The following is a 72,089-nucleotide window of genomic DNA, read 5'->3' on the forward strand; positions in this document are numbered from 1 at the left end:
AAATTGACACTTTAACCAAAAGTTTTCGAGACTCTAGTCTCACAACTTTAGACTCTCAGTCTGCATTATAAATGCGCGATATGCTAAACCCGGGACCTCATGACTCGATGGGGTCTGTGCATAGGCGGCGGGAGCGGGGGGGACGTGTCTCCCCCTAAATTTGAGGAGGGGGGACGGTCCCCCCCTAAATTTGTTGTCGATGACCTTTTTTTTTTTTTTTTTTTTTACTTGTCAATATATTTTCCCACGTCCCCCCTAAAATTTTTGGGTTGAGAACTTTTTTTTTTTTTTTTTGCTTGTCAAAAAAATTTTGGTTGTCCCCTCCTAAAATTTTGGGCTTCCGCCGCCAATGGGTCTGTGCCAGAAAAACTGACTTTGGACTTTGCCCTTCAAAATAACAATTAGCGCGCCACGCCCATTAATTCGGCAGCGCCGGTGCATCGTGCAATGGTGGTGATGCGGTACCGGTACAACAGGTAGCTCCATGTAGTGGGTGCCGCTCGATCTTCGACGAACGTCAAACAAGAATAAACGTCGTTTCTGGAGATAACGAATCCTTATTCGAGTGAAGCCAACGTAGTTCAGTGACAGTGGAACAGCCAAAACAGAGACTGAAGATTTTTGGTTTAATATTAATCTTCGAGTTCGTCCGACATGGTCATGGACATGATGGAATTCAAGAATTTGTTGGTGAGTACCGGTATTACACTCTGAGCCATACTATTAAACTCCCGGGGCGCCCGGCGGAAATCCGGAGCGAAGCCGGCAGTGTCACAAGTATACAGTTTTTGTGTGTCCGGACGATGAATTTTAGAAAGTCATTTGGAAAAAATTACCAGCGATGTCTCATCAATTTTTAGTACAAAGTGTTAGGAAATATCAAAGAGAACAAAATAAAACGTTAGAAGATGATTACAAATATTGAATTCATATTTTTAGTGTAATCCAAAGACAAAAAAAAGAAGGCTTCAAAAGTCCCGGGGGGGGGGGGGGGGGCACTCAGTATATAATGCATAGTGGGTATGTGCCGCGGAGGGGACCCCATTTTTACACTCAAATTTCCGTTCCAAGGCATAGCATTTTTGCCTTGTTGAGAAAAAGAACAAAGAAAGCCGCTCCAAGGCATAGCATTTTCTTCTTATCAAGAAAAAAGAAGAGAGAATCCGCTCCAAAGCTTCGCAATTTTTTGGTTACACCACTCCGATCGTGTTGAATGAGCTGCAATTTTGGTGAAAAGCGGCTGCAGAGCTCCCCGGTGGAGGCCGCGCTAGCTGCATCATGCACACATGACCGTTCCGTAGGGATGCATACGCGCTCACACGCTGGCGATCCGTTCCAAGGACCCCCGTTTTCACAAACATTTGTCGTTCCGAAGCCCGTTCCGAGGACCCTCCTTCATAATAAGCCCACTCCAAGGCCCCCGTTTTTTGTCTCGCCCGCGGCACACCCCCACCACTTTTTTGGTCAAGTGCCCCCCCCCCAGGTCAAAAGTGTCCAGACACTGACCCCCCATCCTACGTCTTTGTTTTGTAGAAGGTTCGTCCTTACTTGACATGGGCATTAATATCTTAAAGGGGAAGTTCACCCTGACAAAAAGTTTATTGTAAAAATAGCAGAAAAAATAATAAAAAATATTGCCGAAGGTTTGAGAAAAATTCATCAAATAATTAAAAAGTTATTAGAATTTCAATTATTTGATTGTGACGTCATATGCGAGCAGCATCCCTACATATAGACCAAAAGCTTCGGTCTCTGTTTTGTTGGTTGTTCAGCTGAACTTCGTTGGCTTCATTCACCAAATACAGAGACCGAAGTTCTAGCGCGATCTGTACAGGGGACTCAATGGCCATATGTTTATGTACTTAAGATCGGATAAAACGGGGAAGTGAATTTGCGCGACAGCCGAGGTAAGTCACTGTTTTTGTTCCTTTTAACTTCATTTTTCTCCGTTTTTTGGCAATTGATGCCAAGAGGGAATATAAATTTGCACTCTGGTCACTATAATTTTCGAAATTTTTATTCATTAAAGACAAAAATTGAAAAGCCCCGACGGGGGATTTTGCATTGCAAGTCCCCTAATGGTGGCTGCACGATAGCGAGCAGTCTGTGTACGAGGAGAAATATGAAAAAAAAATGTTAAAAAACTCCTCGAAACAGACGGCTGCCAGCTGTCTACCCTACATAGTGAATGGTAAAAAATCAATGAAATTTCATTTTCTCAGAAAATTGAAAATGGTTTTCGCTGTACCTTTTGTATATCAATAGCCAAATTATTTCACATCCGACCGTGAATAGAAAACAAAATTAAGTCATTAGGAACCATACAAAATATGAATTCATACATTTTATATTACATAACACGTGGGGCAGCTGCTCGTTTATGACGTCACAAATCCAAAACTTTGAACTCTAATAACTTTCTTACTCTTTAACGGATTTTCCTCAAACCTTCACCAATATTTTTTACTATTTTTTCTGCTATTTTTACAACAAAGTTTTCTTCAGGGTGAACTTCCCCTTTAATACTCGACCAGAGTTGGGGAGCCGAGATGGAGGGGGGGGGGAGGAAGATGTTCCACTAAGTACTAAGTTTATTTTACTCCAACGATGTTTATTGTTGTACTACTTCAATTAGTAGTACTAGTAAGTAAAAGAGCCTGTTAGATGTCCATTGTTGGCATCGTAGACCAGACTTCGGTCTCTGTTACATTGGATGTCCCGCTACACTCTGTTGGCTCCACTTACTAGTTACACTTATAGAGACAGAAGTTCTGACATGATCTGTACAGGGACTCTGGCCATATGTTTATGTGTCAAGTTCGGATAAACCATTGAGGTAGAAAAAAGGAAGTGGGAGTTGCGCGACATCTGCAGTAAGTCCCTTTTAAAGGTCAAGTCCACCTAGAAAATTATTGGATGGAAATGATAGAGAAAAATCAAACAAGCATAACGCTGAAAATTTCATCCAAAATCGGATGTAAAATATAAGAGCTATGACATTTTTTAGTTTCGCTTATTTTTCACAAAACAGGTAACTGTATATATGCACAACTCAATGGTATGCAAATTGAGAGAGTCATTGATGTCCCTCACTCACTAATTCTTTTGTTTTTTATTGTTTGAATTATGCAGTATTTCAATTTTTACAGATTTGACAACAAGGACCAAGTTGACTTTAATCATAACTGTTAAAGTAATGGTCATTCCACATGTTCAGGGAGGAATAAAATTTGTTTCACTTGACAATTAAAGAAAAATTGAAATTTTTCATATTTCTTAATAAAATACAAAAGAAATAGTGAGTGGGTAGCGTCATCAGTCACCTCATTTGCATACCAACCAGGATGAGGGGGGGGGCCACTTACATTGACGAGTGGATACCATGCGCGACCAAAAAAACACGTAAAAGGATGTCTTTTTCATGATAGGGCACGTTACGTACGTAACGTGATAATGTCAAAAACACAAAAATAATAAAGAAAGGGTAACTATTTCGATAGGAAAATTACGTGTTTAGGGTCGAATTTGCGGGGATGATAAAACAAAATTAAAATGTTTTATAAAGGATGTCCTTTTTGCCCCAACACTTCGTGTTTAGAGTCCGATTTGCGCGAGGTGTAGAAGGTGGGGTCGTACTGAACCAAATAAGGTAAAGCCGACGAACGAAGGACCCGTAACAATAAAACATTCCTTGTGTAGGGGTTCATTTCAGGGAACATTTGCCAAGAGTATCGTTTTGTTTCCAATACTTGTTAAGGGTAGGGTTTCACACGCCAATACTTGTTAAGGGGTGCATTTTCAGAATATGGAAATTACGTGTTTAGGGTGCTTTTCGAGACCCCATGGTCGCGCATGGTATCCACTCGTGAATGGAAGTGCCCCCCCCTCCCCGGGGCATATAACTGTTTTGCGAAATTAAGTGAAACTATAAAATGTCATAATTCTCTTATTTTACATCTGATTTCGATGAAATTGTCAGTGTTATGCTTGTTGGATTTTTGTCCGTATATTCAAATAAACTTTTTATTAGGGTGGACTTTTAGTTTATTTTTTATTCCTGTTTTGGTGCATTTCAGGCCAAAATGAAAATGTAATCTTTATTTTGATCCAGAATTTAATATTTTTATGAAGTAAAGACAAAAATCGATGAGCCCTGATGGGGGGATTTGCAATGTTAACCCCTAATGGCGGCTGCACGATCGTGAACGGTCTGCGAGGAGAAATAAAAATATTTTAAAAATCTTGAAACAGACGGCTGCCAGCTGCTGTACTTCAAGTTTTGGCAATTGTGTGACAGATGTTTGTTTCATTGCCATTGAGGATATAATAGATTTAGGACCAGATCTATCGGACCCTGTTCTCAGTTATTATTTTTTTTAGTTTCTCTGATACCCCTTTCATAGTGAGAGCCGAAGTGGAGTTAGTCCGGAGTCCAGGAGGAGTTACTCCACTTTGGAGGGCAATATGATAATTCTGAGATTAGTTCGATCCGGATTCAAAGCGGAGTACTCAACCCACTTCGAGAAGAGGGTTACAAACGGAGTTACTCCGCACCGGAAATGCGGTATGCGCTTATCGCTGTGATCTCGCCACACGTATGGCGCGAACTCGCTTGGAAACCATGGCAACGACTGCGGATACACCGCTGCGGTGCTTGCCAATATGAAAGGGGGTTTAAAGTCGGTCCGCAGTACAAGCGTATAAACTCAATCCGGAGTTTTTCCACTTCGCCTTCACTATGAAAGCGGTATAAGACATTTTAGAAATGAATAAAATGCGGTTATTAGATCAATGTACATAATTTCAGGTAACTTTTTTTTCAATCATTCGTTAAAACCAGGGTGAAGATATACATGTTTCAATGTTAGTTTTTTGTTTTCATCTGCAAGAGCAGTGCGCATTTTAGCTTGCATGCAGCTTGAATGCCGTGATGAGCGAGTGCGCCAAGCATTTCATTATGAAATACCATTTTTTTGGGGAAAAATACAGTTTTTTTCATCACAGAATACAGTTTTTCATTCCCAGAGGTTGGTAGGTCTGCTTTTTTCCTGTGCCCCCCACTTTCAACTTCACTCCACTGCCACTTGTCTTGCCCATAATTAGTACCTCTCTCTATTTAATTGATTGTTTAATGACCTTAACAAGGACTTGTAATTCTTTACATGAATCTTGTATATACCTGAGTCAAAGCAAATTCCTTACGTTGACATGTTATCACCATTTTTTGTTTTGGTCTATATGTATCTACATGTGTGTAAACCAGTGAAAAAAAGCAGTTCCTTTATGGGCAATAAAGTATTTATTGGTGTTAAATTCATATATGCTTTGAGAACCAGGTGGATGTGTCATAAAGCTGTTCGTAAGTTAAGAGCGACTTTAAAAATGACTGGTGATCCTTTCTTGTTGTAAATGGTGCATGTATATTCATTGGCGATGGTTTAGCGCGTAAGAAAGGTTCACCAGTCGCTCTTAACTTACGAACAGATTTATGAAACGGTCCCCCTTTGTTGTTTATTTTCTGTGTATTTTCTCTCACTAACTATGTTATTCAAGATACTTGTATTTTCCTACCCTTTAATGACAGATAATGTTGGGCTGCTTAATATGCTGTATGTCCCCTTGTACATGTATGTCTCAAACTTGCATTGATGACGAGTTGAATGATCAACTGCAAGTAAGTACTAGGCCTATAGATACATTATGTGTGTTAGAGCAGCTGGATGATGATAGGAATTTAATGATGATTTGTTTGGCCCTATCCCTAAATATATTAAAATGACATCTGATCTCTTAAATTCTAATGAAAAAACAATGCCCTAAATCCAATCTGGGCCCTAAATATTTTGATACAGCTCTTGTCAGCTCACTGGGCACCCCACTTTCAATGTTTTGTTTCTCAAAATACTTAATTTGTTCATTTTTCAACTGGCTTGGGTTGTATTTTCTGTAATAGTGGTGGTAGTGGTAGTGGTGGTGGTAATGGTAGAAGTAGTAGCGGTAACAATGGTGGTAGTGAAAGTAGTAATGGTAGTGGTGATGGTGGTAGTACTTAGTAGGTAGTAGTAGTAGTAGTAGTAGTAGTAGTAGTACTAGAAGTAGTAGAAGTAGTAGAAGTAGTAGAAGTAGTAGTAGCAGTAGTAGTAGTAGTAGTCGTAGTAGTAGTAGTAGTAGTAGCAGTAGTAGTAGCAGTAGTAGTAGCATTAGTAGCAGTAGCAGCAGTAGTTGTAGTAGTTGTGGTGATGGTGGCATGGTAGTGGGAGTAGTAGTGGTAGTAGTATTGGTAATAGTACCCGTGATGGTGGTGGTAGTCAGTAGAAGTATCATGTGCCTGCACCTGTTCAACATTTTCTCTTGTATGATTGTTTCAACAGTGTCGATATGACTGCTCGGATGAAGTGATACGTGACAAATGCTCACAATTTGATGCAACATCCCATCCGTCAATAGATGGGTACTGCTGCCCAGGCTATTTCCTTACAAAAAATGTCACCGAACCTAAGTAAGTGTCATTATGCAATGTTTTAAAGCCCAGTGTTGCCCTTCACTGCTGGGGCTACAATACCCTGTGTCTGTAAATTACTAAATATATTCATGACAGTCAGGGTTGGGCACGATTACTTTCTTCAATTACAACAAAACGTAATCGAAGCTACAATTACTTTTCAATTAAATTTTTTTTTTCAATTTATACAATTACCAATTACTTTTGTCAGTTACAATTTCAAAAAAATACTTTCTAGAAATTTCATAAATGAAATAAATTTGTATTCTGTACATAGTACCACCTAAATTTACAGAGATAAAGCACAGATTCTGCCTGATACTCTCTTTGATACTGAAGCATTAATTTTGACACGAAAAAGGTCATTAAATTATTAAAGATCATTAATTCAGTAAGTTTATTGTAAAGTCATTGAATGTAATTATATAATTGACATTGATGGAAGTGAATTACATTTTTTTCAATTGCAATTATAATTGTTTTCCTTTTAAAACTTTAATTACAATTAGTAAAAAATGTAATTAATACCGGTGCGTAATTGATCTATTACATTGTAGTTGAGCCCAACCCTGATGAAAGTGGACAAAACTTCCATTACTTCAAATGATTTCATTTGAATTAAGGCAAAAATAAATGCCTTGAAAATTGTCAAACAGTAAAAATGTTAATTATCATCTTCATATTATGTGATTGGACTCACAAATGCTGTGCTTCATTTATGAACAGCTACATGTATAAATTGGCCTCAATGACACATATAGACCAATAGTTGAAGGTATTGAGAGTTGAATATGTTCTAAAGCTTTATTTTGGATAGTTTTGATGGCAATACACTGCTTTAGACATCATTAATATTAAAGGAATTTCAAAGAGGAAATCAATATGGCTGCTACAACAACCAGAAGTTAAATAAAGATGACCATTTTTTTATTCTGACACATGTATTCTCTATTTATAGTTCCACATTGATATTTGAAACTTTTGTGGTGAGTAATGTGCTTGTAAATAATTATAACACACATTTATACCATTTTCAAGTGAATGCTGTAACTGAATTTTGTATATAATCCTGAATATTAATTTCACTCATGGTTAGAAAACACTAGAATGTTCCATATCATTGCTTGTGGTGCATGCTACTAATAGGTTTGCTAACATCAAACTTCAACTTTGCACAACAAAAAAAGTAAGTCCCCCTTAACCAAATTGCTGTAACTTTTGAACGGAATTATTTTGAGATATGATATTTCGTAGGTAATTTTCTACAAGCAACTTTTGGGGTAAAATGAGATTGATCTGTTGAGTCATGCATGAGTAATTAAAGATTAAATTAAAAATGACCATTTTTTAATGTCACAAGAGTCGTTTTTCAGAATGTGCAAATACAAAGTTGGGCAAGAGTTGTTTTTTGGTGAATTTTATGGTATTATGCTGTTTTACTATCCATCATTTAGCCACTCCACACACAATTTTGATATCGTATGTTCATGGTTGAGTGAGCACAATGTATTGCGGGGGCCGCGGAAGCGAGGGGGGGGCTGAAGCACCCCTCCCCCTCCCATTTTTTTTCCAAAAGCATGTACAAAAGTGTAAAAAATGACCATCCGATTGTGATTTTTTGCATGGTCAGCCCCCCCCCCACTTTGAAAACCGTTCCACGGCCCCTGTATTGTGATATATCATCATAGGGGTTTATGGTAGTTTCCTCTACAACTTGTTAGATCATGTTAAAATTTGAAAATGTTGGTGGCTCCCCCATTTGAGAATTCTGGATCCACCACTGATTTGTCTGTAAATTAAACTGATCATGAGAAATTGTGAGGAAACAATACATTTATGCAGTATAAAGAGTATTCATTCCTAAGTTTTCGAATGTGCTCGCTCAACCATGAAAATATTTAAAGCTCGGAAATTGTGTGGTGATAGAAATGAAGGATGAAAGAAACAACAGCAATTAAAGCCACATTTGAAACCGAATTTGCCCCAATATTCACTTTATTACCCTTCATAATGAGTCCGTGACATTGAAAATACCCCTTTTCCCACTCTAATGCGTGCTCACTCATCCATTAATAAACAAATCAATTTCATTTTTTGCACAGAATTCTGCCCATAGGTTGATAAACATTACTGCCAAATGACATTGCTAAAGACAGCCTTCAAAAAAAGTTCCACCTTATTGAATAAGGGGTTACTTATGGAACCCATAATGTACACAAGTCTATGAGAGAGGAAGTCAAAATTTTAACAAATATGAAATGAAGGGTTTCATGAGACTTCGCACATGGCGTCAGAATAACACTATCCAAAAGGCGCGCACACCAAAATAACCATTCGATATGGCACAGAGTGGGACCAAGGCCTTGAACTTTCTTCTCATTTGCATGATTTTCGAATATTGTGTGCTCACTGATGCATTAAACATCAGGATTTTCATAAAAATCAAATCAAATGAACTATGTAAGGTTGTGACAGATATCCATAGTTACAAATTGCATTTTTCCAATAACGTAAAATAGAGCTAATCACTTTCCACTGTTCATTCAAGCGTGAATGTTAAATTAAACGCCTTTGAATCATTGAAGCATGTTTATAAGTCATGAACATAACAAAAAAGTTGAGAAAAGATCTTTTTCAGTTACCAAAATGAAACCATACTTGCCTATGATATTTGAAAATCGTTTTTTTGTTTTCAATAAATGTTCATTGAACCGTGAAACAATTAATATTGTTGAAGATACTCTTCCCAAAAATAACTGTTATCATATTCTATCATTTTTATTGATAGAAATATGTTAAAATCCAATTATAGCAAATTTGGACTTGTGTTTATTCAACCGTGAAATTTACCAAAAAAGTCGTATCGTCTTTTAGAAAGCATGTTTACAAGCCTTCTGAATATTCTTCATGATGAGAACGTGGAATTAGTTCCAATAAAATGGAATCAAAGTCATGATATTTGGCTTGTGACTTTTAGAAAGTGACATTTTTGCCTTCTGACGGTGCTCACTGAAGCATGACGTAAAATACATCCATAACATTCACTCAGAGGGTAGCTAATAAAATTACCTTCACACTCATGTAAAAATATATGAGAAACTCACATTGGTTCTGAAATTAATGATGTTTGTTTAAGGGGGGGGGGGCTTACTTTTTTTGTTGTTTATATTATTTAGAATTGTTGAGATCTTCTGTTTTATCTGTGACATGTATACAAGCATCTTTTTTTTATTTGGGAATTAATTTTTTATTTTAAGATATTTGTTTGGTATGTTGTTGTTGGTAGGTTGTTCAGTATAGCATAGTGATGCATATTGTTCTACACCTGATTAGACTACTGTTTCTTTTTGTTTTTTTCTAAATCATCTTAGATCATCTACTAATGATTTGGTCTAATTTTCATTTTAGCTCATTAATCATTTTGTCAAATTTCCAGTTCTATGTAGGTTATTACCAAATTTGGCCGAACACCATGGTTAAATGAATTGTTTGTGAACCAAATTTTCGTGCACATGACAAAAAAGGGGAAATTAGACCAAGTGCAAATAACTGGTTATTAGACTAAATGGGTATTATGCAAATTGAAGTGTAGACCAAACTGCAATTAGACCAGATTGCTAGACCAAATAGAAATCTTATGTGGGATTAGACTATCATTAGACTTGTATGAGAATTAGACCAACTGCTTGTACATGTATACCAAGTCGATGTACACCTGTTTTGGGATCTACATGTGTATTTTATTTATCCATGCATGTAGCATTGGGGGGGGGGGCACTTACATCATTGACAAGTGGATACAATGCGCGACCAAAAAAACACGTAAAAAGGATGTCTTTTTCAGATAGGGCACGTTACGTACGTAATGTAATAAGGGTGTCAAAAACACTAAAATAGTGTTTTTGACACAAGGAAACCTACGTGTTCAGGGTCAGATTTGCGAGGGTATAAAAAGAATTAAGACTAAAATGTTTTATAAAGGATGTACTTTTGCCCCAACAATAAACACTGCATGTTTAGAGTACAATTTGCGCGAGGCGTGGGAAGTGGGGCTGTACTATTAGTACTACTAAACCCAATGATGTAAAGGTAAAACTGACGACCATCGTCCGTGACATAACAATTACTTGTTTAGGGGTTCAATTCAGGGAATTCTTGCCAAGAGTATCATTTTGTTACAGGGTAGGGTTTCACATGCCAATACTTGTTAATAAGGGGTGCATTTGTAAATCAGAATGTAGAAAATACGTTTTTAGGGTGCCTTTCGAGACCCCATGGTTGCGTGTGGTATCCACTTGTCAATGGAAGTGGCCCCCCCCATCCAGAGCATGCCATTCACATATATACATGTATTCTTGCACTATTGATTTTACACCCATAAATCAATCTCTTTTAATACTAGTGACAAGTAAAAAATCATATTTAGAATATTACTGAGTAAGAACCAAGTTTGCAAAATCCTACGGATCAAGTTTGTATTTTTCATGAACAATTTAAATGCTCTAAATTGATGATAGATAACTTTAATAATCACAGGTTTAATTCCTGACCCTCCCCAAAAAATCTGTATGTCTACATCATCTACAGTTACACACTTACCATCCTAGATAATCTTTGTAATTAAAGATAAATGAAAGTATCGGTAGTTCTGATTTCATGAGAAAGTCTATAAAACCAAGCTTAATTGTTTGTCACTGTATCATCCTAGATGTAGACGTGGTACATTTATGTAAACTTAAATTTTGTGAGAAGTCATGAAATTTCTTAGCTGAAAAACAATCACCCTGAGGACCGTCAACACTAATATATACATGTATGACAAGTAGCTGGAATGTTTCTCAGCATTTTACATGATTTCATGTAGAATATTCCCCCTTACATACAAACACTTAGGTGGTCATCTTATTGGATTCTGCATTCATGAAGTCATTTTGAAATTAAATTACAACCACAATTGACATTATCTTTTAAACTTTACTTTCTCCTGACTCTATCTTGCATTTCAGATGCCAGAGATGCAGGGACAATACATTCATGCCTGACATCAATAAGTGCGGCTGTGAATGCATTATTTGCATGGAATGTGATAGCACCCCAGAAGATTCCATAGTTGATGATTGCACCAAAATCAAGAACAAACGGTGTGAAATAGCACAGGACCCTACAACCCCTGCAAATGTTGCATGTCCTTTCATTATGACGTCAACAGGGAACCCGCCAACAACCATAGAAGTTAACACTGTACAAGTAACTTCAACGTCAGGTAAATCTATTGGAGCATATCTCACCAAGGCCGTCTCTGTGACGTGTCCGATACTACAGTCATAGAGAATCACGGGGAGGTCTTCAACAAAACTTTATCTTCTCCTGCAGTATACAAATAATGAATGTTTATGAGTGCAATGGACAGAATACTTCATGAGGTGAAAGATGAAATGATCCATTCAACGAGGCGTTGCCGAGTTGAATGGATAATTTTTCATCTTTCCCTGAATGAAGTATTCTGTCCATTGCAAAAATGAAAAACATTCATTATTTGGTTTATATGACAATTTATGAATTTTAATGCAAAATATCGTAGTGCTGCACGAGCCGGGTGGATGTTTCATAAAGCTGTTCATAAGATAAGAACGACTTTAAGAGCGACTGGTGATTCTTTTTTTTTGTAAATGGTATACACCATAGGCGACGCTTTAGCACGTAACAAAGGATCACCAGTCATTCTTAAAGTCGCTCTTAACTTACGAACAGCTTTATCAAACAGCCCCCTGGTCTGTTTATCGCCTACATACCCAGCATGCACCTGGTGACAAGGATCTATCTATCTACATGTAGGTGTCGTATAATATATTCTATTGCAGTTTATGAGACATACTTTAATAACATTCACTTTGTATGTAATGAACTTTACGCACAAACTTTTATGACATTGTAGAGAAAAATGTACTTGTAAGCGTAAGTGACATGACTGTCATGATTGCCATGTACAGCCTGCCATGAAGACAAGCCAACAAAACTTGAAGTTTTTTGCATAAAATGATGGGCTATGCATATACAGAGAAATAACCAATAGACTCTTTTTCCTAATGAGCTCCCGGGTATGGTCTAATAATCTTTTTTCAAGCTGTATGTCTCTTTTGTATTTTTTTTTCATTATTAGGGCTTTATTAAATTCTTATTAAATTGAATAGATATAAGTAATGTGATATTAGACAGATTTAAAAAAAAATGATATATGATAATATAATGGCAAATCATATTTCATCCTATTTCTAAAGATTTTTTAGGTGATGGTGCAAATATATATGGACCTTATTATTTATTGACTTTATATTACCCTTTCAGAAATGATCATAAATATAAGAATGCTTTTAAGCTTTTACATTCACAACACCTTCAGGGGAGCGCTTCACCAACATTTTCATCCAACAAGTTGTCAGATCTGATAGCTTTCCCTGAGTTTGAATGGCTAAGAAGCACTGTTATAACTTTTGGATAAAATTGGACTTGTCGGATAGAACGTCCGACAACTCCTTTCATGAAATGCTTCCCTAGTAATAAGTTCCAGTCTGGCAGAGTTTTGGGAATAAATGAGTATTTGCTCTTTATTTTCTTATGAAATTAAAAGTATGTATTAAATGAGAAGAATGTGTGTGTAACAATTTGTATTGAAATTGTAATTATTATTTTTTTGATTAACAGATGTTCCAGTACTGAGAAAATCAAGGAACCCATATAGAGCAGGATTTTATGTAACGCTGCCCGTCTCATTTTTTCTTCTGATTCCAGTTTTATTTGTTTGTGTCTTTGTCTGCTGGGCATATAAAACAGGTAAGGTACCAAACACTTATGTTCAATTTCATGTTGAAGTTTAAGTTTATTCAACCAATTACATAAAAAAATGTGACAAAAACTTTACACAAATGCAATACAAATGAATGAAAGGCTTGGACCCCTGGGGCCCGTTTCTCAACACTGTCATAAGTCTAACTTCTTGACTAAATCGGAGATAGTGAGCTACTTGTCCGCCAACCGTTTCGCGAAGCCCTCTTTACCAAGATCGGGTACAGCAACCTCACTAAATACTTTTGACACCTTCGAACCTGTCATAACTTCTTTCTTTAATAATGACGTACATGTAGTGGTATCACATGGGTAGACTATGACATGCAAAAGTGCCTAGAAATTTTAAGATAATAATCTTAGGTAATCAATCATAGTGGTTGAAATTACATCACAAACAAGTGGGATAATGCATTCAATGATCATTGTAATACAAAGAAATCATAAAAAATGTTGCTAAAACGCCACAAAACCATTTATTTTGAAATAGTAAAATGATTTAATCGATAAAGTTTCTACTACGTCAGGCCATCCATAACTGAACTCGTACTTGTTGTTTTCAGACCCCTTTTAAGAGTTGGATAAATTCTATCTCTAATGTAATTAGTCAAATATCATATGTTTCAGTATCAATGATTAAAAATGTTTCGTTTAACTATATTTTGATGACGTTTGGAATCGTAAAAGATTGTATAATTATCATCATTTTACAAAGAAAACCGTTATGGTTTACTTTTGTAAACTATTAAAATTGGATATCCCGGAGGTACCCATCTCAACGTCCACATGTGATTTTTTAGTCATGAAATGAATTATTCATAATTTAACTTTCTCTGCAATTGAATGCTCCAGTCTTCATGGTCTAAGTATGCATGATGCATAATTCACCTGTGCTATTTATTTTGAAAAGATTTATTTCTCAATTCATCACAATATTTGCAATTTTGTCATAATTTTTCTTTTTGAAAATTATGATATTTTGTGACTAAGGCTACGTCTCGTCTGCTCTTTTTACCGACAGTATCGATATCAAGGCATTCTAGTTAAGCCTTTCGAGAAACAGGTTTAGTAAGATTGGAACTAACTCCGTAGTTGGTGGATAAAGGTATGAATAACTTGTCCATGTGTGGAGAAACGGGCTCCTGAGAAGCAATGCTTGTGAATAGGGGCCCCAAATTAAACACATGAAAAGTACTTTACATTTAAAAAAAAATAGAGCTGGCAAATATGTGTCAATGTTTGTATGTATTTCACACCTCTTTGCTTGCACTTAGTATTTTCATGTCGGATTCTAAAATTCTAATGTTATGCATTTTCGTACCTCCATATGAAATAGTTCTGAAACAAAAAAAAACCTACATGTATGTTTACATTCATGAAGTCAAGCTTATATAATTTATCAAAAATCAATAAAGGGAATACATTCTAAAATACATTTTTAACATAACATCGATACCGCTCGTTCGGGAGATGTATCCAGACATTGCTTGGTATGGAAACGGCTTTACTTAAAGAAGGTGCCAGAAATCTGTTAAGTGTTCTTTGGAATATAGAATTGATTCTCTGAGTGATCGAAGATACAAGATCTGACTTTAGATATTTTTTTATAATCTTTTATCTTACAAAGGTCAAGGACACAGTGACATGTTTTCATCTTACCCTTTTGCAGTCTGCAACTGTGATAACTTCATTTTAACTTAACCTAGGCTCATATAATTTAGTCTCTATAATACTAGCATGGATCCCAGGAAGCCTAGCGATTTTGAGGTCAAAAGGTGAAGGTCACAGTGACATATGTTTTCATCTTATAGTCCAGGAAAAGCCCCATAGAAACTTGACCAAACCAAGGATAGAAGAGGCATAACCTTGTTTTTTTATATATACAATATTTTTTGATGGTTTCTTGTCAATTCGAGGGTGCTGATTACGAATCTGGATGATGCCACTCGTGTAACCTTGAGCATTTTCCGCAAATTGGCAAAGTCCAATATGGCCGCCAAAATATGCAAATTACCCATGAAACTCATAAAATTGTCCGCACATTGGCTGTGAAATGCATGAAATTGTGTGGCAGGAGTGAAATACAATCTTAAAAAATAATTTTTGACAAAATATTTATTTTCCTGATATTCAAAATGGCCGCCATAGGCCATTGTATACACTATCATGTACAATATGAATAAGGAAAACTAATTTTCACAAAAATGAGCACTAAACTGCAAAAAATCGTGATGTATGAACGAAGTAATATATGCAAATCATCATTATTAATGAGATATATTATTTATTATGTCAAATATGGGAACATTGCTGTATTTTGATATCTAAAATAGCCGCCACTGGCCCAAAGAGTATTATGTACAATGGCAATGGCTGGGGCCAAAAAATGACAAGATTGAGCATTAAAATGCATATTATTAAGATAAACGAGTGGAATACTGACTAAAAACATAATTGTAAATATGCCATTTATGTGATAAATGCTGTATTTTGAAATTCAAAATGGCCGCCATAGCCCCTATATTCATCATGTACAGTGCGAATGGAGAAACTAATTTTCACACGAGTAAGAAACATAAAATGCATGTAATTGTGATCTATGAGTAAAATATTGTCTGACAACATGTTTTATAGCAAGACATATATTATTTATTTTGTCATGCATGAGATAAATACTGTATTATGTAATTCAAAATGGCCCCTATAGACTCTAACAGTATTATCTACAATGTGAATTGGGACATATAATTTTGTAAAAATTTGGATTTGCTTGACTATGACATCCATGTAATCCTGTTGTATGAGTAGAACGTTATTTGATTTTTTTTTTTAATCATCGCATTTCTTCTTCCATATAGGTGAATAAGGTGATAAATACTGTAATTTGACATTCAAAATAACCTCTACAAGCCCTAACTAAATTATGTAACATGCAAACAGGGAAACTAGTTTTCACAAGATTAAGACTCATAAAATGCATATAACTGTGATGTACGAGTAAAGATATTGTCTTAAACATTATTTCTAACTAGATACGTCACATATTGGTCGTGGACACGGTGGAGGTACAGAGATGCCAAGTTAAAAAAAATGTTATGTGTGAGATTTTCATGACTCGACGTCTCTGCGCGCGCGCGGCCAGTAGCTTACACTCGTACGTTGTGAAAAGGCGCATGAAATATGGGCTTCGACACCATGCGATGCACGCACGCGACTCATCGTATCACGTACTAGCTGTGCGCTGACTGCACTCTCGATTCGTCTTGCGTGCCAGTCCTATAATCTGGCGAATATTGCTACTTTTTCTCTTTTTTTCTGACGGGTCCCGATGCGTGAGAAAAATGGGTGCCATGCGTGAGATCGTGAGACGGACCCTGAATGCGTAAGGCTCACGCACAATGCGTGAGACTTGGTAGCTCTGGAGGTAATAAATGCTGTACTTTGAAATCCAAAATGGCTGCCATAGGTCCTAAAAGTATTGTGTACGTTGTAACATGGGACATATAATTTTGACAGAATTTGGCATTGTTTGACTCTTAATATTGCATATAATTGTGAATTGTGATATAAGGGTGAATTATTGTCTAAAACCATGGTTTCTAACGAGATATATCATAATGTTGTATATTTAAGGTGACAGATGCTGCATTTTTAAAATGAAAATGGCCACTATAGGCACTTATTGTATAATATACAATTTGGGTGGAGACAAATAATGTTCCCAAAAGGGCATATGGCAGCCATTTTGAATGTTGAAATACAGTATTTGTCACCTGAATTACATAAGATATGATATATTTTGTTATAAATCATGTTTTCAGACATTCCACTCATGCATCACCAATTGACCAAGCTAAGCCAAATTCTGTTGAAAAGATATTTTGTTCCCATTCATATTGTGCATAATGATACCGTAAGGGACTGTAGCGGCCATTTTGATAACCGTATTTATCACCTAACTGGCAGAATAAATGATATATCTTAATAGAAATTATGCTTTCAGACATTATTTTACTCATAGATCACTATTACGTGCATTTATATGGTGCTCACTCCTGTGAATATTGGTTTCCCACTTTGCATTGTACATAATACAGTTAATGTTGATGGCGGCCATTTTGAAAGTCGAAAATCGAAATACAGTATTTAACACAAACTTGAAACCTGAATGATATATTTCGTTAGAAAAAGCGTTTTTAGACAGTATCCAATTAATTTATCACATACATATGCATTTTAGCGCTTAATCTTGTTATTTCTTTTCTCCCATTTCTCATTGTGCATAATACTTTAGGGTCTTTGGCATCCATTTTGAATATCAAAATACAACATTCACCACATACAGGGCATATTAATAATATATTTCATTAATAATTATGTATTTAGTCAGTATTCCACCTGTTTAATCTTCATAGTAATCATTTTAGTGGTCACTCTTGTGAATTTTTTAGCCCCCATTGCCATTGTACGCAATACTGTTTGGGCCAGTGGCGTCTATTTTAGATATCAAAATACAGCAATGTTCCCATACTTGACATTATGAATGATATATCTCGTTAGATATGATGATTTGCATATATTACTTCGTTCATACATCGCGATTTTTTGCAGTTTAGTGCTCATTTTTTAAAAAATTAGTTTCCCCTATTCATATTGTACATAATAAGGTATACAGTGACCTATGACGGCCATTTTGAATATCAGGAAAATAAATATTTTGTCAAAAAAATTTTCAGAGAGTATTTCACTCCTGCCACACATTTTCATGCATTTCACAGCCAATGTGCGGACAATTTTATGATATTCATGGGTAATTTGCATATTTTGGCGGCAATATTGGATTTTGCCAATTTGCGGAAAATGCTCAAGGTTACACGAGTGGCATCATTCAGATTCGTAATCAGCACCCTCGAATTGACAAGAAACCATAAAAAATATTGTATAAAAAAACAAGGTTATGCCTCTTCTATCCTGGACTATTACCCTTCTGCAATCCTTCTATGCCACAACTTCTGTTTAACTTAACCTAGGCTCATATAATTTTGTGTGTATGATATTAGCATGGATCCCAGGAAGCCTATCGATTTTGAGGTCAAAAGGTCGAAGATCAAGTTAACAGTGACATGTTTTCATCTTGCCCTTCTACAGTCCTTGTAAATGCGATAAATACAGTTTATCTTAACCTAGGCTCATATAATTTGGTGTATAATACCAGCATGGACCCCAGGAAGCCTATTTATTTTGAGGTCAAAGGTCAACATCACAGTGACATGTTTTCGTCTTACCCTTCTGAAGTCCTTTTTTAACATGATAACTTTAGTTTAACTTAACCTAGGCTCATATAATTTGGTGTGTATGATTTTAGCGTGGATCCCAGGAAGCCTATTGATTTTTGTCCCACCTGCATAGCAGAGTGAGACTATAGGCGCCGCTTTTCCGACGGCGGCGGCAACATCAAATCTTAACCTAAGGTTAAGTTTTTGAAATGACATCATAACTTAGAAAGTATATGGACCTAGTTCATGAAACATGGCCATAAGGTTAATCAAGTATTACTGAACATCCTATTAGAGTCATGTCACATGATCAAGGTCAAAGGTCATTTAGGGTCAATGAACTTAGACCATGTTGGGGGAATCAACATCAAAATCTTAACCTGAGGTTAAGTTTTTGAAATGTCATCATAACTTAGAAAATATATGGACCTAGTTCATTAAACTTGGACATAAGGTTAATCAAGTATCACCAAACATCCTGCATGAGTTTCACGTCACATGACCAAGGTCAAAGGTCATTTAGGGTCAATGAACTTTGGCCGATTTGGGGGTATCTGTTGAATTACAATCAAAACTTTAAAAGTTTTTGGATCTGATTCATGAAACTTAGACATAATAGTGATCAAGTATCACTGAACATCCTGTGCAAGTTTCAGGTCACATGATCAAGGTCAAAGGTCATTTAGGGTCAATGAACTTTGGCCGAATTGTGGGTATTTGTTGAATTACCATCATAACTTTGAAAGTATGTTGGTCTAGTTCATAAAACTTGGACATAAGAGTAATCAAGTATCCCTGAACATCCTGTGCGCATTTTAGGTCACATGATCAAGGCCAAAGGTCAAATAACTTTGGCCATAATGGGAGTATCTGTTAATTACCTTTGCAAGTTTATTGATCTGACTTTTGAAACTTGGACATACGATTAATCAAGTATCACTGAATATACTGTGCAAGTTTCAGGTCACATGATCAAGGTCAAAGGTCATGTGAGGTCAATGAATTTTGGCCACATTGGGGGTATTTGTTGAATTACCATCCTATCTCTGTAAGTTTATTGGTCTAGTTCATAAAACGTGAAAATAAGAGTAAAATAAGTATCACTGAACATCTTGTGCGACTTATAGTAGTTTTCAAAGTCAGCACTGCTGCTATGCTGAGTCGCATGATGCAGGTGAGACGGCCAGACGCATTCCACTTGTTAGGTCAAAAGGTTGAAGGTCAAGGTCACAATGACATGTTTTCATCTTACCCTCCTGCAGCCCTTGTAAACACAATAACTTTAGTTTAACTTAACCTAGGCTCATATAATTTGGTGTGTATGATACTAGCATGAATCCCAGGAAGCCTAATGATGTTTTAGGTCAAAAGGTCAAAGGTCAAGGGTCAAGGTCCCAGTGACATGTTTTCATCTTACCCTTCTGAAGTCCTTTTTAACGCAATGACTTTACTTTAGTATAACCTAGTACGGCTTGTTTAATTTGGTGTGAATGATGCTAGTATAAATCCCAGGAATTGTATTGATTTTGAGGTCAGAAGGTCAAAGGTGAAGTCGCTACCCTCCACTTTTCTTGCTTGACCAATAACTCCATTTTTCTGCATTACAGGCGGGTGTATTATGTGCTTGCCTTAGCGACACTCTTGTCTATGTATAAACATGTAATCACAACACTCAGTGTTATGTATTGCCATTTCAACATTAGTTTTCATCATTAGAATATATTTCACTTAATTTGCCCCTGGTGCAGCTCCAGCTAATGAAAGAAAAATCAATGAAGACCCTGGTTCAGCTCCAACTAATGAAAGAAGAATCAATGAAGACCCTGGTTCAGCTCCAGCTAATGAAGGAAAAAACAATGGAGACCATGATGCAGCTCCAGCTAATGAAGGAAAAAACAATGGAGACCATGATGCAGCTCCAGCTAATAAAGGAAAAAACAATGGAGACCATGATGCAGCTCCAGCTAATGAACGAAAAAACAATGGAGACCATGATGCAGCTCCAGCTAATGAAGGAAAAAACAATGGAGACCCCGGTGCAGCTCCAGCTAATGAAGGAAAAAACAATGGAGACCCTGGTGCAGCTCCAGCTAATGAAGAGCCTGAAACTGCAGCTCCAGCTAATGAAGGAAAAAACGATAGAGACCATGATGCAGCTCCAGCTAATGAAGGAATATACTATGGAGTAACGGTTATAGATACAACTAATAAAGGAAGAAATGATGGAGACCCTGATGCAGCTTCAGCTAATGAAGGAAAAAACAATGGAGACCATGATGCAGCTTCAGCTAATGAAGGAAAAAACAATGGAGACCATGATGCAGCTCCAGCTAATGAAGGAAAAAACAATGGAGACCCTGATCCAGCTCCGGCTAATGAAGGAAGAAACGATAGAGTCCCTGATCCAGCTCCAGCTAATGAAGGAAGAAACGATAGAGTCCCTGATACAGCTCCATCTAATGAAGGAAGAAACAATATACTCCCTCACACAGCTCCAGCTAATGAAGGAAGAAACGATAGAGTCCCTGATCCAGCTCCAGCTAATGAAGGAAGAAATGATAGAGTCCCTGATCCAGCTCCAGCTAATGAAGGAAGAAACGATAGAGTCCCTGATCCAGCTCCAGCTAATGAAGGAAGAATAGATGAAGTCCCTGGTGCAGCTCCAGCGAATGTGGAAAGACATGATGATATGTCATGGAAAGAGATTGCACGATTGATAGCAAGTAAGTTATTCTATTACTGATAAATGTGTTGACACGTCTGTATGATTTGGTTTATAATTTTTTGTCAATCTTTTTTCTGTGATATGATGAAGGAAAAAGAGATATTGTATGGTCCCCAGATTTTAAAAACCAAGATATTACAGTTTAGTTCAATTTATTGCTGAAGTACTTCTTTCCTACACAGTCAGGTAATCAACAACATGTTGAATATAATTATGTACTTTCCACTTCTAATCTTTGTATTGAGACTTCTATTGGATGTAGTAGCTGCAGCATTCAGGCTCACTAGTTTTGATTGACTATGTACGTGTCTGAGATATGCTCATTAACTTGCAGGTAGATCCTCGTATAAAGACAAAGAGCAGAACTATTTATTTTTCTTTAAAATGCATGAGTTTTCATGAAATTCTTTCCCCGTAATTGTAACATGAGCATGTCCATGTATATTGTATAAAAGATTAAGTTATTGTTCTTAATCCAAAATTTATTTTGTAGTCCTCAAAATAGAGTAATTCTTCTTTGACATGCGGATGCCGGTTGGCATCCTTAAGAGAGTTGAATGCACAAAAAGATGAATTTCTCGAAATTCATCCAACCAGCACAACGATAAGCAAAGCTATTACCATGTACGGTCGGTAACTAAACAAAATTGCAAACAAGAACTTCTTAAAGATTTAGAATTTAAAAAAAAAGGTGGCTGAAACAAATGGACTATCTATGTTTTGTAGGGATATAAATGCTGTTTTAAAGCACTTATTGTTCAAGGTTGTGTCCCACTTGTGACAGACATAACTTTATGTTTACTTGTGATTATGTTTGCATTGGTCATCAAACCCCACTCGGCGCTAATGTCCTTTGGTTATCCGTGTCACTGTCTACTGAGTAAAAAATGGGTACCTGGTAGGATAGATATGAACGTCAGTGTGATTAGATTAGCATGTGTGCACTGGTAAAAAATGGTACCCCGGCCAGGATGCTCCCTAAAGAGTGGAGCTATTTTTGTGGAACATTGATGGATCCTGTGACCGCGGTGATAATAATTACATGTACATGTAAAGTGCTTAGAAACACAGAGTATGAAGCGCTATACAAAATGTAACTAATATTCTCATCAAATAATACCCCCTTGTTGGGGGAATCAATATCAAAATCTTAACCAAGGATAAGTTTCTGAAATGTCATCTAACTTAGGACCTAGTTCGTGAAACTTTGACATATGGGTAATGGTGTATCATTGAAGATCCTGCCTTGGTTTTAGGTCACATGACCAAGGTCAAAGGTCACTTAGGATCAAGAAACTTTGACCATGTTGGGGGTATTTGTGAAATTGTCATCATAATTTGAAATGTTTTTGGAGCTAGTTCATGAAACTTGGACATAAGAGCAACCATGTATCCCTGAATATCCTGTGCGAGTTTCAGGTCACATGATGAAGGTCAGAGGTCATTTAGGGTCAACAAACTTTGGCCATGTTGGGGGTACTTGTGGAATTGCCATGACTTTACAATTTTATGGATCTAGGTCATGAAACCTGGACATACATGTAGGAGCAATCAAGTATTCCTGAATATCCTGTGCAAGATTTAGGTCACATGACCAAAGTCAAAGGTCATTTAGGGTCAACGAACTTTGGCAATGTTGCAGGTATATGTGGATTTGTCATCAGAACTTTAAAGTTTATGGATCTAGTTCATGAAACTTGGACATAAGAGTAACCATGTATCCCTGAATATCCTTTGCATGTTTCAGGAACATGACCAAGATCAATTGAACTCTGGACATGTTGGGTGTGTTTGTTGAATTGGCATGCCATCATCACTTAGAAAATGTATAGATCTACAGTGCGTCCCCCAAAAAACTATACACTTTTGAAATGGCTGCCAATAAAAAATGTATCATTTTTGGGGGAAAACTTAAATATGTGGAAAGCCAATAAAGTCAACTTTCAAATGACACCAAAAAGTTGTAAAACTATTCATGCTTTAGCGAGCACTGCCCACTAAAGTAAAGGGTACGAAAATTAGGGTGGGCCGGAATAAGCCTTCCAATGTCTTTCATTTTTTTTGTTTGGTACTTGCAAAGTTGAGGGTTATTTGGTGAATTAATGATCAGTTCGTTTTTGTCTCACCTGCATAGCAGAGTGAGACTATAGGCGCCGCTTTTCCGACGGCGGGGGCGGCGGCGTCAACATCAAATTTTAACCTGAGGTTAAGTTTTTGAAATGACATCATAACTTAGAAAGTATATGGACCTAGTTCATGAAACTTGGCCATAAGGTTAATCAAGTATTACTGAACATCCTATGAGAGTTTCATGTCACATGACCAAGGTCAAAGGTCATTTAGGGTCAATGAACTTTGGCCGAATTGGGGGTATCTGTTGAATTCCCATCATAACTTTGAAAGTTTATGGATCTGATTCATGAAACTTGGACATAATAGTAATCAAGCATCACTGAACATTTTGTGCAAGTTTCAGGTCTCATGATTAAGGTCAAAGGTCATTTAGGGTCAATGAACTTTGGCCGAATTGGGGGTGTCTGTTGAATTACCATCATAACTTTGAAAGTTTATTGGTCTAGTTCGTTAAACTTGGACATTAGAGTAATCAAGTATCACTGAACATCCTGCGCGCATTTCAGGTCACATGACCAAGGTCAAAGGTCAATGAACTTTGGCCGAATTGGGTGTATCTGTTGAATTACCATTATAACTTGAAAAGTTTATGGATCTGATTCATGAAACTTGGACATAAGAGTAATCAAGTATCACTGAACATCCTGTGCGAGTTTCAGGTCACATGATCAAGGTCAAAGGTCATGTGAGGTCAATGAACTTTGGCCATGTTGGGGTTTTTTGTTGAATAACCAATTAACCATCATATCTCTGTAAGTTTATTGGTCTAGCTCATGAAAAATGGACATAAGAGTAACCATGTATCACTTAATATCTTGTGCAAGTTAGAGAAGTTTTCAAATTCAGCACTGCTGCTATATTGAACCGCGTGATACAGGTGAGACGGCCAGAGGCATTCCACTTGTTTGTGAAAATTTCATGCGTTATTAAACTGAAATTTAATTCATGAGTGATCATGAATTGCAATTTTAGTGCAGCATTTTGACTTTATCATGTGGATCTCAGCAATGTGTTCATGAGAATCAGGAGAAAAGGGGGTAAGATAGGACTTGAGTAGGTGAAGTATACGTTGATGGGATGAAGGTCAACAGAACATTTAGCAGCCCCTCCCTCCATCCCTACTCCTCCCCCCCCCCCTTCTCTCCTGAGAGACTAAGCTCAGCTAGGCTGGGCAGGAATTAGCCTTACAGTTTTTTTGAGTGGTTAGTCATTTGGAACTTGCAAAGCTAAGGGTGTTAAGCTAAATTAATGAGTGAGATAAGTTTTGGATACTTAGGCAAATTTCATGAGTTACATAATTGAATTTTAAGGCATGAGTGAACAAGTATTGTTATTTTAGTGTAGCATATTCGTGTGGACTTCAGAAGTGTGTTTGTGAGAGTCAGAGTAATGTAATGGTAACTGTTACAAGCAATATGCTAAGACTTGGTTAAAAGGGCATTTGTCTTATTTTTGTCCTTTTACAAATCAAATATCATACATGTATGTACCCTCTCCCTCCACCTCCATTTCCCAGCCCTCCCCCCCTCTCTCTCTCTCACAGTCTCACTTCCTGGATTGTAGCCTATTCAAAACTTAATTGCCAAGTGACCGGTGGCTGATGGTCAGTTTTTTTTTTTATTGAATGATTACCAATGATTACGTGTGTGTACAGAACTGAATATACTTGATATGACAAAATGATCATTACGTATTGGCACATATTCTACAGACCTTACATCAAACGCAATCTTAGGGTCTAAAGGTCATTTCAGGCGAGACTAGTAGTATGTGAGCCACCTTGCTTTATTCAGTTAACAGTTTATGCCTGATTTTCTTATTTTTTCTTTTTGGTCACATTCTCTTTGATGACTTCTTAATGTATATTTTTCTACAGAAAAGCTTCTGAGGAAGACTGCAACTAATAAAACGGGATATCACCCTGTAGATACAAATGAAGTGTAGGGTAAGAATATTTTTTTTCTTTTTTGGGGGGGGTGCTATATTTGTTTTCCACATTTTAGGGGCTATTTCTTCCACTTTAAGTGCTGCTTTTTAGGAGTAACAACCGATTATAGTTTTACATGTAGAATATTGATTTTCTAAATAATTTTGGATTTGTTTGTAACAGATCTTGGGGCGATCCTAAAAAGAATGATCGTCCCAAAGCATGCAGTTTGGGGCTATTTGGGGCTGTCACGAGGGTGAAATTGCCTGTCGCCCTGATGTATTTCCTCTGCTGATGAAATTGCACCTCCACTTCTACCAGAAAGTGATAGTGGAGGTTGAATAGAGGCTAAGTTCTCATCTTTTGTAGATTGTATCCAACTTATTTAAAAATTGGTCAGTATTTGTACATGTACTGGACATTTTAAAAGGGAAAGAAAATGAACGAATAGAGTGAATTGACAAAGGAAAAAAAGCTTAATATGGATTCAGTCTCTTGTTATGGATTTAGGAGTAGATTCCTAGTCAAACTTAAATCTTTATAAAATACTACCCAAGGGTCTGTTGCAGAAAAAATTGCATTCAAATGCATGCAACTAAAAAATCAAGCCGAAGTCCCTATTTCATTGGTTGGAAATCTGGTTGTATTCGATTTTGGAGTTGCATTGATTGCAACTCTTTTAGCAACATGTCTCCGATCTGACCATGGCATTAAATATTTGCATAAATTTTGACTGCAAGGAGTGGAGGAGCTGTTCATGTTTTTTTTTGGGGGGGGGTGGGAAGTGGGTTGATTGGTAAAAAGGAAGGAGGGAATACAAAAGAGTAAAACAGTGCGTCCCACAAAAAAAGGAAACTTGAATAGAGAAAGGTATTAAGAATCATCAAGTATATTTCAATAATGAATTTAATATTGATAGTAAGAATGGAATCTCTTATCTAACCAATTGGAGGAAAATATGTTATATAGAAATCATTCTGCCTTCAACAAGTTAAAGCAAAAACTGCTGAAGCAGTTCAGAAATGATTTGCACAGAAACTCACATTTGAATCTGAATGCACTCTCTTTAAAGATTATTGAAAGAAACTTGACAAAGAAAACAAAAGATAAGTTAAGTAACCGTCTCTTTGTTACGCAATGAAGGTTGTCACATTATTCACATACATGTATATGTCTACCCATTTTTTCCTGTATAATTTGGTTGTGACACTGAGTTTTTCAAACTCTTGTTGCTCATCTATGCATAAGCTATTCACATCATATTGAATATCAAAATGAAGAGTAGCTAAATTTCATGATATAAATTTGGGCTATGTTGAAAGAAAATTCTGGGAATACCAGTTTCCTTCGTTGTTGGATGCACTGTATAGTTTTGTGAATATTGTTCCACTGCATTCTGATGTCACTTCACGTAAAATCATTCCTTTCAATTATGATATGAAGATACTATGTGTTGGCTCAGTTGGTAGTGCGTCCGTCTCACAACCAGGAGGTCAGGGGTTCTAACCCTGGCCACGTCAGACCAAAAGACCAATAGAGCCTCGTCGATATGGCGCTGCACAGCGGCTGCTGGGCCCACGATCAATTGGGCAAAGCAAATTTTCGGGGTATTTCATTTCATGTCTATTTCGAACAATGAAATATGGATTTTTTTTATTCTCCCTATACAGCGAATCCAAATAGGAGGAATAACGAGAATACCGGGGTTGATGAAGGTCGATGAAGGACGATCAAAATGCCATCTGAACCAAGAGCAAAAGTTTGAATTTATATTGATTGCTGGAAGGCAGTTACAAGATTGGCATTATCAAGGATTCTATTCGTCATAATGATAATCTGAACTGGTGATTGGTCTAAACCCTGTCATGTGACCAAAGATTGTTCCAACCAATGTCACAAACTTGGGAAAATGCCATGAATCCTGGCATTTGACGTCACAAGCCGGTAATAGTATACCCGAACCGTCCATAGTTTTAAAAAAATCTATGGCTTGTTGGACAGGGCTTAAATCAAATGCATGCATGTACAGGCAGCACAGTTGCAATCGTATTTCATTAGTTTAGCAAATTTTATTAATCTGTTGTATTTAACACCAATTACTTTTATAAACCAAATGTGGCCTTCGATCAGAGGTTTGGTGAAACTGTGGCCCCCTCAGTGACACGAATATGATCGTTTTTCTTTGGGGTTGCGCTCCTCTGGAAAATAATCACATTCCAGGCATCACTTCGGGAACCATGGTTCCAACCACCTCTGGAGGCTGTACATATTTGTTCAATAATAGTGTGATTAGTTTCACACAATTATTGAACAAATGAGTCATTTCATATAAAAGCTGTTTGTATGTTATGCAGGAATTTATACATGGCTTGGCATATTGACCACTGCCCTCGCTCATGTTTCCTTTAGATAAAATTGTATGTTTATATATTTCTTAATTGATTGCCTTTTATGAGTGAAAAATTAAAAAAATGTACGTAATTGAAATATGAAATTGAAAATTTTGTGCTCAATGATAACAGAACCTCTGAAAGTGAAAACACCATTACAACAAATTAATTATACGTACAAATAAAGAAATAATGACTCTGATACTATTTTATGTATAATTTATTTGGTCACAGTGCAAGAATACTAGACAATATAATGAAAAATTTCTTATTATTCAACTCCCAACATACTTTTTCCATCTCTCATTTTTATTTCACCTTTCTCTTCCCCCCGTTATGCTTGTCTCTTTTCACATACAAGGACAAGTCCACCCTAACAAAAACTTAATTTGAATAAAAAGAGAAAAATTTAACAAGCAAAACATTGAAAATTTCATCAAAATCGGATGTAAGATAAGAAAGTTATGGCATTTTAAAGTTTCGCTTATTGTCAACAAAATAGTTATATGAACGAGCCAGTTTCATCCAAATGAGAGAGTTGATGACATCACTCACTATTTCTTTTGTATTTTATTATATGAAATATGAAATATTTTTATTTTCTCGTCATTGTCATGTGAAATGAAGTTTCATTCCTCCCTGAACAAGTGGAATTCCATTATTTTAACATTTTGTGCTTCAGGCAAGGAGGTCCTAATAATCAAATTCGTTAAAATTGAAATATTGTATAATTTAAACAATAAAAAACAAAAGAAATAGTGAGTGAGTGACATCATCGACTCTCTCATTTGGATGTAACTGGCTCGTTCATATAACGATTTTGTTGAAAATAAGCGAAACTTTGAAATGTCATAACTTTCTTATTTTACATCTGATTTTGATGAAATTTTCAGCATTGTGCTTGTCTGATTTTTCTGTATTGATTCAAATCAACATTTTTCAGAGGTGGACTTGACGTTTAAGTCAAGCATCTCTTAATGCTCTAATTTCTTATGTACTGTAATGTATCATATGTTACTGTGAATTATTTGTCATCATTAAACTATATATGTTCTTTTGAAATACATATATTTGTATTTTATCTAACCCTGCTTATCGCTAGTGAAGGGGAGTTGGTCCCATTATCACTTACAAAGGACCTGCGTAAATTGTACACTATTTTAAATTTACATATTGGCCCGTGTTCTGAACTCAGGTTTAAATTAAACCCTGGTTTAAAGTTGTGGTTTAACTATGGAGAACCAATTGGAGCACAAATCCATAACAGTACACACTACACATTCCATTGATATGACATCCAAATTGTTCATAATTGCCTGGGAATGATAACTAATATTTTTCTTCATTATGTGAGCAAAAGGAAACAAAATAGTAATCATATACAATAAAAACATATTTTTTTTTATTTTGGCTCCACATAATGTTAGCTCAGAGTTAGACTGTGGTCTATTAAAGTTAAACCTATCTTTAGAATGTGGGCCATTGGATCTAAAAAAAGTCTAGAAATAGTGTAAATACCTGTATCACCAAATGCTGATATCATATGTATCCTCTGAATCCCCTCTTTACCTTGCCTTCTGCCAAAAACGTGCCTTCACCTTGTATCAAACATTGCCTTTATTAAATTATGACATTTTTATCTATTTTCTTCAAATTATATATTCTAAAGCTTGAATGGAATATCATTCATGACTATTTAAGATTTTAAAAAGGGTTGTTATAAGTGATGGAATATATTTCTTGCCGAAAATGTTTTCAATTGCAAAATCTGTACTTAGTCAGCAGGGATCTAAATCTGAACACTTAAATTATTTTATTGTAGGACACATATTTATTGTGGGACATGTATATTTTGTTGTATGAATCTAAGTTTGTGGATTTTTTTTAGTTGCTGCAATATCATCATTTGATGCACACCAATCATTGAATGAAATTCAAAACAAATTGAGCTTGATTGCAATTCATAAATTCTACTCAGACTTTAAAGCCTGGATTAAGTAATTTTTTATAACCATGGCTGATGCAGAATTAGTTTGTAGATTACCGGTATCCATGCTTTGACATTATGACAGTCCAATAATCAATACTTTTTCATGTGACATTAAATTCTTGCTTTTGGCTAGAGTAAAGCCCCTTGCTTCTTTGAATAGATTTTGAATTAATAAGTCTACTTATATCTCATCTGATTTTAATTAATAGTGAATCTCAAACCATTTCAAAATTCTTTGATGTTGTGCCCTGTGACTAAAGTGCATATTAATTAATTGAATTTTACACGCTAAACTTAGTGTGATTTTTACAAAAAATATGCATGAATCATGGATTAAAAATATATAAGTAGAGTTCTCTGACCAAAGATTTGGCCGTGATTTGATAATAGATGAGATATTGAATCCAGATGCAAGTATAATTTAAGCAATACAAAATTTGGTAGTTGTTTAAGATAGCCTATGATTTGGACATTTCAGCTTTTGTCAGTTGGTCTTTATATCATCCCCCCCCCACCAATACTCTGGGACAAACAAACATCTCTGTGTTTTTTGGGGGGGAAAAGGGATATGAATATTGACCATTCTTCATCTTTATATAGAAGATTAGTGACATGGGAAGCCCTCCATGTGTTTAGACATGTGGTGGCGAAGTTTCCTCAAATATATTGCTTCCAAGGAACTACGCCTTTTCCTGTTAACAAAGATACATTTATACTTTTTTTGTCAGATATTCTGTATAACTTACACTGAAAGATATTTTGTGAAAATGGAAGGAAAATAAATGTTTACGTGAATGAATTGAATGAAAAATTTACTGCCACATGATACTGCTGTATTCACATTCCTGTCTCCACTTCTTGGTATGCAATGTGCAATTTGGACCAAATATTGTAATATTTTGTATTGATATGCAGGTCAGAGATATACGTGTACACTTATATGTACATGTATACAAACACAAAAGTATTCAAATGTGCAGATATTATCTATGTAGAGTGTTTTAGCAATGCATCAAAAACACATATCTTGGTCTGTCTCATCTGTGCTTCGTGGTATATTGGCCCTATCTCTTGGAATATATCTGGTATTCCATTCTGAGCCATCCAATGTAATATAATTATTCAGTACTATGTCTCACAAAAATGAAATTTCCATTTACAACCAGAACTTGATGAACTGTCTGTGATATATGTAAAATTGAATGATTGTTGATAATGTATGTGTATCATTGCATCATACTATACAAGAATATTACAAATCATGTTCTCAACTGACTTGTGTGTGGAAAATCTTAATTTATTCCATGAAAGCTATATTCCTCAATTTACATTTCATATTTTCTTTCAATCTTTTATACTTTTCACTGTGTACTATCTGGGAATTATTTTACCTGTCAATTTTGTTCGAAGTTAATGTTACTGGAGTAATGTTCAAGAAAGTTAGTGATATGTAAAAGCATACTACAAGTAAAACATTTTGAGTAGCATTTATACAAAACAAACTGTTGCAAATTGTGATGCAATACCAGAGAAACCATTCCTGATAATCAGGTTCTTTTATCTGTTCTTTGCAATCTTAATTATCTGTTACTGAAGTATACTGAATGCAATCAGGGTTTTTTTTTCAAAAATCATGATGTTTTTTATTATATTTATATTTCATTTAAGTGAGTTGTGTGTGGTATATAGACTATTTTGTATGCAATGAAAGATTATAAAGATACTTGAAGAATATATTTTTTTCTTATTTTGTTTTCATTTTATATTTACCCATTAATTCTCTTTCTGCCTGTCCCTCTCTCTCCACCCCCCCCCCCCCCTCTGTTTGGCACGCTTCCCTCCATCTGTCTGTCTTCGACACTCTCTCTTTCACACTCATTTAGTTCATAAGTTTCTATTTTTGATAACTTAATTAAATTTGTTGAAGAGCGTCCCAAAAATTATGAAAGCAAGAATTTTTGAGGCTTTGTCGTTGGTTAATCATAATTATAAGAGATTACACTTTGTAAATTTTAGGCTTTCTTTTAGCTGAATTGACTTATATTGAGTACAAACAATTGGAGAAAGGATGCAAAGTCATTTGGTGGCCAGTGTTTAAATACTGTAACAAAAACGGAAAATGGCATTTCTCGAAATGTAATTTTCTTTTGGCCCTTAAATATGATGCCTCTATTTGTAAAAATAAGAAATTTATACTTGTTTGAAACAATGCTTGCATTTTCAAATTTCTGTTAAAGGTGAAATCCAACCCCCCCCCCCCAAAAAAAAAAAGTTAATTCAAATGAATGGAGAAAAATCAAGCATGACACCGAAAATTAATCGGAATCAGATGTAAATTAAAAGATATCTGAACATTTTGCATACCCTCTCAAACTGTATGTGAAGTATAAGGCAGGGAGGCCTATATTACTTATTGCATCAAATGAAAGGAGAGTATCTAAGCTGGAAAGTAAATGTAATTTATTATGATAATACATAAATAATGCTTGGTTTCATTTGTTTCCTTGGAGTTACTGTACAATTTCTTGTAAAATGTTTGGATAGCTATTTTGCTAAGTCATTGACACTGAAATAGTCCAGGGGAGCGTTTCATGAAAGGACTTGTCGGACGTTTTATTCGACAAGTCCCATTTTATCCGACAGTTACTATAGTAACAGTGCCTCTCAGTCAATCAGAACCAAGGAAAGATGTCAGATCTGAAAACTTGTCAGACAAAAATGTTGATGAAACGATCTCCAGACCACTTCTTAGTAGGCATGTCATATCATATATGTTTCAGAGAGGATGGATGGAGTGATGGAGGCTTGAATCGAGTTACAGGAGATTGTGGTAGTGGGAACAAGAGAGAGGGGAGGGAGAGGAAAAGATGAAAAGTTATAGGGAAGAGGCAAGAAGACAACAATTAGAGAAAAATAAAAAGATCATGATATCACAACTGCTGTCCCTTGACAAAATAAGGGAAGTTTAACTGCTGTCCCTTGACAAAATAATGGAAGAATTTTTTTTTCTTGATTTGGAATATTTTCTGTATACTCTATGATGCTAAGGGAATTTGAGTCAAATAGACCCAAATTTCTGGAATATAGACGTTTCAAAGCAAATAAGTCTATTTCCAAGTACAGCAAAGATTTTTTTCATTTACAAAGAAACTTAATTCCATAGGCTTGCTTCCTTTCGTCTCTAGAGGGCAGGAAAGGGATACATGAAAAGAAAAGGGAAATGGAGAGAAATTGAGATGTATGAAGGGTGAGAGTATTAGTCCAGGATAGAAGAGGCATAACCTTGTTTTTTTATATATACAATATTTTTTGATGGTTTCTTGTCAATTCGAGGGTGCTGATTACGAATCTGAATGATGCCACTCGTGTAACCTTGAGCATTTTCCGCAAATTGGCAAAATCCAACATGGCCGCCAAAATATGCAAATTACCCATGAAAATCCTTAAACTGTCCACACATTGGCTACGAAATGCATGAAATTGTGTGGCAGGAGCGAAATACTCTCTGAAAAAATAATTTTTGACAAAATATTTATTTTCCTGATATTAAAAATGGCTGCCATAGGCCCTTGTATACTCTATTATGTACAATATGAATAGGGAAAACTAGTTTTCACAAAAATGAGCACTTAACTGCAAAAAATCGCAATGTATGAATGAAGCAATATATGCAAATTATCATTGCTAACGAGATATATCATTTATTATGTCATATATGGGAACATTTATGTATTTTGATATGTGTAATAGCCGCCACTGGCCCAAACAGTATTGCGTACAATGGCAATGGAGGCAAAAAAATCACAAGAGTGATCACTAAAATGCATATTATTAAGATTAAACGAGTGGAATACTGACTAAAAACATAATTGTTAACGAAATATATTATTTATATGCCATGTATGCGATGAAAGTTTCATTTTGATATTCAAAATGGCTGCCAAAGGCCCTAAAAGTATTATGCACAATGAGAAAGAGGAGCAAAGAAATCACAAGAGAGATCACTATAATGCATATATATGTGATGAATATGGGATACTGTCTAAAAACATATTTTCTAAGGAAATATATCATTCAGGTTTCAAGTTTTTTGTTAAATACTGTATTTTGACTTTCAAAATGGCCGCCATAGACATTAACAGTATTATGTACAATGCAAAGTGGAAAACCATTATTCACAGTATTGAGCACCACAATTGCACGTAATATTTTCCGCCCATTGGCTATGAAATGCATGAAATCGTGTGGCAGGAATGAAATAATCTCTGAAAATATAATTTTTGACAAAATATTTATTTTCCTGATATTCAAAATGGCCGCCATAGGCCATATACTCTCATATGTACAATGTGAATAGGGAAAACTAATTTTCCCCAAAATTAGCACTACTCCGCACAAATTCGCGATGTATGAATAAAGTAATATATTCAAATCATCATTAATAACGAGATATATCATTTATAATGTCATATATGGGGACGTTACTGTATTTTGATATCTAAAATAGCCGCCACTGGCCTAAGGAGTATTATGTACAATGGCAATGGCCGGGGCCAAAAAAATGAATGAGTGAGCACTAAAATGCATATTATTAAGACAAACGAGTGGAATACTGACTAAAACATCATTGTTCATATGTCATTTAAGTGATAAATGCTGTATTTTGACATTCAACATGTTCAACGTGGCCGCCATAGGCCCTATATTTATCATGCACAATGAGAATGGAGAAACAAATTTTCACAAGAGTGAGAATCATAAAATGCATATAACTGTGATATACGAGTAAAAATATTGTCTTAAATATGATTTCTAACTAATACATCACGTATTGGTCGTGGAGGTAATAAATGCTGTACTTTGAAATCCAAAATGGCTGCTATAGGTCCTTAAATGTACATTGTAACATGGGACATATAATTTTGACAGAATTTGGTTTTACTTGACTCTAAATATTGAATATACATGTAATTGTGATGTAAGGGTTAAATATTGTCTAAAACCATGGTTTCTAACGAGATATATCATAATGTTGTGTCATTAAGGTGATAAATGCTGCATTTTAAAACTGAAAATGGCCACCACAGGCCCTTATCGTATAATATACAATTTGAGTGGAGTGAATAATGTTCACGAAAAGGGCATATGGCAGCCATTTTGAATGTTGAAATACAGTATTTATCACCTAAATTACACAAGATATGATATAAATTTGTTATAAATTATGTTTTCAGACAATATTTCACTCATACATCACCATTTGGCCAAGCAAAGCCAAATTCTGTTGAAATAATTTGTTCCCATTCACATTGTGCATAATACCATAAGGGCCTGCGGCGGCCATTATGACTTTCCAATAACCGTATTTATCGCCTAACTGGCAGAATAAATGATATTTCTTAATAGAAATTATGCTTTCAGACAATATTCTACTCACAGATCACTATTACGTGCATTTATGGTGCTCACTCCTGTAAATATTGGTTTCCCACTTTGCATTGTACATATACTGTTAATATCTATGGCGGCCATTTTGAAAGTCAAAATACAGCATTTAACATAAACTTGAAACCTGAATGATATATTTCCTTAGAAAATATGTTTTTAGACAGTATCCCATTAATTTATCACATATATATGCATTATAGTGATCTCTCTTGTGATTTCTTTGCTCCTCTTTCTCATTGTGCATAATACTTTTAGGGCCTTTGGCAGCCATTTTGAATATCAAAATGAAACTTTCATCGCATACATGGCATATAAATAATATATTTCGTTAACAATTATGTTTTTAGTCAGTATTCCACTCGTTTAATCTTAATAATATGCATTTTAGTGATCACTCTTGTGATTTTTTTTGCCTCCATTGCCATTGTACGCAATACTGTTTGGGCCAGTGGTGGCTATTACACATATCAAAATACATAAATGTTCCCATATATGACATAATAAATGATATATCTCATTAGCAATGATAATTTGCATATATTGCTTCATTCATACATTGCGATTTTTTGCAGTTAAGTGCTCATTTTTGTGAAAACTAGTTTTCCCTATTCATATTGTACATAATATAGTATACAAGGGCCTATGGCGGCCATTTTTAATATCAGGAAAATAAATATTTTGTCAAAAATTATTTTTTCAGAGAGTATTTCGCTCCTGCCACACAATTTCATGCATTTCGTAGCCAATGTGTGGACAGTTTAAGGATTTTCATGGGTAATTTGCATATTTTGGCGGCCATGTTGGATTTTGCCAATTTGCGGAAAGTGCTCAAGGTTACACGAGTGGCATCATTCAGATTCGTAATCAGCACCCTCGAATTGACAAGAAACCATCAAAAAATATTGTATATATAAAAAAACAAGGTTTGGTCAAGTTTCTATGGGGCCTATCCTGGACTATATTTGTAATTAGGAAAATGATGGAAAGAGGAAAACATGAAATATTTAGGGAAAGAGAATGGAATAGTTGAAAACAAGCAGAAAGAAGATCTTTATAGGGGAAAAGGGACAATCAAACTGCATGTATTTCATTTTAAGCACACATTTCCTCAATAGACTATATTATTCATTACCTGATTATAACCTCGTGTGGAAACCAAAAGAGCTTCCTTGTATAATAAATTCCCATTAAACTTGTGTAACTAAGTGCCCGCCCCCCCCCCCCCCCCCATCTGGGGTCGGAGGAGACGGCATGCATGTTCCCAAAATGTCCGGTAAAGGGGTACTTTTTCACGGTACAAGTCTGGCAAGCAAATTGTAAAAAAAAGAGGGTGTATTCCCGGGGGGTTACACTTCGTAATTCCGAAGCTTCGTAATTCCGAAGGTTCTTTATTCCGAAGGTTCGTAATTCCGAAACACGTAAATTGCCTATACCTCGATGTTCGTTAATCCGAAAACGAAAAAGGGTTCGTTAATCCGAACATTTGTGGCGTAATTCCGACGGTTCGTTATTCCGAAGGTTCGATAATCCGAAAACGAAATAAGGTTCGTTGTTCCGAAGGTTCGTTGATCCGAAAACGAAATAAGGTTCGTTGTTCCGAAGGTTCGTTGATCCGAAAACGAAATAAGGTTCGTTGTTCCGAAGGTTCGTTGATCCGAAAACGAAATAAGGTTCGTTTTTCCGAAGGTTCGTTAATCCGAAAACGAAATAAGGTTCGTTAATCCGAAAACGAAAAAGGGTTCGTTAATCCGAACATTTGTGGCGTAATTCCGACGGTTCGTTATTCCGAAGGTTCGATAATCCGAAAACAAAATAAGGTTCGTTGTTCCGAAGGTTCGTTAATCCGAAAACGAAATAAGGTTCGTTGTTCCGAAGGTTCGTTAATCCGAAAACGAAATAAGGTTCGTTGTTCCGAAGGTTCGTTGATCCGAAAACGAAATAAGGTTCGTTGTTCCGAAGGTTCGTTGATCCGAAAACGAAATAAGGTTCGTTGTTCCGAAGGTTCGTTGATCCGAAAACGAAATAAGGTTCGTTTTTCCGAAGGTTCGTTAATCCGAAAACGAAATAAGGTTCGTTAATCCGAAAACAAAATAAGGTTCGTTAATCCGAAAACGAAATAAGGTTCGTTAATCCGAAAACAAAATAAGGTTCGTTAATCCGAAAAATGAAAACCGTGAAAGCAGAGGCAAGAGGAGGGGGGCGGGGGCACTGTTGCCGTTCAATTATTATGAGGATGGGAAGGCAAGGGCGGCTGAACGAATTTTCGTTGGGGGGTAAAGCCAAAAATGAAACTCATACGTCAAAATGGGCACTTTGGTGATATTTTCACCTTAAGATTATCATCTGCTTGAAGTCATTGTGTTTGATAGTGATTAAGTAGAGAAAAACTTTTTTGAAGTGACTTCTTATTATGGCAAAATGTATAATTAGGCTTTATTTTTCGGGAGAGAGTATAATGAGCGAGCGGCTTGGTAAAACAAATTCAAAGGTGAAGTTGTAAAACGTTTTTGTGGTCAATTATTCTTAAAATGGCATTATTGCGAGGTGTTGCGAGCGTGAATCACAAGCTAAAACTTTAGGGTATTTAAATAAAAAATTAAAATAAGTTTTTTAAATTCGAGCAGATTTCTGCTGTCATTAAAAAGATGTGCATCTAACAAAAGAATTAACACGAGCGCAAAACGCGAGCTTAAACATACTGACCAGAAAAGGAACCTGTTAAAGAAAGCATTTAGTGACCTCTTTAGGATGCATATTTCACCAATCAAATATGAGAGTGCGAAGCGCAAGCTGAAAATTTGCAATATTCCAGCCTGAAAACTTAACTTAACTTGTATACTTTAAAAAGAGTATTTCATTTCGAAAAAACATAAAAAACGGCATATTTATTTTTGAAAAAGGAACTTTCCCATTTTGGAAAATATTAATTTCCCTGTTTTTTATTTAATTTTGGGGGTGCAAGTGCCCCCTGCCTCCCTCCCGGCGGATCCAACTTTCGTCAAATAGGGGGGCAATATTTTTTTCAGTCCTATTTTCCTCGATCGGCAGCTTAAAGTTGTTTTTTTTTTTGTTTCTTTGAAAGGGTAGTCCTAACAGTCAATTAGCTTTATACTTATAAAATAAAGTAAATATGTAATAACATGATAAACCCTTTTTAAATAATGCGAGCGCGAGCTATATATTTTTTTTGATGGGCAATATGTTTGTGATCTTCAAAACGAGATGTCTATGTAACTAAATTTAGATAATAACTGCGAGCAAGAAGCGCGAACAGAAATTTTAAATATATAAGCTCTGACCTGATCTAAAGGTGACATTTTAAGAACTTTTTGCAGTTTGCCATGAAGACGATGCGTTTTTCAACCAATGGCGGCGGAACGTATTTTATTTTTTCGGGGGGGGGGGACGCAAAGAAAAAAAAAGGGCCAATAGGGGCAATTTGGTGCAAGCGGATATTTTCACCATGAGATTATCATCTGTGTAAAGAGGTTGTGTGTTTTGTAGTAATTAAATTGAGCACAATTTTTTAAGTGATCACTAGAGTTATATATTTACGTTTCATTTCTGGGAGCGTAGCGAGCAAGCGGTTTGGGGGAAAAAATCCAATCTGAAATTAAGTAAAATTCGCCTTTTTGGTCAAGTACTATTAAAAGGGCATCCTTGTGAGATGTTGCGAGCGAATCACGTGCTCAAACTTTTGGAAATTTCATGCAGGTCTAGAATGATAATTGATATAGATATTATTTACCCAGGGAAGCCACTTCAGTTCTGAAAACTATTCTCCCAGCTATTATTATTATTTTTTTTTACAAGAATGCTTAGAATGTCCAGTTTTCAGGTTTGGAAAATCGGAAAAGTTTGGCTCACGTTTCTCGCTCGCATCAAGTATTGTTTATTGAGGAACTCATTCTATTCCTGGTTACAAATAAAAAAAAGTATAAAATGTCCAGTTTTCAGGTTGGAATATCACAAATTTTAAGCTTGCGGTTCGCGCTCTCATTATTTAGTTCGTGAGATATATACTCTATTCATGAGTCACTAAATGCAGTCCTTAAAAGGATTACTTTCTGAAGCCTGTTGCATAAAACTTTTTACCTTAGAAAACTGGTAAAAACTGACAACTAAGGTTAGTCTGATTTCCGCCATTTACTTTAGCACAGGGCAAAAACTCCTGTAAAAGCAATTTATGCAACGGGCCCCAGGTCAGTATACAGCTCGCCCTCGCATTAATTCTTTAGAAAGATACACATCTTTCTCACGATTACAAAAAATGCTCCGAATGCTCAATTCACGTCTTGAAATGTCTACTAGTTTGAGCTTGCGATTCGCGCTTTCAACATCTCACAAGGATCATTATTAGTATTATTTTTATTACCAGCAGAAGCTGTTATTAAAAATGACATCCCCTCCAATACAAATCATATTATCTAGAGGTTACTCGCACGCGACCAACACACTTGATCCCTGCATCTTTAAACCATTTGCTTAGGCAGCAATTGCTCAGATAAAATCGAAATCGGCCTATGCTTGATCAGGGCGCCTATATTTTTAATGATATACATGCTTTTGGCCACAACACACGCATGTATCATCGATCGTTATTACTATCATTGCATAATATCGTGTAATCTTGTAACGACAACATCGTTTTTGTTACCAAAATGAATTATTCTCATTTTCGGAAATACGAACCTTATTTAATTTTCGGATTAACGAACCTTATTTCGTTTTCGGATTGACGAACCTTATTTCGTTTTCGGATTAACGAACCTTATTTCGTTTTCGGATTAACGAACCTTATTTCGTTTTCGGATTAACGAACCTTCGGAATTACGAACCTTATTTCGTTTTCGGATTGACGAACCTTCGGAATTACGAACCTCATTTCTTTTTCGGATTAACGAACCTTCGGAATTACGAACCTTATTTCGTTTTCGGATTAACGAACCTTCGGAATTACGAACCTTATTTCGTTTTCGGATTGACGAACCTTCGGAATTACGAACCTTCGGATTGACGAACCTTCGGAAATACGAACCTTCGGAATAACCGAACCTTCGGAATTACGAAGCTTCGGAATTACGAATGTATGCGGTATTCCCGGGGGTGGCACTTCCATTCACGAGTGGATACCATGCGCGACCATGGGGTCTCGAAAAGCACCCTAAACACGTAATTTCCATTTTCTGAAAATGCACCCCTTAACAAGTATTGGCGTTTGAAACCCTACCCTTAACAAGTATTGGAAATAAAACGATACTCTTGGCAAATATTCCCTGAAATGAACCCCTAAACAAGTACAGGAATGTTTTATTGTTACGGGTCCTTCGGTCGTCGGCTTTACCTTTTTTGGTTTAGTACGACCCCACCTTCTACACCTCGCGCAAATCGGACTCTAAACACTAAGTTTTGGGGCAAAAAGGACATCCTTTATAAAACATTTTAATTTTGTTTTATCATCCCCGCATATTCGACCCTAAACACGTAATTTTCCTGGCGAAATAGATACCCTTTTATCATTATTTTTGTGTTTTTGACACCCTTACCACGTTACGTACGTAACGTGCCCTATCGTGAAAAAGACATCCTTTTTACTTGTTTTTTGGGTCGCGCATGGTATCCACTCGCCAATGTAAGTGCCCCACCCCCCAGGGGTGTATTTGACTTACCACCCGGAGATTTCTTTAAAAAGGGGGTGTTTTTCCCATCTCTCTCTTAATTGTTTGACTCCTGAGAAATTTAAAAAGGGGGTTATATCCTGCTAGTTTTTATGTCATCATGACATCAGGGAACCTCTATGATTACCTGAGATGAAGGGGGGGGGGGGGGTTGTTCCTGGGGCTTGTTCTGAGATAGGGGATTGGAATGAGAGCTCACCTGAGAAAGCTAGGGGGTATATTGAGCAGAGTTCCGGATGGGGGGGGGGATCTCCAATGCAGGAAAAGCCCGCAAAAGGGTTGTTCAGAAATTTTGGCCGACCTGATCGAGATAGGGGGGTAATTTCAAAGGGAGGGAATGAGCATAGGCGTACCCTAGATAACGTTGAGGGAGGGGGGGACTAAGTGGTGCAATATTTCTTCTTGGATCATATCTCTATAACATCTTTTACCATTTTATTGTCTCACCTGCATAGCAGAGTGAGACTATAGGCGCCGCTTTTCCGACGGCGGCGGCGGCGGCGGCGTCAACATCAAATCTTAACCTGAGGTTAAGTTTTTGAAATGACATCATAACTTAGAAAGTATATGGACCTATTTCATGAAACTTGGCCATAAGGTTAATCAAGTATTACTGAACATCCAATAGAGTTTCATGTCACATGACCAAGGTCAAAGGTCATTTAGGGTCAATGAAGTTAGACCATGTTGGAGGAATCAACATCGAAATCTTAACCTGAGGTTAAGTTTTTGAAATGTCATCATAACTTAGAAAATATATGGACCTAGTTCATAAAACTTGGACATACGGTTAATCAATTATCACTGAACATCCTGCGTGAGTTTCATGTCACATGACCAAGGTCAAATGTCATTTAGGGTCAATGAACTTTGGCCAAAGTTCATTGACCCTAAATGACCGTTGACCTTGGGGATATCTGTTGAATTCCCATCATAACTTTGAAAGTTTATGGATCTGATTCATGGACATTTTGTGCAAGTTTCAGGTCTCATGATTGAGGTCAAAGGTCATTTAGGGTCAATGAACTTTGGCCGATTTGGGGGTATCTGTTGAATTACCATCATAACTTTGAAAGTTTATTGGTATAGTTCGTTAAACTTGGACATTAGAGTAATCAAGTATCACTGAACATCCTGTGCGCATTTCAGGTCACATGACCAAGGTCAAAGGTCAATGAACTTTGGCTGAATTGGGTGTATCTGTTGAATTACCATCATAACTTTAAAAGTTAATAGATCTGATTCATGAATCTTGGACATAAGAGTAATCAAGTATCACTGAACATCCTGTGCGAGTTTCAAGTCACATGATCAAGGTCAAAGGTCATGTAAGGCCAATGAACTTTGGCCATGTTGGGTTTTTTGTTGAATAACCATCATATTTCTGTAAATTTATTGGTCTAGTTCATAAAAAGTGGACATAAGAGTAACCATGTATCACTGAACATCTTGTGCGAGTTAGAGTAGTTTTCAAAGTCAGCACTGCTGCTATATTGAACCGCGTGATGCAGGTGAGACGGCCAGAGGCATTCCACTTGTCTTATTTAACATCTCTCTTATAATCAATTTCTAAAAACGATATTTGCCTGATTTTTTATCCTACTTATTGGGTCTTTTGATATTTTTTTGGATGATTACTTTTTGTCTATGTGAGTTGGATGGTATCTCAGCTTTTGATGCTTTCATTCTTAAATCCGCCCTCTCCCACCCCCCCCCCCCGAAATGGACTAAGGTATACATGATTTGCTGGTAATTCAATTTATTGCATTTTTAAAATGACATGCTCAAAAACTGGTTTATTGTCTTCGCTCAATTTGTTTTGAAGTATACTATCAATATCTATTATTTCATAATTTTGAATGCATGTAACTTCTTGTAAAATTCCATGATGATCTTGAAAGTCACTCACTGCCAACACTTGATGTAATTTATTTCCTTGATTGCACTCTCTGTTATTTTAAGTTCAATAATTGTTTTTACAAAAATATTTCCCTTCCCTGCAGTTCAGACCATTCTAACATTAAACTGAGTATTTGACCAGCTGTATCCAGGAGGGGGCCGAGCCGGCCCCCCTATTTTTTGACAACCTGCATGTAGAAAAAAGTGTACTCTTCGACTTGATAGAAACTATGAAAAACAGAAAGAAAAGTAAAAAAAAAAGAGGTATTATACCCATGATGTGTAATTTACAGCCTCGTAACAGCCGGCCCGACCCCAAATGTAAACAAATAGGGAAGAATAAAATTATTGGTACATAGACTTTATGTAAAATTTATCGCTCGCGCTTCGTGCTCGCATTGCCAGTGTAATGAATCTCATTCAAGAGGATTAAACGGCACTTAATATATCCAGTTCTGAAATCAATTTGCACACAATATTTTAGCTCGCACATCAAGCCTTTATTTTGTTTGATTTACACAAATTGTTAATATAATCAAAATTTTCATCTCGCGCTGCGCGTTCGCATTGTTTGATTTTTGAGATACTTATCCTCTTTGGAAATTCTTACCAAAATTTGTCAAAATGTTCCTTTATCATGTCGGTATATCAAAATATTAAGCTCATGCTTCGCATTGGTATTTAATTGTTTTAGACACAGCATTAAATAAAAACGCGCTTAGACTGTCCAGTTTTCTGATCGGAATATCAAAAATTTTGAGCTCGCGCTTCGCACTCTCATTATTTAATTGGTGATATACTTGTTTCCTCTTCAATCCCCCAAAATTGAGTCCCTTTTCTCGTTATCATAATAAAATTTCGGCTCGTGCTTTGCGCTCGCAATGTTTAGTTGGATACATATCTTTGTTCATCGGATTACAAAAACTGCTCAGAATCTTCAGGTCTAAGGACACTAGATATCCCAGGGGGGCACTCGACCAAAAAAGTGGTAGGGGTGTCCCGCGGGCGAGACAAAAAACGGGGGCCTTGGAGCGGGCTTATAGTAAAAAGGAGGGTCCTCGGAACGGGCTTCGGAACTACAATTTTATGAAAACGGGGGTCCTTGGAACGGATCGCCAGCGTGTGAGTACGTGCGTATGCACCCCTGTGGAACGGGCATGCGTGCATGATGCAGCTAGCGCGGCCTCCCCCGGGTGCGCTCGCGCAGAGACGATGATCGGACAGCGCTCGGCGGACGCTTTTCACCAAAAATTGCAGCAGATCAATGCGACTGGAACGGCGTAACGAAAAATATGCCAAGCTTTGGAGCGGATTTCTTTCTTCTTTTTTTCTCGATAAGAACAAAATGCTATGCCTTGGAGTGGCTTTCTTTGTTTTTTTTTCTCCGATAAAACAAAAATGCTATGCCTTGGAACGGAAATTTGGGTGTAAAAATGGGGGTCCCCTCCGCGGCACATACCCACTATGCATGAAATACTGAGTGTTCCCCCCCCCCCCCCCGCAGATATCAAAGAATTTTGAGCTCGCGCTTCGCACTCGCAGTATACAGTGCGTACGTATCAATAAAAAAGTTTACACTTTGAAAAAGCCCTGGGAATAAAAAATATAGAACATCTGGGTATTTTTTCACATATAATCTTGGGTTTGGGTCTCATCTATCTAATGCAAGTTAAAGTTTAGACAGAATATTTCACTTGAGTGAGCACTGTCCATTTTTGTAAAGCTCGCAGAAATCTGTTTGCGCAGAAATGCTCGTCGGTTTTCACGCTGTGTCAGGGGAAAGGGCGAAATGAACTGACCCTGCGAAATTTCTCATACATTTCCTTTAGTCAATTGAAATTAAACGGATACATTCAAGCATTTTGTAACAATTTTGCCACCCAAATTGAAATTTCAACACTTCAACCTTTACCCTTTTTGTGGCAGCTGGATCTGAAGACATCTCCAGCACTTGTTCATTTAAAGTGGGTTTACATTTCATTTTTCATTTAATACTTGTTTCTTCACACTTTTCCCAAGCTTGACAATGATTAACAAAATGAAAATGAAGCCTGATTCCATTTTATGTAAATCACAGCTCAGTGTAAAGCAAATAACGTCTCGATGGCCTCGTTGTGTGGGGAAGTGGGGTGGGGCGCAACTACTCTTCGAAGTGTATTGGGCAAGGAAACAAGTTAAAAAAGGTAAAAGATATCTTCAAATCAATTTTAATAGCTAAATTCCTCGTGTCCTTCGTGATTATGGTCTACTTTTATTCGTATAACTTTTTCAAAGTTCTGCGCAAATCACTTTTCACTAACTTTTCAAAAGTAAGTGGTGCTCATTCAAGCGGAAATATTTTTCGACAGTTATATCGTCATTTGCTTAAGTGGATCTGTACCAATGTTAAAATGTGAGAAAATCTTCTGGATATTAGAAATATATAATTTTACAGGATATTTTCAAAGTGTAAACTTTTTTTTCGATACGCACTGTATATTAAGACCACTTTTGTTTAAAAACTAACTTATACTTAAAATTTCGAAGCTTGTCAGACGTTTTATCCGACAAGTCCTGTTTTATCCGACAGTTACTAAAGTAACAGTGCTTCTCAGCCAATCAGAATCGAGGAAAGTTGTCAGATCTGACAACTTGTCGGACGAAAATGTTGATGAAACGCCCCCCAGTAGTACTTGTTGACGTCTTTGTACATCACAACAGCTGATGAATGGGGGGGGGGCATGAAAGTTGCCAGCATTGTCTCCATCATTCAGTGCAGAAAATTCGCTGAAATCCTTATACGTTTTGATTTGATGAGGGGCACTGGCCTCTGTTACTATACCGTAACTGTCGGAGAAAGTCAAACTTGTCAGTGCTGACAGCTTTCATGAAACAGATGTCCTATGTCCAGTATTTTGAACTTGTTACTTACACCCCAACAAAAAGCCTATTTTAATAAAAAGAGAAAATCCAACAGGAATAACACTGATAATTCGAAATTGAAAGTGAAATAAGAAAATTTATTTTCCTCAAATTGTTATATACAATGTAAAGCACAAATGCGACTGATGACGTCACCCATGATGACGTAACCCACTATTATTTTTTTAATGATTAAAATATTCAAAAATTTCCTCATTGTCATGTGAAACAAGTTTATTCTTCCATAAACAATTGTTTAACATTTCATGGTACAATCAATTAAGTTGCTCCTATACTGTCAAATCTGCATAAAAAGACGTTATGCAATTTAAACAACCAAAAACAAAATAGTTAGTGAGGGACATCATCGGCTCTCCCACATGTCACGGAATTGTGACTGTCTTGCGAAAAAAATAAGCAAAACTTTACAATGTCAGTTGGAGATTATTGGCAAAAGGTGGACGTTTTTTAATCTGATTGCTTATGAAAGCATGCATGAATGCTTGTAAGCAAGAAACCAGAGTGCCGACGGCTTAAAGTAATCTCCGAGTATCCGGTCTATGAGGATAATGAAATTATGCTTCATCAAAAATTAGGCACAAGCGCACCAATTGGGAATCGAATCTGAATCACCGGGATCCGAAACCCCGCTTTACCAACTGAGCTATCGTGCCTCCTCTTCTTATTTTACATTTGATTTTGTGAAATTTTTATCATTTGATTTTGGTTGACTTTTCTCTATTGGTCCAAATCAAAAGAAATATTCTGGGGTGGACTTAACCTTTAACAAATCATTTCATTTTTTTGTTTCTCACAATTTTGTAACTGACTTAACATAGACCATAGTCTAAATTCAGCAATTGATCCTGACTTCAGACTACGCAGGCCCCATGACCCGAGTTTCAAAGGTGCGTTTTGCAAAAAATTGAACGCAGAGAGTGAGAAAGGATGGGAGGGGAGAGAGAGAGCTCGGGGGGGGGGGTGGGATAGGGGAAGGGAGAGGACACTGGCGTAAATCTGTGTTGTTGGGTGGGGGATGACTGAAATATTTTGGCATTTTTTTGCAATCATGTATTTAGATATGCAAGGAATTGTCATTGATATGTCCACAGTGGTGTACCGGCTCGGTGTAAAAATGGCAGAGGTAAAAATGGCAGAGGTAATAATGGCAGAGGTAAAAATGGCAGAGGTAAAAATGGCAAAGGTAAAAATGGCAGAGGTAATAATGGCAGAGGTAATAATGGCAGAGGTAAAAATGGCAGAGGTCATAATGGTATAGGTAAAAAGAGTCTTCAACCCCCATAAAAAAAATAAAAAAGCCCCCGCATGTAAGCCCTACATAGATTAACTAAGAAAGATTTTAAGAAAATAAAAATAATGGAAAGGGTGACATTCTTAAAATCATAGATAGATCGTCTGCACCAAATTGATAATCTTTTGGCTAGAATATCCTATTTTTTCTGGACTCTCATGGATGGCCTTCTCATGTCAAATCGCTGTATTAGTATTCAAATTTGAAGCACACTCTTGATCGCAATTGAACTTAATTCATTACAGGGGAAGTTCAACCTCGGTTAAAAGTCATTGTAGAATAGCAGAAAAAAATAAAATGATAATGGTGAGGGTTTTAGGAAATCATGTAATTTTCTAGAAAAATAAAAAAAAACTTGTTTATCTTCAGTTTATATCAAGCGACAAATCATTTCACTGACGCTCCTGAAATATTTTTAAAGCAATTATGAACCATTTTTTAGTGCATAAAATGTCATGGGGCAGCTTCCCATATATGACGTTAAACCCTTTAGGAACCTGGCATCCACTTGGACTAGCTGCATTGAGGTATTGCTCTATAAAGACTGAACAATAATTGTATCATTTACATTCAACGTATCACATTAATCAGGGGCAGATCCAGGATTTTCCAAGGGGGGGGGGCACAGTCTCCTGAAAAATGACATGGAAAAAAGTTTTCCGCCTACTAACTCGTAAACAAAATAAATAGCAGGCAGAAAAGGGTCTTGCTTTAAAAAGGGGGCACACTTGAGTTAGCATATTTGCTAAGATTTTAATAATTACCTCTCAGGGGGGGGGCACGGGCCAGCAGTGCCCCATGGATCCGCCAGTGACATCACTGGCGGATCTATTCATCATGATCCATCATGATATGGAAATTTAAAAAATACTTTTATTACAGAATATTCAGTTATTTTTTAATCCAGTTTAAATTATGAAAGTAGTTCGACGTAGACCCGAACTTGTTCGTTTCAGAGGGTTAGTGGCTGCACACATTGGTGTTTACATTTTAAAAATCGTTGGGTTTGTATGTAAAGCGTTGTTCTGCTTACGAGCTTAAGATCCTTTCATCATGCAGTCACTAATTGAAATCATTTTGGCAAGAAAATGATTGAGTTTAGATCTTAAATGATGAAAAACAACATAATATTTAATCAGTTTTTATAGTCCATTTCGTCGACAAGAATCCGGTCATGGATGATAATCATAATGTAGCCTATCTTTATCATTTTTACCTCTGCCATTTTTACCTTTGCCATTTTTACCTCTGCCAATTTTACCTCTGCCATTTTTACCTCTGCCATTTTTACCTCTGCCATTTTTACCTTTGCCATTTTTACCTCTGCCATTTTTACCTCTGCCATTTTTACCTCTGACATTTTTACCTGGCACCGGTGTACCGTGGGTCGCGGCATTGTGGGGGCACCAGCCAAATTTTTGAATCACTGAGTGAGCGCGCGAAGGGCGCTCATTTGACAGTTATATTGACCTAATTGAGCAATTTTATTTTAAGGACAATGTCATTAAACGGATATGTATCTCACTGATCAAACAATGTGAGCGCGAAGCACGAGCTGATTTTTTTTTATATTCATACCTACAAAGGGACATTATAATCAAATTTGTGTAATCATGATAGGTACCTGTCTTGCTAAATAAAGCGAGCGCGAAGCGCGAGCTGAAATTTTCACATATTTTTACCGCAAACAGCGAGATTTTAGGAATATATTTTAGGAATCCATTAAGAGTATTCATATCTCACCATATGCATCAAATGCTAGTGCCAAGCGCTTGCTGATCTTATTAGAATTACATCTGAACACATGAAACACTTTTTGTAGTCATTGCAATCATGATTATCATACGCATCTCACTAATCAAATATTGCGAGCGCGAAGCGCGAGCTGAAAATTTAGACAATTTAGACCTGAAGTGGGGCATTGTAAGGTTTCTTTGTAGGAAGTAACTGGGACCATACGTATTTCATTAGTCAAATGATGCGAGCGCGAAGCGCGAGCTGAAAATTTTTGATATTCAGATCAGAAGAAGGGACATTTTAAGGACTGATTTTAGGAATTCATGAAGAGCAGACATATCTCACCAATCCACTAATGCGAACGTAATCACAGACAGGAAATGTTTCATATATACGAAGACCTTAACATGGGGCAATCACTTTTTGAGTCATGTAAAAGAAGCAGATGTCACTACATAAAAAAGATAACTCAAGTGCTAGGAAATATATTTGGTTTATATTGACTTGAAAACGGGATGTTTTAGTACTTCAGGATTATATATCTCGTTAAACAGACAATGCGAGCACCAGGAACAATGAAGACGTAGGCCCTGGGCAAATTATGTTTCATATAGTTATGATAAAAATGTTTCTTATGTAATGTAACATAACATAATTATAATATAATATAACATTATAATGAATATTTTCTTCTTTCCCACTACGTTTCTCTTCCTTTCTCCCTCTTTTCTCCTTTCCCCCTTTTTTGGGTGGTCAGCCGATGGAAAGGAGGGGGGGGGGGGTATGTGCCCCCCCCCGTAGTTACGCCACTCTATGTCCATATGGCAAATACCCTCCAATATTATTATTTTTCTTACCCCATGATGGTTTTATTAGAGATTACATTTAAAAAAATTGACTTTCCATCTTAATCCCTTCCCAAAGACCCCAACACTGATGAATTGGAAGAAACGAGGGTTTCTCTTCAATGTTATAATAAGGACATTGGAAACGGTGAACTGGCTCTTTATTTGCATTGTTGATTCAATAATATTGTTTTATTTGTTAAGCGGTATTTTAGGAAGAATTTTTACCAATATAGCAACTATCTCTTGTGATTTTTTTTCATTTCTTTCGTAAAAAGTGAGGGGGGGGGGGGTGTTTGTACAGGCCACCCCCCTCCTCGAAAAGTGGGGGGATATATCCCCCCATCCCCCCGGGATTTACGCCAGTGCATGGGAGAGGATAATGGCATAAATTCTTGCATCACACCTTTTGTTCAGGGGTGATATAGACCTCCCTGAACAATAGGTGTGATGACACAAGGATTTATGCCAGTGGGAGAGGGAGAGAGGAGGGGTATATATATTCTCCTAAAAAATATCATGATATGCCTTAAAAGAGGACAATCTCTCAATATTGGGAATGACATGTTACAAAAATTGTCAGCAACATATACATTTTATCAAGTTTCTCTATGATTTATGTGTGACCTACTAGTGAAAGAATAACAACAATGCACAATTCAAGAAATTTCTCTTTTTAGGGGTATTTTATTCATAGATATTCAAACAATGTCATGTTCAAAATTATTCATACCCTAGGTTTTCTGAGTCCAATGTCTTTCATTAATAGTCAATAGCATAGCCTTTGTTCTTTACGACTGCTTCTAGACGATTCCTGTAAGTGTCCACAAGCTTCCTGCACGTCTCCTGCGGGATGTTGGCCCATTCTTCCTTGGCGTAGGCCTCAAGCTGGGTCAGGTTGGTCGGGTTCCTAGCCATCACTCTGACTTTCAGGTCTCGCCACAAATTCTCGATCGGATTCAGGTCAGGACTCTGACTTGGCCATTCTAGGACGTTGACATCATGGTTCTTGAACCATTTCTTCACCAGCTTGGCGGTATGCTTTGGGTCATTGTCTTGTTGGTACTTCCAGTTGGGGCCAAGCTGGAGTTTTTCGGCAGATTCCTTCAAGTTATCATCAAGGATCTGGATGTAATCCTCCTTTTTCATGATTCCTTTGAGTCTAATGAGGTTCCCTGTGCCACTGGAAGAGAAACATCCCCATGGCATTATGTGCCCACCACCATGCTTGACGGTTGGCACAGTGTTCTTTGGATTGTATATGCTTCCCCTTTCTTCCTCCAGACGTATTCAACATCCACATGGCCAAATAACTCCAACTTTGTCTCATCAGACCACAGGATGGTTGACCAAAAGCTTGGATTTTGCTTCATATGACCTCTAGCGAAGGCCATGCAGTCGAGCCAGTGTTTCTTCCTGAGCAGTGGTGTCTTTCGAGGCCTGCGTCCATGGAGACCTCCTTTGTGCAAGACTCGCTCGATGGTGGACCGGGACACTATCGTCCCTGACCGGTCAAGCGTTTCAAGTAGGGCCTGGATTGTGGTCCGGGGGTTGTTGTTGACCTCTCTGCAGATTTTCCTGGCAAGTTTAGGGGACACCTTACACTTCCTGCCACTCCCACAAAGGTTCTTCACAGTGTTTTACCTCTTGTGCTTCTTGATTACGCTCTGGACTGTTGCCGCAGGGACGTCATACTGCTTTGAAATGGCCTTGTAACCTTTTCCCTCAATGTGGGCATTCACAAGACGTTGCCGTAGGTCCTCACTGAGCTCCTTCTTGGCCATGATTATCAGAGACTGAGAATAACCAGAATGCTTTCCTCTATTTATACCCTTATAGAAAGATGCTATTTTCCATCATTGTTTAATGGCTTGTTTAACAAAGAGGGTATTTAATTCATTGGAACATCTTGAAATAACTATAGAACAAAGAATAGCACATTCCCAGATAGTAAAAATAATGCGCATTGTCATAAAAGGACATTCATATCAATTTGTTGTGTACAAAAAACGCTCCTTTTATAAGGCATAGAAATGGGACGTTTAACGCACAGTCACTAATACGCGCCGCTGTCTTCGCATCGTGCAGGCAGTCTACGTGTATAGTGGCGGGCTGCTACATTGCGGTGCAGGGGTGTTCAACTTACATATCGTGAGCGCACTCAGCTGCGTGTTTTCACTTCTTCTCCTTTCTCTCCTTTTCTTGTCATTTTTCCTCGCATTACTTGTTTTCATAAATTTCCCTCTCACTTTCCTTGTTTTCTCACTCCCTTCAGTTTTGTAACTCTTCTTGATCACTTGCATTCATTGGCACACCCCCCGGTCAAAAATGGTACGGTCCTATCCAACATACACTCAAGTCGTCGCTGTACGAATAATGAAAACGTGCAAAATTATTCACGCGCTGCGTTGCCTAGCTATGCATGTGTACTGTGTACACACAATGCCATCGGCTGAACCCGCCAAACTATAGTGACCAATTATTGCAAAAGCTTTTGCAAATGTGAAAAGTGACAGAGGTTTTTTTTATCCAATCAAAATCATTCTTAGGTATTCGCAATCTACAGCATTTTCTGCAAAATGTCTTTTTTTGATAGGGTCTATTGTGACGTATATATTTTTTTTTACAACAATGTGAAGTCGCACCAAACGTTTCGTTTCCCGCACTTGCCCATTGGCTCATGTACAAATGGATTTCCAAAATCATCAAGAAAGGTTCCAAAAACCTCAAAAGTGACAGAACTTAATTTGACTAAAATTAAATGAAAATCATATCATGTTCAAGGTGAGAATCTGCTCTATTCTATTCTGTTTTGATAGATCACCTTGTTGACGCGTTTGGGAGATATCTAAGCAAATCCCTCAAAAACGGCGTATTTTCCATAGGGAAATAATTTAACACGCTACGCACTGCAAAAAAGGAGCGCAAACAAATTGATATGTTTGTTGAGGTATTGGCAAGGGTATGAATAATTCTGAACAAGTGCGCAAAAAATAACTTTCGACCATATCTATTATTATGCTAATGAGACTTGCCAGCTCATATGTCAAATCATGCATAGCAACAAGCAGACAAAAGATACAAAGAAAGTTACATCATAATGGCTTTTACAAGTAAAGAATTTACCAAAGAATGTTTTTCCACAATTAAGGGGTATGAATAATTTTGAGGACAACTGTAGGCCTGCACAACATGTCCCTCAATCCATTGCAGGGCTAGTCTGCAAGCACATGTTCAAAATTGACACTTTAACCAAAAGTTTTCGAGAGTCTAGTGACTCTCGTCTCACAACCCCTCACAACTTTAGACTCTCAGTCTGCATTATAAATGCGCTATATACGGGACCTCATGACTCGATGGGGTCTGTGCCAGAAAAACTGACTTTGCCCCGGGGACTTTGCCCACTCAAAATAACAATTAGCGCGCCACGACCATTAATTCGGCAGCGCCGGTGCATCGTGCAATGGTGGTGATGCGGTACCGGTACAACAGGTAGCTCCATGTAGTGGGTGCGCGTGCCGCTCGATCTTCGACGAACGTCAAACACGAATAAACGTCGTTTCTGGAGATAACGAATCCTTATTCGAGTGAATCCAACGTAGTTCAGTGACAATTGAACAGCCAAAACAGAGACTGAAGATTTTTGGTCTAATATTAATCTTCCAGTTCGTTCGACATGGTCATGGACATGATGGAATTCAAGAATTTGTTGGTGAGTACTACCGGTATAATACACTCTGAGCCATACTAACTCCCGCGGCACCTGGCGGAAATCAGGAGCGAAGCCGGCAGTGTCACAAGTATACAGTTTTTGTGTGTCCGGACGATGAATTTTAGAAAGTCATTTGGAAAAAATTACCAGCGATGTCTCATCAATTTTTAGTACAAAGTGTTAGGAAATATCAAAGAGAACAAAATAAAATGTTAGAAGATGATTACAAATATTGAATTCATATTTTTAGTGTAATCCAAAGACAAAAAAAAGAAGGCTTCAAAAGTCCCGGGGGGGGTCTCGGTACATGTATATACATGTAATGCATAGTGGGTATGTGCCGCGGAGGGGACCCCCATTTTTACACTCAAATTTCCATTCCAAGGCATAGCATTTTTGCCTTGTTGAGAAAAAGAACAAAGAAAGCCGCTCCAAGGCATAGCATTTTCTTCTTATCAAGAAAAAAGAAGAGAGAATCCGCTCCAAAGCTTCGCATTTTTTTGGTTACGCCACTCCGATCGCGTTGAATGAGCTGCAATTTTGGTGAAAAGCGGCTGCAGAGCTCCCCGGTGGAGGCCGCGCTAGCTGCATCATGCACACATGACCGTTCCGTAGGGATGCATACACGCTCACACGCTGGCGATCCGTTCCAAGGACCCCCGTTTTCACAAACATTTGTCGTTCCGAAGCCCGTTCCGAGGACCCTCCTTCATAATAAGCCCACTCCAAGGCCCCCGTTTTTTGTCTCGCCCGCGGCACACCCCCACCACTTTTTTGGTCAAGTGCCCCCCCCCCGGGTCAAACGTGTCCAGACACTGACCCCCCATCCTACGTCTTTGTTTTGTAGAAGGTTCGTCCTTACTTGACATGGGCATTAATATCTTAAAGGGGAAGTTCACCCTGACAGAAAGTTTATTGTAAAAATAGCAGAAAAAATAATAAAAAATATTGCCGAAGGTTTGAGAAAATTTCATCAAAATAATTAAAAAGTTATTAGAATTTCAATTATTTGATTGTGACGTCATATGCGAGCAGCATCCCTACATAGTGAATGGTAAAAAATCAATGAAATTTCATTTTCTCAGAAAATTGAAAATGGTTTTCGCTGTACCTTTTGTATATCAATAGCCAAATTATTTCACATCCGACCGTGAATAGAAAACAAAATTAAGTCATAAGGAACCATACAAAATATGAAATTCATACATTTTATATTACATAACACATGGGGCAGCTGCTCGTTTATGACGTCACAAATCCAAAACTTTGAACTCTAATAACTTTCTTACTCTTTGATGGATTTTCCTCAAACCTTCACCAATATTTTTTACTATTTTTTCTGCTATTTTTACAACAAAGTTTTCTTCAGGGTGAACTTCCCCTTTAATACTCGACCAGAGTTGGGGAGCCGAGATGGAGGGGAAGGGGGGGGGAGGAAGATGTTCCACTAAGTACTAAGTTTATTTTACTCCAACGATGTTTATTGTTGTACTACTTCAATTAGTACATGTAGTACTAGTAAGTAAAAGAGCCTGTTAGATGTCCATTGTTGGCATCGTAGACCAAACTTCGGTCTCTGTTACATTGGGTGTCCCGCTACACTCTGTTGGCTCCACTTACTAGTTACACTTATAGAGACAGAAGTTCTAACATGATCTGTACAGGGACTCTGGCCATATGTTTATGTGTCAAGTTCGGATAAACCATGGAGGTAGAAAAAAGGAAGTGGGAGTTGCGCGACATCTGCAGTAAGTCCCTTTTAAAGGTCAAGTCCACCTAGAAAATTATTGGATGGAAATGATAGAGAAAAATCAAACAAGCATAACGCTGAAAATTTCATCCAAAATCGGATGTAAAATATAAGAGCTATGACATTTTTTAGTTTCGCTTATTTTTCACAAAACAGGTAACTGTGGTATGCAAATTGAGAGAGTCATTGATGTCCCTCACTAATTCTTTTGTTTTTTATTGTTTGAATTATGCAGTATTTCAATTTTTACAGATTTGACAACAAGGACCAACTTAACTTTAATCATAACTGTTAAAGTTATGGTCATTATGGTCAAAATTTGTTTCACTTGACAATGAGAAAAAAATTGAAATTTTTCATATTTCTTATAATAAAATACAAAAGAAATAGTGAGTGGGTAGCGTCATCAGTCGCCTCATTTGCATACCAACCAGGATGTGCATATAACCCGGGGAGGGGGGGCACTTACATTGACGAGTGGATACCATGTGCGACCAAAAAAAACACGTAAAAAGGATGTCTTTTTCACGATAGGGCACGTTACGTACGTAACATGATAAGGGTGTCAAATACGCAAAAATAATGAAAAAAAAGGGTATCTATTTCGCTAGGAAAATTACGTGTTTAGGGTTGAATTTGCGGGGATGATAAAACAAAGATAGAATGTTTTATAAAGGATGTCTTTTTTGCCCCAACACTTCGTGTTTAGGTTCCGATTTGCGCGAGGTGTAGAAGGTGGGGTCATACTAAACCAAATAAGGTAAAGCCGACGACCGAAGGACCCGTAACAATAAAACATTCCTTTACTTGTGTAGGGGTTCATTTCAGGGAACATTTGCCAAGAGTATCGTTTTGTTTCCAATACTTGTTAAGGGTAGGTTTTCACATGCCAATACTTGTTAAGGGGTGCATTTTCAGAATATGGAAATTATGTGTTTAGGGTGCTTTTCAAGATTCCATGGTCGGGCATGGTATCCACTCGTGAATGGAAGTGGCCCCCGGGGCCTATAACTGTTTTGCGAAATTAAGTGAAACTATAAAATGTCATTTAATTCTCTTATTTTATATCTGATTTTGATGAAATTGTCAGTGTTATGCTCGTTGGATTTTTGTCCGTATATTCATATAAACTTTTTATTAGGGTGGACTTTTAGTTTATTTTTTATTCCTGTTTTGGTGCATTTCAGGTCAAAATGGAAATCTAATCTTTATTTTGATCCAGAACTTAATATTTTTATGAAGTAAAGACAAAAATCGATGAGCCCTGAAGACCTGGCCCTGATGGGAGGATTTGCAATGTTAACCCCCTAATGGTGGCTGCACGATCGTGAACCGTCTGCGAGGAGAAATAAAAATATTTCAAAAATCTTGAAACAGACGGCTGCCAGCTGCTGTCCTTCAAGTTTTGGCAATTGTGTGACAGATGTTCGTTTCATTGCCATTGAGGATATAATAGATTTAGGACCAGATCTATCGAACCCTCTTCTCAGTTATTTTATTTTTTTTAGTTTCTCTTAGAATCTAAACCAGTTTACTTAGAAGATCACTTCACTATTGCTGTCATATATCAGCCAGAAGTTACAGAACTGAGATGGTTTTCAGAACCACTTCATGTAAAGTGCTTTAACGGGGCAAAGCGGTCTTGAAAACCACATTGCAAGGTTTTTTTTTCCAATGTTAAGATCGATTCCAAGGCCATTTTGAGCTTTCCCACTTTCCATTTTACTGGTTTCTACTAGACAGTTTAAGGCAGTAGATGAAAAAGGTGTCTTAGTCATGATGCAGATCTACTTCAATATTTATTTGCTGGCTTTTATTCATTCAATCTTCCTCAAATTTTCATTAATGTGTTTCTTTTTCATGTGGAAGACAGAATCTTTTCTACAAGTCTTCAGAGTCTCCTGATGTTTAATAATGTGTTATTTTGCCAGTGCAGCTAAATGTGACTTGAAGAAGCTAGATAAACCCAGAAAATTTAGTATAACACTTCAGGATTAGACTTACCTTCCCTTGATGATCTCTACCTACATGTAGAGAGAGTTGCTTCTAAACTAAAGCAGATTATGCAGGACCCCAGTCATGCCACCCACCCCGGGGGGGGGGGGGCATTCAGTATATACATGTATAGTGGATATGTGCCAAATTTCAGTTCCAAGGCATAGCATTTTTGTCGTATTGAGAAAAAGAACAAAAAAGCTGCTTCAAAGGATAGCATAATTTTCTTTTTATCGAGAAAAAAGAAGAAAGAAATCCGCTCCAAGCTTGGCATATTTTTTGTTACGCCGTTGCGGTCGCATTGATCGGCTACAGTGAGCTGCACTTTTTGGTGAAAAGCGGCCGCAGGGCGCTGTCTGACCATCGCCTCTGCACGAGCGCACCCGGCGCCCGTGCTGCCACCGGGCTAGCTGCATGCACGTATGCCCGTTCCATAGTGATGAATACGCAATCACAAACAGGCGACCTGTTCCAAGGACCCCCGTTTTCACAAACATTTGTAATTCCGAGGACCCTCCATTTTACAATAAGTCCACTCCAAGGCCCCCGTTTTTGTCTCGCCTGCGGCACACCCCTGCCACTTTTTTGTTTGAGTGCCCCCCCCCCGCCCCCACCCACTCTATGAAGATTTTACTTTCAACTGTTCAGGCATTGTCTATATACATGTATATCATGCACATTGAAAGCCCATTTGAGACAATCATTTGTCCCCAATGCTATTCATCACGTTAACGCTCAAGTCCAAAGGTCTGTGTCTCGCCTAGGGGCCGCAATCCGGGAGGTTTTGTTTTGTTTTGTTCTGTGTACATCAGTACATGTATCTACATGCATGTAAACCAGTGAAAAAAACAGTTCCTTTATGGACAATAAAGTATTGGTGCAAGAACCAGGTGGGTGTTTCGTAAAGCTGTTCGTAAGTTAAGAGCGGCTTTAAAAATGACTCATTGGCAATGGTTTAGTGTGTAAGAAAGGTTCACTCGTTCTTAAAGTCGCTCTTAACTTACGAACAGCTTTATGAAACGGTCCCCCATTTTTTGTTTATTTTCTGTGTATTTTCTCTCACTAACTATGTTATTCATGATACTTGTATTTTTCCACGCTTTAATGACAGATGTTGGGCTGCTTGATATGCTGTATGTCCCCAAGTACTTGTATGTCTCAAACTTGCATTGACGACGAGTTGAATAATCAACTGCAAGTAAGTACTAGGCCTATAGATACATTATGTGTGTTAGAGCAGCTGGATGATGATAGGAATTTAATGATGATTTGTTTGGCCCTATCCCTAAATACATTAAAATGACATCTGCTCTCGCAAATTCTGATGAAAGACAAAGCCCTAAATCCAATCCGGGCCCTATATATTTTGATACAGCTCTTGTCAGCTCACTGGGCACCCCACTTCTAATGTTTTGGTTCTCAAAATACTTAATTTGTTCATTTTGCAACTGGCTTGGGTTGCATTTTCTGTAATAGTGGTGGTAGTGGTGATGGTGGTGGTAATGGTAGTAGTAGTAGCGGTGACAGTGGTGGTAGTGAAAGTAGTAATGGTAGTGGTGATGGTGGTAATAGTACTTAGGCAGTAGTAGTAGAAGTAGTACATGTAGTAGTAGTAGTAGTAGCAGTAGTAGTAGCAGTAGAAGTAGTATATGTAGTAGTAGTAGTAGTAGTAGTAGTAGTAGTAGAAGTAGTACATGTAGTAGAAGTAGTATTAGTAGCAGTAGAAGTAGTGTATGTAGTGGTAGTAGTTTAGTAGTAGTAGTAGTAGTAGTAGTAGTAGTAGTAGAAATAGTAGTAGTACATGTAGTAGTAGTTTAGTAGTAGTAGTAGTAGTAGTAGTAGTAGTAGTAGTAGTAGTAGTAGTAGTAAATATCGTAGAAGTAGAGAAGTACTAGTAGTAGTAGAAGTAGTAGTACTAGTAGTAGTAGTACATGTAGGAGTAGTAGTAATACTAGTAGTAGTAGTAGTACATGTAGTAGTAGTAGTAATACTAGTAGTAGTAGTAGTAATACTAGTAGTAGTAGTAGTAATACTAGTAGTAGTAGTAGTAGTAGTAGTAGTAGTAGTAGTAGTAGAGTAGTAGTAGTAGTAATAGTATGTAGTAGTTTTAGTAGTAGTAGTAGTAGTAGTAGTAGTAATAGTATGTAGTACTTTTAGTAGTAGTAGTAGTAGTATTAGTAGTAGTAGTAGAAGTAGTAGTAATAGTAGTAGTAGTAGTGGTGGTGGTGGTGGTGGTGGTGGTGGTGGTGGTGGTGGTGGTGGTGGTGGTGGTGGTGGTGGTAGTGGTGATGGTAGTGGGAGTATAGTAGTAGTATAGATAGTAGTACACATGATGGCGGTCGTAGTACACATGATGGCAGTGGTAGTAGTAATCGTCATAGTAGGAGGGTCATGTGCCTGCACCTGTTCAACATTTTCTCTTGTGTGATTGTTTCAACAGTGTCGGTATGACTGCTCGGATGAAGTGATAGGTGACAAGTGCTCACAATACAGTGCAACAACCCATCCGTCAATAGATGGGTACTGCTGCCCAGGCTATTTCCTGACAAATGTCACCAAACCTACGTAAGTGTTATGCAATGTCTGGTAAGCTCAGTGTTGCCCATCACTGCTGGGGCTACAATACTATGTGTCTATAAATTACTCAATATATTCATGACAGTCAGGATTTGGCTCAATTATTTTCTTTAATTACAATACTTATTGAAATTACAATTACTTTTCAATTAAATAATTTTTTCAATATATACAAATACCAATTACTTTTGTCAATTACTACTTTAAAAAAATACTTTCTAGAAATTTCATAAATGAACTAAATTTGTATTCATTACATAGTACTACCAATATCAACATAATCCCAAGTTACAGAGAAACTGACAAGATGAAGGGTTAAAAATCACGGATTCTGCCCGTTACTCTCTTTGATGCTGAAGCATTTGACACGATAAAGGTCATTATTAAATCATAAAGTTTATTGAAAAATAATTGAATGTGATTAAAAGTAATTGACAGTGATTGAAGTCGATTACTTTTTTTTCAATTGCAATTATAATTTCTTTCACTTTCAAAACTGTAATTACAATTCCTCAAAAAGTGTAATTAATTACCGGTGTGTAATTAATAAATTACGTTGTAATTGAGCCCAACCCTGATGAGAGTGGACAAACTTCCATTACTTCAAATTATTTCATTTAAATTAAGGGTAAAAATAAATGCTTTGAAAATTGTAAAACGGTAAAAATATTAATTATGTGATTGGACTCACAAATGTTGTGCTTCATTTATGAACAGCTACATGTACATGTATAAATTGGCCTTAATGACACATAGACCAATAGTTGAAGGTATTGAGAGTTGAATATGTTCTAAAGCTTTATTTTGGATAGTTTTGATGGCAATACACTGCTTTAGACATCATTAATATTAAAGGAATTTCAAAGAGGAAATCAATATGGCTGCTACAACAACCAGAAGTTAAATAAAGATGACCATTTTTTTATTCTGACACATGTATTCTCTATTTATAGTTCCACATTGATATTTGAAACTTTTGTGGTGAGTAATGTGCTTGTAAATAATTATAACACACATTTATACCATTTTCAAGTGAATGCTGTAACTGAATTTTGTATATAATCCTGAATATTAATTTCACTCATGGTTAGAAAACACTAGAATGTTCCATATCATTGCTTGTGGTGCATGCTACTAATAGGTTTGCTAACATCAAACTTCAACTTTGCACAACAAAAAAAGTAAGTCCCCCTTAACCAAATTGCTGTAACTTTTGAACGGAATTATTTTGAGATATGATATTTCGTAGGTACATGTAATTTTCTACAAGCAACTCCTTGGGTAAAATAAGATTGATCGGTTGAGTCATGCATGAGTAATGAAAGATTGAATTAAAGATGACAATTTTTTAATGTCACAAGAGTCGTTTTTCAGAATGTGCAAATACAAAGTTGGGCAAAAGTTGTTTTTAGATGAATTTTATGGTGTTATGCTGTTTTACTATCCATCATTTAGCCTCTCCACACACAATTTTGATATCGTATGTTCATGGTTGAGTGAGCACAATGTATTGCGAGGGCTGCGGAAGCGAGGGGGGGAGGCTGAAGCCCCCCTCCCCCTCCCATTTTTTGTCTCACCTGCGAAGCAGAGTGAGACTATAGGCGCCGCTTTTCCGACGGCGGCGGCGTCAACATCAAATCTTAACCTGAGGTTAAGTTTTTGAAATGACGTCATAACTTAGAAAGTATATGGACCTAGTTAATAAAACTTGGCCATAAGGTTATTCAAGTATTACTGAACATCCTATTAGAGTTTCATGTCACATGACCAAGGTCAAAGGTCATTTAGGGTCAATGAACTTAGACCATGTTGGAGGGATCAACATCGAAATCTTAACCTGAGGTTAAGTTTTTGAAATGTCATCATAACTTAGAAAATATATGGACCTAGTTCATGAAACTTGGACATAAGGTTAATCAAGTATAGCTGAACATCCTGCATGAGTTTCACGTCACATGTCCAAGGTCAAAGGTCATTTAGGGTCAATGAACTTTGGCCGAATTGCGGATATCTGTTGAATTCCCATCATAACTTTGAAAGTTTATAGATCTGATTCATGAAACTTGGACATAATAGTAATCAAGCATCACTGAACATTTTGTGCAAGTTTCAGGTCTCATGATTAAGGTCAAAGGTCATTTAGGGTCGATGAACTTTGGCCGAATTGGGGTATCTGTTGAATTACCATCATAACTTTGAAAGTTTATTGGTCTAGTTCATTAAACTTGGATATTATAGTAATCAAGTATCTCTGAACATCCTGTGCGCATTTCAGGTCACATGACCAAGGTCAAAGGTCAATGAACTTTGGCCGAACTGGGTGTATCTGTTGAATTACCATCATAACTTTGAAAGTTTATGGATCTGATTCATGAAACTTGTACATAAGAGTAATCAAGTATCACTGAACATCCTGTGCGAGTTTCAGGTCACATGATCAAGGTCACAGGTCATGTAAGGTCAATGAACTTTGGCCATGTTGGGGTTTTTTGTTGAATAACCATCATATCTCTGTAAGTTTATTGGTCTAGTTCATAAAAAGTGGACATAAGAGTAACCATGTATCACTGAACATCTTGTGCGAGTTAGAGTAGTATTCAAAGTCAGCACTGCTGCTATATTGAACCGCGTGGTGCAGGTGAGACGGCCAGAGGCATTCCACTTGTTTTCCAACAGCACGTACAAAAATGTAAAAAAAATGACCATACGATTGTGATTTTTTGCATGGTCAGCCCTCCCCCCACTTTTGGCTCAGTCCCCCCTCCCCCCACTTTGAAAACCGTTCCACGGCCCTTGTATTGTGATATATCATCATAGGGGTTTATGGTAGTATCCTCTACAACTTGTTAGATCATGTTAAAATTTGAAAATGTTGGTGGCTCCCATTTTAAAATTCTCGATCCACCACTGATTTGTCCGTAAATTAAATTTATCATGAGAAATTGTTAGGAAAAGAATACATTTATGCAGTATAAAGAGTATTCATTCCTAAGTTTTCAAATGTGCTCGCTCAACCATGAAAATATTTAAAGTTCAGAAAGTGTGTGGTGATAGAAATGAAGGATGAAAGAAACAACAGCAATTAAAGTCACATTTGGAACCAAATTTGCCCCAATATTCACTTTATTACCCTTCATAATGAGTCCGTGACATTAAAAGTACCCCTTTTCCCACTTTAATGCGTGCTCACTCATCCATTAATAAACAAATCAATTTCATTTTTGCACAGAATTCTGCTCATAGGTTGATAAACATTACTGCCAAATGACATTGCCAAAGACAGCCTTCAAAAAAAATTCCACCATATTGAATAAGGGGTTACTTATTCTTAAACATATGGAACCCATAATGTACACAAGTCTACGAGAGAGGAAGTCAAAATTTTAACAAATATGAAATGAAGGGTTTCATGAGACTTCGCACATGGCTTCAGAGTAACACTATCCAAAAGGCGCGCACACCAAAATAACCATTCGATGTGGCACAGAGTGGGGCGAAGGCCTTGAACTTTCTTCTCATTTGCATGATTTTCGAATATTGTGTGCTCACTGATGCATGAAACATCAGGATTTTCATAAAAATAAAATCAAATGAACTAGGTTTGTGACAGATATCCATAGTTACAAATTGCATTTTTTCCAATAACGTAAAATAGAGCTAATCACTTTCCACTGTTCATTCAAGCGTGAATGTTTAATTAAACACCTTTGAATTATTGAAGCATATTAATTGGTCATGAACATAACAAAAAAGTTGAGAAAAGATCATTTTCAGTTACCAAAATGAAACAATACTTGCCTATGATATTTGAAAATCGTATTTTTGGTTTTCAATAAATGTTCATTGAACCGTGAAACGATTAATATTGTTGAAGATACTCTTCCCCAAAGTAACTGTTATCATATTCTATCATTTTTAGAAATGTGTTAAAATCCAAATATAGCAAATGTGGACTTGTGTTTATTCAACCGTGAAATTTACCCAAAAAAGTCGTATCGTCTTTTAGAAAGTATGTTTACAAGCCTTCTGAATATTCTTCATGATGAGAACGTGGAATTAGTTCCAATAAAATGGAATCAAAGTCATGATATTTGGCTTGTGACTTTTAGAAAGTGACATTTTTGTCTTCTGACGGTGCTCACTGAAGCATGACGTAAAATACGTCCCTAACATTCGCTCAGAGGGTAGCTAATAAAATTACCTTCACACTCATGTAAAAATATATGAGAAACTCACATTGGTTCTGAAATTAATGATGTTTGTTTAAGGGGGGGATTTACTTTTTTGTTGTGTATATTAGAATTGTTGAGATCTTCTGTTTTATCTTTGACATGTATACAAGCATCTTTTTTTTATTTGTGAATTAATTTTTTATTTTAAAATATTTGTTTGGTATTTTGTTGTTGTTGGTATGTTGTTTGGTATAGCATAGTGATGCATATATTTGTAACTGTAAATTGCTCATTGTTCTACACCTTATTAGACTACTGTTTCTTTTTGTTTTTTCAAATCATCTTAGATCATCTACTAATAATTTGGTCTAATTGTCATTTTAGCCCATTTATCATTTTGTCGAATTTCTAGACTTTCTATGTAGGTTTTACCCATTTGGTCAAACACCATGAACTTTTTGTGAACCAAATTTTCATGCACATGACAAAAAGGTGGAAATTAGACCAAGTGCAAATAACTGGTTATTAGACTAAATGGGTATTATACCAATTGAAGTGTAGACCAAACTGCAATTAGACCAGATTGCTAGACCAAATAGAAATCCTATGTGGTATTAGACTATCATTCGACTATATACTGCTTGTACATGTTGACCAAGTCGATGTCCACCTGTTTTGGGATCTACATGTATATTTTATTTATCCATGCATGTAGCATGTGCCCCCGGGGGGGCACTTACATTGATGAGTGGATACCATGTGAGACCAAAAAACATGTAAAAAGGATGCCTTTTTCAAGATAGGGCACGTTAAGTATGTAACGTAATAAGGGTGTCAAAAAGTAAAATAGTGAAAAAAGGGCATCTATTTCGCTAGGAAACCTACGTGTTCAGGGTCAGATTTGCGAGGGTATAAAAAATTAAGACTAAAATGTTTTATAAAGGATGTACTTTTGCCCAACAATAAACACTGCATGTTTAGAGTACGATTTGCGAGAGGCGTGGGAAGTGGGGCCGTACTATTAGTACTACTAAACCCAATGACTTGTTTAGCTGTTCGATTCAGGGAATTCTTGCCAAGAGTATCGTTTTGTTTCTAATACTTGTTAAGGGTAGGGTTTCACATGCCAATACTTGTTAATAAGGGGTGCATTTTCAGAATGTAGAAAATACATATTTTTAGGGTGCTTTTCGAGACCCCATGGTCGCGCATGGTATCCACTCGTCAATGGAAATGCCCCCCCCCCCCCCCCCCCGGAGCATGCCATTCACATATATACATGTATTCTTGCACTATTGATTTTGTATCCCATTTTACACCCATAAATCATCTCTTTTAATACTAGTGACAAGTAAAAAATCATATATTTAGAATATTACTGAGTAAGAACCAACTTTGCGAAATCCTGCAGATTAAGATTGTATTTTTCATGTAGAATTTAAATGCTCTAAATTGATGATAAATAATTTTGATAATCACAGGTTTAATTCCTGACCCTCCCCCAAAAAATATGTATGTCAACATCCATGACGAAAAACTGCCATTTGAGAACACTATACCCCAGTTCCCCTTCTCATCAATTCTCTTCTCCAGCCGTAACTGCCTCAAGAAAGCAATTAAGTATCAAAACACCTGTTTCTTGACGTTAGTCGGAAGATAAAACAACAGCCCGGCATATACAGTCACAGCAGGGGGCCACACACGATGGCGGATGCATGCGCAGTGCTGAGTGCGGTACCTGTAAGCATGCCGTCATTTTTATTCGCTTACTTTCCTTATTCCGAGGTCGATTTTCTTCGTTCGAAATTGAAAATGGACTAACATTGGGTTACTGAATACAATATGCCTTTGAAAACGTGATTAAATATGGAATACAATAATTTCATTCCGAAGGTCCTACTACAGGCAGAGAAGTCTTACGTAATAGCGCAGCTGTTGTTTATCTTTTTGTCCTTTGCTCAACGCTCATATACTGGCCTGTGGGGGTGAAATTGAGACAGCGGAGATTACCCCTGGATTACTTGGCCAAGCGCGGTTGATAAGGGCTTGGAAATGATTTTTAGGAGATCCAAATGGAAAATGGGGTACAACACCGCAGTTCGCAATCCGAACTGTGGTATTGTTTCAAAGGGAAGTTTGACGTAATGATCTACAGGTACACACTTTATACCATCCTGTAATCTTTGTAATTAAAGATAAATGAAAATACCGGTAGTTCTGATTTCATGAGAAAGTCTGAAAAACCAAGGTTAATTGTTTGTGGATGTATCATCCTAGACGTACATGTAGATGTGGTGCATTTATGTAAACTTTGTGAGAAGGTATGAAATCTAAGCTGAAAAGCAATCACCCTGAGGACCGTCAACACAAGAACATATGACAAGTAGCTGGAATATCATACTTCTTTTGACTAATTTCTCAGCATTTTACATAATTTCATGCAGAATACTCCAGCAAACATGTACATACAGACACTTGGATGGTCATCTTATTGGATTCAGCATGCATCAAGTTATTTTGAAATTAAATTACTACCATGATTGACGTTATCTTTTAAACTTATACTTTCTCCTGACTTTATCTTACATTTCAGATGCCAGATATGCAGGAAAAATATGTTCATGCCTGACATCAACAAGTGCTGTGGATGCATAATTTGCATGGAATGTGATAGCACCCGAGAAGATTCCTTTGTTGATCCTTGCACCAATACCACAAACAAACAATGTAAGATAGAACAGGACCCCACAACCCCTGCAGATGTTGCATGTCCTTTCATTATGACGTCAACAGGGAACCCGCCAACGACCATAGAAGTTAACACTGTACAAGTAACTTCAACATCAGGTAAATCTATCAAGGGATACATGTATCTCACCAAAGTGACGTGTCGGATACTACAGTCATAGAGAATCAAGGGGAAGTCTTCAACATAACTTTTTCTTCTCCAGGGAGATTTGTCTATGGAGATTGTTGGGGCATCTCAGAAAGATTTTTGACATCGTTTTCATTATAAGACCTGAATTCACAAAAGAAGTTGACACCAAGGTTGAGATTTAAACCCCTTTTGAGGTTTGAATTCAGACCAAGGTTTCAATTTTGTGTTTCACATAAGAAGTTTAAAGCCCCGGGGGTTGTAACTTCTTAGGTGAATTTGGCCTAAGAGTCTTGGAGACTTTGCTGTTAAATTCTTGCAATTGTTGGGCCTTGTCCGGAGACATCGAAGAGACATCTCTGGGACGTTGCAGAGAAGTCTCTCAGACCAAAGAAACTTCAGTTTTGAAACATTTCTGTGATTCTAGTGTCTGAGATGTCACAGAGATGTATACTTTGGTGAGATAGGGCCTTAAGCCTTTGAACCCTAAATTAATTGGGATGGTCATGAGTCGTGACCCTTACCCTGAATTATTTACAGATAAAAGATTATCAGCAAAATGAAGGAATACATGACATTTTAAATAAATGATCTCCTGATTCGAGCCCAGCCATGTCAGAAGTTTAAAGGGGTGCTTTTTCAGTTTTGGATGTAGGCCATGCATGCACTCGTTAAGGATATAAAAAACACAGATTTTCAAGAAAAAGGGTGGTTTTGAAAGACTGGTCAATTGTCAATTGCGGGGTCAGATGTATTTAGGGTACTATTTTTTCCAAAGCTTTTGTTTTAAGACAAGCCAAATGTGTTTAGGGTATCTTTTTCCCCCGGGGTCATATTCTGAAGACAACTTGTTTAGGGGCCAAAATGTGTAAATAAAGTCAGAGAAAATCTTGTTTAGGGGGTTATTTTGCACACATAGAAAAAACTAGTGTTGAGGGTGTATGGAAATAATTTGTTCATGCATGTGTACAGCAAAACATGTCACTGCCCAGAAGGAAAAACCAGTTAGACCAGTAATTTTTTTTACTGGTTTCCAGTATATTTTTACTGGGCCAGTTGATTTTTAACTGGACCAGTAAAAATCAACTGGAGACCAGTTCCAACAATTGCATTCCAGTTGAAGCAATTAGTAATACCAGTTAAATTGTTTTTCATTAAACTGGTGTTACTGGTCCAATAAATGGTTTCCAGTAGATTTTTACTGGTTTCCAGTATATGATTACTGGACCAATTGATTTTTAACTGGACCAGTAAAAATGAACTGGAGACCAGTTCAAACAATTGCATTCTGGTTACTGGTCCAATAAATAATGACTTTCAAGTCAGATCATTTAACAAATTATGAAAAATGAATCTTGCAATTCAGAGAAACTTATTATCGTTATCATTTATCATTGTTATCATCATTGCTCTTATGATTATCACAATTATTATTATTATGATTATTATGATCATTGCCAGTTTTTGTAATCATTCTTATTACTGTTATTATTATTGATTTTGTAATTATTATTATTAATATTATAATATTTTCATAATTATCAAGTATTGATATTAACATTAAAATAATTATTTCCTCTTATTATGATTAAGATCAAAGCAAGATGTTTTCCTCTGATATATAGTGAACTGGTCTAAAGTAATTCAATGTTTGAAATTAAACTGGTCAAGACCAGTAATACCAGTAATTCTGATGATGCTGATCACGTGGTTTACCTCATTTGCATATTTCCTGTTTTTTTAAGAAAAATCAGGATTTATAATGGAATATCCTTGCAATAGCACTCATTGTTGTTTGAAAACCTTCATAATAAGTGTGTGAACTAATTCACAATGAAAATGTATAATTTCATACATCACATTCAAAATAACAGCTGAAAGATTAATTTACTAACTATCTTTTCTATCACATTTCACTGGCCATGGTATATAACAAACCAAATGCATGTAATAAACTGATCCAGTAAGACCAGTACGAGGACCAGTTAGACCAGTATGAAGACCAGTGAGACAAGTATGAAGACCAGTGAGACCAGTAACAACCACCAGAAACAAGACCAGTATAAAATTCCAGTACTTCAAGACTAGTTTAATTTTTAACTGGACCAGTATGACCAGTTAGACCAGCATGACCAGTAAACCGATGTTCCAATTTCCAGATTTACCAGTTAAAATTATACTGGTCTAATAACTGGTCCAGTGGAACTGGTTATTCCTTCTGGGACTGGTTCCCCGGGAGTTTGCTTCAATGACACATATTTCCTATGTACATACATGTACCTATTTCATTGTAATTCATCCCATTTAAAAAAGTTGTGCCCAACAATGCCTTTGATGGAGTAACCTCATAGTCTGCAGTGCAAACCCTTCACTCGAGTTAAGGGTTTGAATTGCAGCCTACTCATGCCTTGTGTACTGAAGGCCCTCTCTCTCAGGAATTGGAACATCAAGTTTTTTATGTGCTAGTCTTTGTATGGAAACACATTTGTTGATCAAACTTTCAATGAGGGTCTGTGTCTGCAGACTATGTATCTCATAGAAGGTCAGGGATAACATTTGTCATTGCATGTCATTTTCTCACAATGTTTTATAATTTTTCTCATGCTATGCATGAAGGAATAACATTGCTTTGATATATTTCACTGCATGAGGGATGTGAATTTTCGTGACATTCACAGTTTCAATTCCAAAGCATGACATAAACAGTCCTTGCTGAGGTTATAGTAATGATAATAATAGGTCTATTGTATATGGTGCAGCTACTATGAATACAGTATACAAATAATATTTATTGAGTGCAACGGTCAAAATACTTCTTGAGGTAAAAGACAACACGATCCATTCAACGAGGCGTAGCCGAGTTGAATGGATCATTATTTCATCTTTCACCAAATGAAGTATTCTGTTCATTGCAAAAATGAAAAACATTCATTATTTGTTTTATATGACACCTAAAATTAGATCCTTGTCATTTTAAATTCATGAATTTTGATGCAAAATGCGCTGGTGCAGCACGAGCCCTGTCGATTATCGCGTACATTCCCAACATGCATCTGGTGGTTTCAGAGACTTGGGGTCTCGGTGCATGCGTGCAATGGAAAAATCCCATGGATCCAAGATTGCATGATGAATCGATAAAAAATTGCATGGATGATGGTTTCATTGTAAAATTGGCTGAATGAGCGCTATCAAACAAGCCAATTTGCAGGGTTCTACCTAGGTGTCACATAACACATTCTATTGCACTTCATAGTGCAGTTTATGAGACATACTCTGTAGTAAACATTCTTCTTATGATTTAACATTCCCTTTGTATGTAATAAACTTAACAAAATTTTATGGAAGCATTTTAGAGAAAATGTACTTGTAAGCATTAAACTGACATGACATTTTATTTATGTCAGAAACAGCCTGCCATGAAGACAAGCCAATAAAACTTGTGGAGTTTTTTTTTTTTGCACAACATGATGACTTTATATGTACATGTATAGAGAGAAATAACTATAAGACTACTTTCCTAGTAAGCCCCCAGATATGGTCTAATAATCTTTTCTCAAGCTGTATGTTCCATTTGTATATCTTTTTTTTCTGAGACTTAATAAATTCTTTGAACTGATATTAAATTCTTTTTACAAATTTTCCATTGATATAATTGAATTGACTTGCTGTGGTGATGTAAAAAAAAAGAGTCACAACTCTTGACATTAATAATGATAATCAGAACATAGTATTTATATGTATGTAGCTGAGCCACACATGGACTTACCAGGTTCAGATAATCCCTTGTTACTGGGACATTAACAGAGGGATCTTTGTGTGGCCGTGTGATTGTTCCAGTCATTTCATAATATTATATTAATTTCCTGTAGCTTCTTTGTGATCAAGCCAATCACAAAAACATTGTTTTGAAGACATGTGTAACAAACTGGGAAGTTTGTTTTATTCCATCTCATTTTCATTTGTCTTTCTTTTGCCATTTTTTGACTTCGGATTATGAAGCAAATCAAAATCTCTTAATTATTCACATCGGCTTATTAAAGATTATTGATGATGGCCCGAGTAATTTTGACTGAGTGGAATTTGTGCCGAGCTTGGAAAATTTGATCAGTTTGTTTTGGAATGCAGGGGGGTGTTTCACAAAGATTTAAGTATGACTTAGAGTCGCACTTAAATGTCTAGTTGCGCGCAGTATAAAAGGCATGACAGCATTGGTCAGATCATGCCAAGAGGACGCGCACTTCTGCGTATTGATCAATAAGATTGCGCGTTGCATATCATGTACGCGACAACATTTAAGTGCGACCTAAGTCATACTTAAATCTTTGTGAAACACCCCCCAGGTTATGTAACCTGACAGTCGCCAATTTTAAAAAAAAATATTTTTTCACTTCATTTTCTTTTTAATTCATAGATGTTTCTGTGCCAGTGCTGGAGAGTAAATCTGAAAGGACATATAGGGGAGGATTCATTACAATGCTGGTTCTATTCTTTGTTCCGTTTCTGGTTGTAGCAGCTCTTTATTCCTGTTGCTGCTGTGCTCAAAAATGCCGTGCTCAAAAATGCTGTGCACATACATGTAACACAGGTAGGATATTAAGCACGTATCGGCACAACTGCAAATGGCGTGGGGTGTCAATATTCTGATGTAAATCACACCTTTTTCTGTGCATTCAAATTACTGTTGGGTCTCATATGATTTCTATTTGCATCAGAAAACTCTCCAGATCATTGGATTTGGCAAATTTATTTTGACTCTATTGCCTGTTTTGCAAATTTGGGCAATTTAGGAATAAAAAATTAGGGGCCAATGGCCTTCCATATGATATTTAGGGAAGCCTGTGGATGTCTGTCAACTTAACAGTGGGAATGTATAAAATATTCTTCCCAAATATTGAACAATTCATATAAAAGGAAATCGCCTACGAAATTCAATAGCAAAGATAGGCAAGTTTTTTTTAACAGGATTTTTTCAAAAGCTACTATATGCAATGATTTTGATGTCCTCTTTTTTCGTGGCTCACACTTTTTGAAGGCAGAGAACTTTATTACACTGTATCTGTTGTATGACATGCAGTTACTGTTAACTAGGAGCTAAATATCTGATAAATATCCTATAAAATATCCCTAATAAGACTGGGGGTGTATTATTATTTATTTGAGCAATATAAAAAAGACACATTAAAAAACATGCAAAGAAATGCGGGAATGGCATGTGTGTTGGGGCACAAAAAGCGAAATTCATCACTGTTACCCAAAGGCATACCCCCACACATGTCACTCTCAAGTTATAAATAAAATATATAAATACCAAAATTTTGCTTGTTGAAAAAGGGAAAGCAAAAGAAGGGGGCAAAAAAAGAATTAAATAAATAGGACTAGAGATGCATTTAGAAAAAGAAAAA

The 72,089-nt window shown here is 36.8% G+C and overlaps 1 protein-coding gene across 2 annotated transcripts; it reads left to right on the top strand.

Moving 5' to 3' along the window:
- The first annotated feature begins 418 nt into the window (after positions 1-418).
- Positions 419-27,367, top strand: LOC121428010 (hybrid signal transduction histidine kinase M-like). Of its 2 annotated transcripts, XM_041624585.1 has the most exons (9): positions 419-690; positions 5,585-5,674; positions 6,372-6,499; positions 7,461-7,481; positions 11,503-11,765; positions 13,205-13,333; positions 20,370-21,344; positions 25,356-25,424; positions 27,077-27,367. In XM_041624585.1, exons 1-8 carry the CDS (start codon positions 655-657, stop codon positions 25,421-25,423), a joined length of 1,710 nt encoding a protein of 569 aa, XP_041480519.1. In that variant the 5' UTR covers positions 419-654; the 3' UTR covers position 25,424; positions 27,077-27,367. The 2 variants fall into 2 exon arrangements, with proteins under 2 accessions (XP_041480519.1, XP_041480520.1); XM_041624586.1 differs by lacking the exon at positions 7,461-7,481 and having other exon boundaries at positions 11,509-11,765.
- The last annotated feature ends 44,722 nt before the right edge of the window (positions 27,368-72,089 follow it).

This window comes from Lytechinus variegatus, chromosome 14 (assembly GCF_018143015.1).
Source record: "Lytechinus variegatus isolate NC3 chromosome 14, Lvar_3.0, whole genome shotgun sequence".
NCBI lineage: Eukaryota > Metazoa > Echinodermata > Echinoidea > Temnopleuroida > Toxopneustidae > Lytechinus > Lytechinus variegatus.

Coding starts and splice junctions, on each gene's coding strand:
- LOC121428010 (XM_041624585.1), top strand. CDS start 655: ATGGTCATGGACATGATGGAATTCAAGAATTTGTTG. Junction 5,675..6,371: donor AGTTGAATGATCAACTGCAA/GTAAGTACTAGG, acceptor TTGTTTCAACAG/TGTCGATATGACTGCTCGGA. Junction 21,345..25,355: donor GATTGCACGATTGATAGCAA/GTAAGTTATTCT, acceptor ATTTTTCTACAG/AAAAGCTTCTGAGGAAGACT.